This window comes from Danio aesculapii, chromosome 21 (assembly GCF_903798145.1).
Source record: "Danio aesculapii chromosome 21, fDanAes4.1, whole genome shotgun sequence".
Lineage (NCBI taxonomy): Eukaryota > Metazoa > Chordata > Actinopteri > Cypriniformes > Danionidae > Danio > Danio aesculapii.
In genome coordinates, this window is record NC_079455.1 from 38,338,499 (window position 1) to 38,410,587 (window position 72,089).

Consider the following 72,089-nt stretch of genomic DNA (forward strand, 5'->3'; position numbering starts at 1 on the left):
TGTATATTTATATAGTCTAAAGCAGGGGTTCTCAATCTTGGTCCTGGAGGTTCGGTGTCCTGCAGATATTAGCTCCAACCCCAATGAGACCAGTGCTAGTTAATGAAGGTCTTACTAGGCTTTCAATAATAATCCTTGCAGGTGTGTTGAGGCAAGTTGGAGCTAAAATCTGCAGGACCTCAAGGTTTGAGAATCCCTGGTCTAAAGAGACAAAGTAGGGAAGGAAACTAGAAGTAGAACTTATTTTTGTTTATTTTGGTATCTATTATTACATACAAGTGCTTAATCATTATTACTAAGTAATTAAACACCTTTTTCTATTAAAGTCTGTATGAAACAGAAGATTCTGCCGACATTTATAACAGTGTGATGATGTATTCACAACAGAATATTGAGTAGGAGGCGGGGTTTAATTATTGTGCTCCTCCTCTCATCTTTCACTCACAGAAAACTAATGTTTTGAGGGGCGTGGCTAAACATACTTTGCCCAATCCATTAAACTGAAGTCACAAGAGAAAAACTGCCGTTCCAAACTGCCAAAATAAATGATATGATTTTGATTATAGAATAAATTAGCATGAATAAATTCTTCACTTTAAGCTGGGATGCATTTGCAAAAAAAACATTGTGCATTTTAATTGAATGCATACTTTAAATAGATAATAGTACACTCTTAGAAATAAAGGCACAAAACATGTCACCTGTACCTATCAGGTCCACAGTTTGACCCTAAAGTATAAAATAGTACATAAAAAATACAAATGTATACCTCATTGTACCATAAAGGTACAAAATCGTACCTTTTAAGGTACACATGTACAAAACTGTACCCTTAGAAATGGTGACATGTTTTGTACCTTTATTTATGAGAGTACTAGCTGATTAACTATATTTGCTAAATAAATTACACAATCTTATAATAAAAACTAATATCTTATGCATAAATAGTGGTATTTAAAAATGTCAATGTCAAAATCAATGTCTAAGAATTTCAAATAAACAGCACTAATGTATTACTTCTAGGCCAAACAATAGAATTGTTAGTCATAGTTAAATACAAAAGAGATAAAAATTGGAAAACAACCTACAATGTCCTACATTTTGATGTCACTGAAAGCTACAACATCATCGAGAGCAGGAGCAACAGCAAATGCGAGCATTCATGTGCTTTTTTTTTGTGTGTGTTTTCGCTTCTCTCGCAGGTTCAAGTGAGTTGTCTGTGAATCAGAGTCCATCAAGCATCACTGTGAATGAAGGAGAATCTGCTCAAATCAGCTGCTGCTGGAATACATCCACACACAGCGTTAAAGTTGTTTGGTTCATCAATGAAACAAAACTTTCAGATCCAAAGCAGGAACTTCAAGAGCATCAAACAAAGAGCTGTTCAACTCTTCACCTCACAAACATACTGAATAATGATACAGGTCATTATGTTTGTGAAGTGACTCAAGATATACCACTCCTGGAAAAGAAGAACGGCACTGTAACAAATGTATCTGTCAGCATTAGTGAACTAGAAACTACGACTGGTGAGATTCCACTCACAAAATACATTTTATGCAATCTCCAGTCCTAAATAACCACCATTAATAAAGTCATAAATCTGTTTTATCTTCTGTACAATGCTTTATTTCTTCAGTTTCTGATCCGCATGAAGCAACTCAGGCTTCAGACACAACATCAGATCCCAACATGTCTTCATCTCTAGTCAGCACCATCAGCCTGTCCATCGTCTGCTCAGGTAAATTTCTCTTATCTTCAGAACATTATGAAGTGCTGTATTTACAGTGTAGTGTAAAAGTATTTGCCCCTTTCCTGATTTGTCACATTTTAGTGATTCAAGCGATATTAGGGAAATCATATATACACTACCTGACAAAAGTCTTGTCACCTATCCAACTTTTTAGGAACAACAAATAATAACTTCAGGTTGATCATTTAGTATTAGAAGTGGCTTATTTGAAAGTCAAAGGCCTTTAGATTATGCTTATATTACCAAAATAAAATATGTATCATGATCACCAGCGATCTAACCACTAGAGTTCGCTGGTAAACATTCACTTTCACATGAACTACAAACCCGCCATGTTATGGACTACAGATCCCAGTAATGCACCAAACACACACAACCGGTTCCTGATTCTGGCTGATTACACTCTCACAGCTGATGCTGTTTTTGGACTGATTACTGCACTACATAAGCAGCCCTAACACAAACAATGTGGCTGAGTCTTGTTCTCTGTTCTAGTGACATTACGAGTCATTTCCCTTGTCTTGCTTTACTGTGTTTTTGATCCTTGCCTTGTTTATTTGTTTAATCCTGTTTGCTGCCTGCCTCTGACCATCTGCCTGCCTATTAACTACAATTCTGTATTGCCCTGTTGGGCCCTGTGTTGACCATTGCTGGCCTGACCTCGCTAATAAACCACTCCCCTGGTTACAATATGATCATGCCTTGAATTTTAATTATTTAATTAGGACAGTAAGGTCTGATTTAGCTTAGACAAAAGTCTTGTCACTTAACAGAAATACAGAGTTCATCAAGATTCTTTAGATTCATCTTCAACGCCTCCTCCTTCATCTGACCCCAGACATGCTCAAAAATGTTCATATCTGGTGACTGGGCTGGCCAATCCTGGAGCACCTTGACTTTCTTTGCTTTCAAGAACTTTGATGTGGAGGCTGAAGTATGAGAAGGAGTGCTATCCTGCTGACGAATTTGCCCTCTCCTGTGGTTTGTAATGTAATGGGCAGCTCAAATGTCTTGATACCTCAGGCTTGTTGATGTGCAGATGGACCATCAAAATAAAGCAATAACATGGTTTCATTTATAGTAAGTCAATGAATGAAGATCCTTCACTCATTTATTTTCCTCTGGCTTAATCCCACATTTATCAGGGGAATGAACTGCCAACTATTCCTACATTATGTTTTACGCAGTGGATGCCCTTCCAACTGCAACCCAGTTTTGGAAAACACCCAACACTGTCTCATTCAAATACACACACTCATACATTACGGCAAATTACGTTGATCCAATTCACCTATAGCGCATGTCTTTGGACTGTGGCGGAAACCGGAGCACCCGGAGGAAACCCACAGCAACACTGGGAGAACATGCAAACTCCACACAGAAATGTTAACTGGTCCAACTGGGACTCGAACCAGCGACCTTCTTGCTGTGAGACGGCAGTGCCAACCAATGTGCCACCCCCAAGAAGAACCTATAAATGCTTAAAAATCTATTTAATTAAAAAAAAAAGTTGTTGGTGTGGCCTAGTTAAAGACTGGATGTTAATCTGATTGAGATGTCATGGCATGACCTTACAAGGGGTGATTTAAGCTTTAAAAACCCTCCAATGTGTCAGAATTAAAACAAATTTTCACTCAAGAGAGGACCAAAAGTTCAGAAATGTGACTTATTGGCAGTTAATGAAAAAATCTGATTGCAGTTGTTGGAGCAAGGATTTTTTCACATTGGGCCAGGCAGGTTTTGGACAGCCTTTTTTTCTTTAATTGGTGAAATCTTTTACAGATAACATCCGTGCCATTTAGAAGACACTTGCAACTAAAATTGAACAAACTAGCTTAAAAGATCTTAAAGATATAGAGAGAATTGTAAAATAATAATGCCACAACTATCCCCGGTCTCCCACTATTATTATTATTCTGTCTAATTTTTCATCCGTTAGTCATTGAATGCTTCTCTAGAGCCCCCAACAACCCAAAATGTAATGCTTAGATAACATGTACTAAAGTGAATACATCAGTACATCCTAATTACTTTTTTCTCGCAGGTTCAAGTGAGCTGTGTGTGAATCAGAGTCCATCCAGCATCACTGTGAATGAAGGAGAATCTGCTCAAATCAGCTGCTGCTGGAATACATCCACACACAGCGTTAAAGTTGTTTGGTACATCAATGAGACAAAACTTTCAGATCCAAAGGGGGAATTCCATGAGCTTAAGACCAAGAGCTGTTCAACTCTCCACCTCACAAACATACTGAATAATGATACAGGTCATTATGTTTGTGAAGTGACTCAAGATATACCAGTACTGGAAAAGAGGAATGGCACTGGAACAAATGTATCCATCAGAATCAGAACTAATGGTAAGAACGTAATGACAAGGATTTGACTTGCAATATGTTGTTTAAAATCATCATGAAATGAAGTGTTTCCATAACTGTAACAGCAACACAGGCTCATTCTGATTACGTACCTCCATATACATTTCTGGAGAGAGCAAAATAAATCCCAGGAGCTACGTTTTTTAGCTGTTTTTGTTTTTGCGAATCCACCAAAGGCTGATGTGTGCGCTTTTTTTAGATCTCAAATTGTTTACTTGTTTATTTTATTTTTTAGCTTTTGTTTTTGTTTTACCTGGTTACTGGAACTGTTTTTCCACTAGACTTGAACCTGTTATCATGGTCAACTCCGCTTTACTTTACGCCACTATACATATCGAGCTACCGGACAAAATGGTGTCAGCGGAAAAGCCATCTAGATGGAGGTAAGCGGTCAGCTGGTAAGCAAGAAAAGGAACGATGACATACCACCCTGTAGCGTTCGTTTTAAAGATGAAATGCAGCCATATGTATCTCTGGCTGCATAATTCGCGGTCTCCAGTATATAGGGCTGTATGTAGGGGCTATGTTTTCAGAATGAGCCTATGTTACGTGATAGACATCCACTTGAAATGGTCCTGAAATGAGAATGAAATGTTGGGTGGTGTATGATTTTGCTCTTTGGGAACCGATTAGATTGTTGAAAGATGGAGGTTTCAAATAAAATGAAAGAAAATTGACAAATGGATGAATTTAGAGCAATTCAATTCAATTCAAGTTTATTTGTATAGCACTTTTCACAATAATAAGAATAAGAAACTGATAGCCCCGCCCTAAATAACTAATAGCTCCGCCTTAAAGGAATTTCATGTGACCAGGAAGTCAAGAAAGTTATTTTGAGGAGGGAGAAAAAGTTATGATATTTGATTATCATAGTTTATCAGGGCAAAATACATCATTTATAACAAGAAATATTAAATTCATACACTGTAAAACCCAACAGTCAACTTGAGTATGAAATGAGTATAGTTAACTAAATATTTACTGAAAGTTAATTCTACTCATTTGAAAAGAGTTTAGAACTCAGTGTTGAAAGTATTGAGTTAATTAAATACCTCATCATTTCAACTTAAAGTTCACAGTACTCATAGATTTTGAGTTTTTTTTAACTCAAATTGTTTGTAGCAATCGGTTTCCTCAAACGGTTTGAGTTGCCTTAACTTATTGGGTTTTACAGTACTCCGTTGGCTTGAGTTCTCGTCATTTAATGGGTTTAACTTTGCTCAAATTGCTTCAATTACTCAAATGGATTAAGTTCACAGTACTCATTAGGATTAGTTTTGAACTTAAATGGTTTGTTGCAATCAGTTTCCTCAAATGGTTTGAGTTACCTTAACTTTTGGGGTTTTACAGTATACAAAAATAAGAAGAATAAATTTCATGACTATTTTAAGCAATATGATGTCAGATCTAAGAAATGTTGCATTAAAATTACAATTATATATATTTTTACAGATAATATCCAGACGGTTTCCAACATGCCTACAATGGTCACAGCAAACAGTGAGTCTTTATTGCTATTGAAAACTCTTTTTTTTTTTCTGGTGTTCAGTCTTTTGTAAATTAATTCATTTCAGGCATTGATTCATGGATTACGTAGGTAATTTGGGTTCAAATCCAGGGTCTCTTGCAACATAGGCTCATTCTGAAAAGGTAGCCCTATATACATTTCTGGAGATAGCAAATTATGTTGCCAGAGGAACGTATGGCTGCATTTCTTCTTTAAAACGAACGCTAAGGTGCGGTATGATGCCGTTTCTTTTCGCATTTACCTGTTGCTTACCTGTATGTGGACAGCTTTTTCACTGTTACCAGTTTGTCCAGTGGTTTGCTGTGTACATCAGAGGACTTGAGACATGAAGTGAAAGCATGTAAGACCAAAACGAAAGCCATTAAAGTAAAATAAACAAATAAATAATAGGGTGAGAATGTGGTAAAATCTGAAAATGTGGAAGAATCAAGCGGCCGCAAGGGCTTTTCTTTTTCTGGATTTCTTTTGAAAACACTGTCGGTTGCGTTTAGGGAAGTGGGTGGGGGGTTAATCGGTGCTTTTTACGACACTATCAGTTGGGTTTAGGGAAGGGGGTGGGTGTCAGTCTGTCAGTTGACAGTGGCCTCTAGTGGATTTATGTGGGAACAGCAGGCACAAATGGAACTTGCGAGAGAAACTTGAGATCTCAAAAAGCATACACAGCGGCCTCTGGTGGATTCGCAAAAACAAAAACTGCAACAAAAAAAAAAACGTACCTCCTGGAACGTATTCGGCACTCTCCAGAAATGTATATAGGGGTATGTAATCAAAATGATCTTGGGTTGGTCTCTTTAGGAAAACTATATTAATACATAATTAATTTGATTTTAAATGATAATAAATTCTTAAATTAGCAGGCAACTTTAATTGTTAAATCAGATTCTTGGATTATCACTTTTTTCTTACAGGTAGTTTGGAGATTGTCTTGATGATTTACATTATTGTAACTCTGCTCTTCATCTGTGCACTGCTGACCTACTTTTACCTCAAAAGACAGCAAGATAAACAAGTCACACAAGGTAACAAGGTAACTCTTTAACACCCTCACTTATGTTCATTTTTAGAGTTGTTCAAAATTCCTATTCTGTGTGGAGTTTGCATGTTCTCTTCATGTTGGCGTGGGTTTCCTCCAGGTGCTCCAAATTCCCCCACAGTCCAAAGACATGCACTATAGGTGAATTAGATGAACTAAATTGGGCATAGTGTATAAGTGTGTGTAAATGAGTGTGTATGGGTGTTTCCCAGTACTGGGTTGCAGCTGGAAGTGCATCCACTGCATAAAAAAATATGCCGGAATAGTTGGTGGTTCATTCCACTGTTGTGACCCCTGATAAATAAGGAAGGAGGAGAATGAATAATGAATGAATGTTCAATATTCATCATGTGCAATAATACAATAGCTGTTGTTTTAATTGTACAACATTATGCAGTTTTTTTTTACTCACTTTGCAAATAAACAAACAAAAACACACCTCGAGAGTTCAAAAGCATTCATTAAGAATTTCCATTCAGGAGGGCTCACCCCTATGCCCTAAACACTTCGAATGGTTTACCCTCTGGAGTGACAGCTTTTGAAAGTATTAGGGTATATTATGGATGAGCTTTTTCATTTGATCGCTGTGTGTGAAATGAAACATCTTCCCTGTATAAAAAGATTATTGGGACCCGAAGTGCCCATCCATTGTACTATTTTATTAATAGTTTATTACAAAGGCCTCTTTAAAGTGCCCAGTCTTGGGCACTTGTGTTTGGAACAACATTTCAATGTGGCATCCATTATTGTATTGCAACACAGGCTCATTGTGAAAATGTACCCCTGTATACATTTCTGGAGATCGCGAATTATGTAGCAGTGCAATGTATGGCTGCATTTCGTCATTTAAAATGAACGCTATGGGGCGGTATGTTGCCACAGATGACTTCTGTTTCTTTTCACACAACCAGCTGACTGTTTACCTCCGTGTGGATAGCCATGTTTACTGTCGCCAGTTTGCACAGTGGCTCGCCATGTACGTCTGAGGACTTGAGACGCAGGGCGAAGTAAACAACAGGGTTCAGATCTGGCGTAGAACGGTTCCACAAAGCAGGTGAAACAAAAACGAAAGGCAAAAAATAAAGTAAACAAGTAAATAACAGGGTGAGAACAAGGTAAGATCTGAAAACGTGGTAAAAGTCAAACTGCTGCGAGAGCTTTTCTTTTTCTGGATTGCTTTTGAAAACAATGTTGGTTGGGTTTAGGGAAGTGGGTGGGTCAGTCGATTGGTTAGTCAGTCAGTCAGTCAGTTGATAGCGGCCTGGTGGATTTATGTGAGAAGAGCAGGTGCAATTGACACTTGCGAGTGAAGTTTGAGATCTGAAAAAGCATACACAGCGGCTTCTGGCAGATTAGCAAAAACAAAATCTGCAAAAAAAACGTAGCTCCTGGGAGGTATTTCGCTCTCTCCAGAAATGTATACTGGGGTACATATCCATTATAAAAGGGCTCTTTAAAGTGCCCAGTCTTGAGCACTTTGGTTTGGAACAACACTTCAATGTGGCGTCCATGATTGTATTGCAATACAGGCTCATTGTGAAAATTTACCCCGGTATACATTTTTGGAGAGCACAAATTATATAGCCAGGTCTTTGAATCACGCTACCAGCTGACCACTTACCTTCGTGTGGACCGTGTTTGTCCAGTGGCTCGCTGCATACGTCGGCAGACTTGAGTCGCAGAGCGAAGTTGACCGTGGCAACAGGGTTTAAGTCTGGCAAAGAATGGTTCCAGAAAACAGGTAAAACAAAAACAAAAGTAAAAAAAATGAAATAAACAAGTAAATAACAAGGTGAGATTGTGGTAAAATCTGAAAACATGGCAAAAACTAGGCTGCTGCGAGGGCTTTGCTTTTTCTGCATTGCCTTTTGTCGCTTGGGTTTAGAGAAGGGGGTGATTGGGTCAATCAGTGCATTTGAAAACACTATTGGTTGGGTTTAGGGAAGGGGGTGAGTGGGTTTATTGGTCTGTCAGTCAGTTAGTCAGTCGACAGCGGCCTCAGGTGGATTTTATCACAAAGAGCATGCACGAATGGCACTCACGAAAGAAATCTGAGATCTCAAAAAGCATACACAGCGACCTTTTGTTTCACAAAAACAAAAAGTGCAAAAAAAAAAAAAAAATTCCGTATTCCGCGATCTTCAGAAATATATATGGGGGTACATATTAAAAATGAACCTGGGTTGTTGCTTTCATCCCAAAGTGCCCTTTGGAGGGCGATATATCCTGTTTGAATAATATTTAATACCTTACATTTTATTAATCAATATTAATTTAATTCATGTGTACGTCAGCTAAAGCAGCACAAACCCTGTCTCTGTGTGTGTATTACCATGGAATATTAGTTCTAGTTTACTGTGCAAAAAAAAAGTTTATAGTATATGTAGTGAACATGGACACCAATATTTTGAGCTATATTTTTAAATACATTTTCCCTCAATTTAAAGGACAGAATGAAGACCTGGAGGTTGAAGCAACACAGATGAACGAAACTGAAAAGGTAAAACAAGCTGATAAAGTTTCTGTACAAGATGAGGAAAGGGGAAACACAGAGAAAGCTAATGTTACTGCTGCGACAGATGAAAATAAGACTCTTGTGGACAGTGAGCAAGGTACATTTCCAGTGAATAACAATAAAGACAAGAGCGTCTTGCTTCTGAACACTGAAGAAAACACACACCTATTTTCTGCTGTTGAAGAAAAGAGAGTTTATGTGCTGGAAAGCATTGTTTCAGTTCTGTGAAACTGCCAGGAAGTTTTTGGTGTGCTGACCAGAACTGTGATGTCACTTCCTGTATCATAGCTGGTTTGCAGACTCTTAATGGTTTGCAGTGACTGTCAGTATATTCTGAAATTAGAATATATCTATTTTGATATCTAATTAAAAATGTTGTTAATGCATTAATTTTTTTTTCAATAAGTTGAATGGAAGGAAGAATTTGAGAGTGCGAGTGTGAAAGATTACGTGTTAAAGTTCAGCAGCCGCTCAGAAATGAAGTTTTCCTCCAGACTCCTGTTCGGGCTCCTTATGTCGTGCCTTTATTTCAGAGGTAAGAAACACCTTCATGACTGGAAAACCAGCTCAGATACTGTAGGATATAGTTTAGTATTAGTTTATCATAAAATAACTTAATATTGACAGAGCTGAGAGATGATGAAGCTTCCATTCTGCTCTCAGAAGAAGACATTTATTATGCATTTTGGACTTTTTTAAATTAACACTTGTCTATAAAACATGATTAATATGTAGTTGGTCATTTATTCATTTTTTAGAGCTGTCGTACATTTGATTTGATAATATGTTGAATTGTGCTAAAAATAAATTGTGTGCTAACTACCGATTTGTTATTTATTTGTTCATTCACTGAAAATGAATTGATATAATTTGCATTAAGAAATTTCTGAATTTCACAAGCAAATGCAAACATGCTAATAACAAAATGAGTTTAATCTGAAAAGTCAGAAGTAGGAAACAGGAAGTATTTTCTTGCCAAACATAACTGCTATTACTCTATTAAATTCAACAGTAAATACGTGGAAATATGCTTGCTGTATAAGCATTTACAAAATTTTCAAACGAAGGTGGATGATTTGTACATTCACAGTTTAAAAAGATAGACATTGCTATATTTATACACTACCGGTCAAAAGTTTGGGGTCAGTAGGATTTTTAAATGTTTTAAAATAAGCTTCTCCAGCTCACCAAGGCTGCGTTTATTTAATCAGAAATACAGTACACCTTGTAAAATTGTGAACTGTTATTGCACTATAAAATAACAGTCCAAAAGTAGTTTATTATTTAACTTAATCATTTATGCCAGTGAGTTTAAAGATGAATTTAAAATCACTCTAATATTATTTTTTATTATTATTATTAATATGATTATTAGTAATGGTAATAGTAATAAAAGCAATAATGACTGGAATAATAATTTCATTTAATAATAATTAATTAAAAACTCATAATTTCAAACTACATACAATAAGAAAGCAGTTATTTAAAATCTTAATAAATATTTAACAATTTATTTACATTTATTACATGCTGCCTTGATGAACAGAATCGTTTTCTTTATCAAAAAAAAAAAAATAAATAAAAAACTGACCCCTATTTTTGACTGGAAGTGTGTATTCTAAAGAAACCACTGAAGAAAAATAGTAGGTTATTCTGGTACCAACATACTGCTTAATCATAATAAATTGATTAGATACTTGTTCCTAATAAAGTCCTTGTGAATCAAAAGTTGCTGCAGACTACTGAAAAGGTATATTGAGTAGGAGGCGGGTTTAATTCGTGCATTGCTCCCCTCTTGTCTTTCTAACAGCAAATTAATGGTTGGAGGGGCATGGATAAGCATATTTCACCTGCTATTCCTTCTGTAGTGGATCAAAGACTATAGAATACACAAGACATGTCACTCGTATAGTTTAAATGAGGAGAAGTGTAATGGTCAATATGGCGAATGAAGCCCCGCCTACTAGTACAGGAGCCAATCATCAATCGATATAGACTGACGTTTCCCCGGGGGAAAAGCACAGATCAGACGAGTGCTTTTACGACAGTATTGTGATCAACAAACACACTGGAATCTCAGCGAATACTTGCTTCACAGACATAAGAATTATATCCACATAAAGCTTGACATCTGTACTTTTAAATGAACCCACTACACTTGAAAACAAAAGTTTTCTGGTTTTGTAATCTGTATGAAACAAGCGTGAAGTACAGTCCGTCCTGTCAAACATGCATCACATGACTGCAACTACTCAAATGCTCCACGAACTTGTAAACAAAGAGTCGCTGTCATTTCTGGAGGAGATTCCCCATCATTACTTCAGAGCAGCTCAATCAGATGATCATTATCCAGAGGATGATATTGTGTAGAACGGCCATAAATGAGGTTGGTGTCGTGATCTTGTTCTGTTCGAGAGCGCATGTGATTAGCTCAGGCAACCTGAAAAAATGCTGATTTTGTTTGATTTGACTGTTAAGAAACGAAACGAAAGAGACAGACGATGTTTAATTTTATTGGTGATTCCAAATATGTAAAGTAATCGTAAGCTTGGCAAACAGTTCTGGAGAATTTAATGTTTCCCAGTTCAGACAGAATACCCAAGCATACTGCCCGAGAGGTGTTTTAAAGATGGCCGCCGAGTAAAATGACTTGTCTTAAAGGGATTTTGAGTAGATGCGACTAGTCTGATTTTGATTAAAGTTTACTTTATTTTTTAATCATGAATATTCATAATTTCTATATCAAATATGAACATTTGTGTGTTTTTTATTTAATTTTTTTGGTGTGTTTTTGCTTCTCTCGCAGGTTCAAGTGAGCTGTGTGTGAATCAGAGTCCATCCAGCATCACTGTGAATGAAGGAGTATCTGCTCAAATCAGCTGCTGCTGGAATACATCCACACACAGCGTTAAAGTTGTTTGGTACATCAATGAGAAAAAACTTTCAGATCCAAAGCAGGAACTCCAAGAGCATCAAATAAAGAGCTGTTCAACTCTCCACATCACAAACATACTGAAGAATGATACAGGTCATTATGTTTGTGAAGTGACTCAAGATATACCACTCCTGGTAAAGAAGAATGGCACTGGAACAAATGTATCTGTCAGCATTAGTGAACTAGAAACTACAACTGGTGAGATTCTACTGTTTCTAGAATATTTGGTAACACTTTATAATAACGGCACACTATGAATCATTTATTAAGCATTAGCATCTAGTGAATTTATTATCTGTAAAGCATTAACTCTACATTAATAAACGTTAGTAAGCAGTTTATAACTGCAGCTAGAAATGATGTATTCTTGACTTACAACCACATTTATTTATGTGCCTAATAATTGTACTTTCATAATTTGTGATTGGTTGATTTTTCATTACTAAATTAAGTATTGGAGGTTTTTAAGATCGTTCAGAATGAGTTAGTAAATGATTAATAAACTATTAAAACCAACGTTTATATATCTTATTATTCAGGCATATTGTAATGGTTACTATGTATGTTAATAAATGCTTTATTAACTCAACGTCATGCAGTTTTGTGACCTAATCTAAAGTGAGGACTATTTATGCTTTATAAATCCCTTATAAATGACAAGTAAAGGCTTGGTATCAAATGAACAATAATCTTTGCAGTCTTATTTAAAAAATTAAATTACTGTAAAGTTTAAACATTGCTGAATAACAGGAGTGTCAAAATATGACACACAATTGGATAAAAACAACAACGATATACTAATTTAACAATATAATAAGATGCAATGTTTAAACTGTACAGTAATTTTATTTTAGATAAGGTTGCAGATATTTATTTTGATTTAATACAGTTTAATTTGTGTATCTTCAGATGAATAGAAATGAATAATGTTGTTTATGATCTTTTTTCCTGTTTAGAATATAACTGAGCCTTTACTTGTAATTTATAAGGGATTTATAAAGCATGAATAGTCCTCACTTTAGATTAGGTCACAAAACTGGATGAAGTGGACTTAATAAATCATTTATTAACATATAAATTAACTATTATAAACTAAACTAGTATATGCCTGAATAATAACATATATAAATGTTAACTCATTTATTAGCATTTATTAACTCATTCTGAATGATCTTTAAAAACCACCAACTGTGCTTAAATAACTGTTTTATAAATAATGCAATACTTAATTCAGTAATGAAAAAATAAATCATTAACAAATTATGAAAGTACAATTATTAAGCACTTTATAAATGTGCTTATAAGTCAATAATACAGCATTTGTAGTTGCAGTTATAAACTGCTTACTAACGTTTATTAATGTAATGTTAATGCTTAACAGATAATTAATTCCCTATTTGCTAATGCTTAATAAATGGTTCATAGTGTGTAGTTATTATAAAGTGTTACCAAATATGTGAATGCAAAGTCAGTCCCAAAAGTCATAGCATTTAGCATCTATACAATGATCTATTTCTTCAGCTGAAGTTTCTCACCAGCCCGAAACTACTCAGGCTTCAGACACAACATTAGATCCCAACACGTCTTCAACTCTAGTCAGCACAATCGTCCTGTCGACTTTCTGCTCAGGTAAATTTCACTTCTTCTCTTCAGATACAGAACAATACGAATATGCTGCAAGTACTGTATTTACAGTGTTGTGTAATAGTATTCACTTATAATCCCTGGACAAATCAATTGTGTGAAACCCAGCATTTTTACAGTGTTATTCTCTTTAGAGTATGAATAGACTGTAAGATCAGGGTCTTGAAAATTAGTTGACATGTCCTTGCAGTGTAACTTATGTACTTCAACCCCAACAAACACTTTGTATAAATTTCTCTGCCAAGTGAATCAGTACATCCTATTTTTTTTCTCACAGGTTCAAGTGAGCTGTGTGTGAATCAGAGGCCATCCAGCATCACTGTAAATAAAGGAGAATCTGCTCAAATCAGCTGCTGCTGGAGTACATCCACACACAGCGTTAAAGTTGTTTGGTACTTCAATGAAACAAAACTTTCAGATCCAAAGCAGGAACTCCAAGAGCATCAAATAAAGAGCTGTTCAACTCTCCACATCATAAACATACTAAATAATGATACAGGTCATTATGTTTGTGAAGTGACTCAAGATATACCACTCCTGGTAAAGAAGAATGGCACTGGAACAAATGTATCCGTCATTATTAGTGAACTAGAAACAACTAATGGTAAGAACATAACATCATTAAACTGAAGATGAACTTGCAATCAATACATGCAATATGTTGTTTAAGTGATGTAATATCAGATCTAAAAATAAAAGTTAATTCTTTTTGCAGACAATAATTATGTGGTTTCTCAAACACCAGTAGTCAGAGGAAACAGTAAGTGTTTACAGCATGCTATTGAAAACTCCTTTTTTTGTGATTTTTTGTAAACTGTTTCATTTCAGTTATGGATTTATGGATTATGTAAGCAATTTAAGGTTAAATCCATGGTTTTTATGATGGTTTCCTGTCAATCTGTGACTAGTAAATCTTAAAAAGTAAATTATTAATTAATACAATTTTTAATGACGATAAATTCATAAATTAACAGGCAAATTGTTAAGTGTCAGAATTGAATTCATTTTTTAAATGATTATTTCTTTGTAAAGAATACTACTGAATTATACAAATAGAAATTCAATGAAAAGTAAATGAAATGAAAAGTATGGAAGTATACATATTCATTCATTCATTCATTCATTTTTTTATCGGCTTAGCCACAGCGGAATGAACCGCCAACTATTCCGGCATATGTTTTACACAGCGAATGCCCTTCCAGCCACAACTGAGTACTGGAAAACACACTCATTCACACACACATACACTACAGGCAATTTCCCAATTCACCTATAGCGCGTGTCTTTGGACTGTGGGGGAAACCAGAGTACCCGGAGGAAACCCACGCCAACACGAAAATGTCAACTGGCCCAGCTGGGAATTGAACCAGCGACCTTCTTGCTGTGAGGCAACAGTGCTAACCACTGAGCCACAATGCCACCCTAAGTATACATATACATCCATTCTTATGTATGGAATAATTTGTGTATTTTAAGTGTTGTGGGACCCCGGGAAGACTCAATACTTTTTCCCTGTGTCATTTCATTTTATTATCCGTAAATTAAATTCTAAATTAATTTGTGTTTTTTTTTGTATGTATGTATGAATTACTTTGGATTAAATTTTATGAGAAAAATGGTGACTTATTTGTCCTGCTGTATGTTTTTGATTAAATATGTTAAGTATGTTAAAATAGCAAGCTATTTAGTAGGGGGTTCATTGTTGAACATTGTTAAATATATATAAACACAAGTCAACATTTGAAGTGGAATATCAACTTTAATCAAAAGGCTACTATATATTTATTTGTATTATTTTTAATGATTTTGTGAAGTACTTTGATCAGCAATGGTTGTTTTTAAAAGTGCTAAATACTAGCAAATTCAAATTCAAATTCTCTCAAACTTAGTGGTTATGACTTTTTTCTTACAGGTAGTTTGGGGAATGTCGTAATGATTTACATTTTCAGAAGTCTGCCCTTCATCTGTCTGCTGTCGGCTTTCTTTTACCTCAATAAAACCTACAAACAAGTTGCACAATTAAAACCAGGTAACTCTTCAACACCCTCACAACTTGTATGCAATTTTAGTTGGGGAGTCCAATATTCATTATATCCAATAATATAAGGTCACACTGTATTTTGATGGTCCGTTTGTTGAATGTAAGTTACATTGCATCTACATGCCAACTAATTCTCATTAGATTATAAGTAGACTGTTAGGTTGGGGTTAGGGATAGTGTAAGTCGACATGTACTTGCAAAGTTTCTTATAGTCAATTAAATGTCAGTTGAAGGAGCAGCATCAACAGATATTAAGCATACAGTCTACTAATACTCAAATGGACCATCAAAATAAAGTGTTACTTAATATAATAACTATTGGTTTGATTATGTGACCAGGGGCGGACTGGCCATCTGGCAGACCGGGCAGTTTCCAGCTGGGCCGACGTACTTTTTGGACCGGGCTGATCATCTTCTTATGATCTGATCGGCCAACACAATCTTACAGCAATTCGTAACTTTTTGATTTAGTGGCTAATTCATTGGAATTCGTACAATCTAATTCGTACATTTTAGTACGATTTGCTCATCCCCCATTGACAGTTGGGTTTAGGGGTGGGGTTAGGTGCCACGCCTCCTTTTTAAAATCTTACAATTTCGTACAACTGAACTCGTACGAATTAGCCACTGAACTGTCAAAACGTAAAATACTTACATTTTCTCGTGAGATCAGGCTGGATCGGCCCATAAAACACTTAGCAGGCTGTCGTTTTTTTTCTGCCAAATAAATTGATGATTCTGTGATCTGTGACACATTGAAAGTAAAGCTGCGGTCACACTTGACTTTTCCTCCCATAGACTTCCATTCATACGCACGCGAATGCGTCAGACCGGAAACGCAAGGTCGTTAAGTTTCGCATGTTGCTGCAGTGCAAAGTTCAAGCTTGGTTAACTCTGACCTGCGAAATCGCATCACTTGAATGCATGAGACCAAACGAGGACCAATACAGGACCTCTCTAGACAGAAATTTAAAGCATGGAGCAATCGCTCGCTTTTTAAATGTCTAATCATCTTGTTTAATCCCGCCCATTTTCGCAGCGCCGCACGACAGAATTTCGCACACACAAAGCCCGGTGTGACCGTAGCTTTAAGCTACAGTCACACTTGCCTTTTCCTCCCATAGACTTCTATTCATACGCACGCGAATGCGTCAGACCGGAAACGCAGGGTCATGCGTCAATTTTCACATGTTGCTGTGGTGCAAAACCCGCTGCAACTTCCTCCTATACATTTTTCCTTAACCTGCAAGTCTTTATTTTACAAATATATAGATCATAAAGAACCGTTTGCGCCTCAAGCTCTATGAGGAGTGTCATTCATGTTTTTTTAAGGTGCACTCAGTCAGAAGACAATCGCATGAGATTTCATGACATTTTGTTTTTGATCGTCAGCAATATGTAGGCCTATGTAGGTACACTCTCAGAAATAAAGGTACGCAAGCTGTCACTGGGGTGGTACCTTTTCAAATGGTACACATTTGTACTTAAAGGATCCATATTGGTACCTCAAAGGTATATATTAGTACCCTCAAATTTTAAATGGAACACTTTTGTGCTTTTCAGGTACTAATATGCACCCTTGAGGTATTAAAATGGACCTTTTAGGTACAAATGTGTACCGTTTGAAAAGGTACCACTCCAGTGACAGCTCCTGTACCTTTATTTCTGAGAGTGTACAATAATATTTATACAAAATGGTTATAATGAAATTAATACATGACCAAACTAGTGTGCAACTTAAGCAAAACTAATACTTTTTTTTACATTTAGTTTTGTAGTTTGGGCACAAACAAATATTTGTTGCATTTTTTAAAATTAAGTTAATTTGATTGATACAAGTTTTAAGCTATGTTTGATGTTTCATTGAGTTAAACATTTTTAAGGGTCTCTTACACATTGTTTTTATTATTTATCTTTATTTTGGTAATCAACATTTACTGTGTGTGTCAGCAGGCAGTTTTTGTAATGTTCATTATTTAATATAGGCTCCCTCAAAACACACAGGCACACACAAGATGAACTTCCAGTGTGGATTATAATTTAATATAATAATAAATTGAAATTTTTAAGTTTTTAATTTGTCAACTCTCATTATTTCCTATATATGGCTTTTGTGCTGTTATAGAATGAGAGTTGGTAAAGATATTCAAGGGCGTGCAGTTGGGTAGCATTTTGATTGAATGTAGAGGGCCGCTCTGTCCCAAAATGCCAGGGCCGATATTTTGTCCCAGTCCAGCCCTGTATGTGACACTAAGCATTTTTTCATGTAGGCCAGAAGTGTCCATCAGTTGTACTCTGTGAACTCTTATTCCTAAGGGCTCTTAAAAGTGGCCAGTTTTGAGCGCTTCAGTTTTGAATGACTCTTCAGTTTGGTGGTCATGTTTGTTTGGATGTAATTATGATCTTAGATGTGAAAGGGAAGGGGAGTAACATTTAAGCAAACAAATAATGTAAATGGATAAGGGACAAGATAGCATTACTAACATAATAAAGTGAGTTTTTTTACAAAAAGGTTGTGAGTGCCAAAATTATATAGAAAGATAAATATTTATAATTACATATCTGTTGAGAATTCAGAGGCGGTAAATGTGACACAAAAGTTTAAACAGATGGATGGGGAGAGTTGGAGAGATGAGACATGGACTGCGTCCAAATAATAGAAATAACGAAAACAACCTATTCTAATGACCCAGTTTCTCAACCCAGGCTCATTGGGATTATGTATCCCAATTTACATTTCTGGAGAGAGCCAATTATGTTCCAGGAGCTACTTTTTTTGCAGGTTTTGTTTTCGCGAGTCCACCAGAGGCTGCTGTGTATACTTTTTTAGATCTCAAATTTCTCTCATGAGTGCCATTCGTGCCTGCTGTTCTCGCGTAAATCCACCAGAGCCTGCTGTCGACTGACTTAACTAATGACTCACCAACCTACCGATCCCCCCACCCACACCTTTCCCTAAACCCAACCAATAGCGTTTTAAAAAGCACCAATTAACCAGCACCCACCCACTTCCCTAAACACAACCGACAGTGTTTTCAAAAGCAATCCAGAAAAAGAAAATACCTCGCCTGATTTTTACCACATTCTCACCCTGTTATTTAATTGTTTATTTTATTTTTTGTTTTAGCTGGTCTCTGGAACCGTTCTTCACTAGACTCAAACCCCGTCATTACGGTTAACTCCACTCTGCATCTCAAATCCTCTGACGTACGCTGGTAACAGAGGAAAAGCCGTCCACACGGAGGTAAACGGTCAGCTGGTAGCGCGTAAAAGAAATGTTGTCATACAGCCCCGTAGTGTTCATTTTAATGGCGAAATGCAACCAAATGTCTCTCTGGCTACATAATTCGCAATCTCCAGAAATGTATATAGGGCTTCGTTTTACAATGATAAATAAATTACAACGATAAAAAAAAAATCATACATATTTACTTCATATTTGCAAAGAATTTAACACTGTACCTAGGCTATACTAAGAGAAAACAAAAATAAAGTGGGTGGAGCTCGCCCTCAAACTAGTGTGTTTAACATAAGTGATATTCAAAACCTAAACAATTTATTTCTGTTGAACTTAAACAAACAAATTAAATTTAATAATGTTCAACTTAATTTGTATGTTTAAATTCAGCCCAAATAAATAGTTTACAACCACTTAACGAAAAAAATTGAGTAAATCCAAGGAATCGTCTTTGAATAATTTTTTTCACTGTGTGCACAATGCATGTCGCTAAACATTCTTACTTGATGTCGTTGGTATAGTGGTATCAGAAGAAGTGGATGTGTAGTAGTAGTAGTCGTTGTCGTTGTCAGTGTAGTAGTATCAGAAGCAGTAGACGTTGTTGATGTAGATGTTGTAGTAGCAGTCATTACTGTAGTAGTATCAGTAGTAGATGTAGTAGTAGTAGTAGTATCAGTGGTAGTAGTCGTTGTAATAGGTTCAGTAGTAGTACACATTGTAGGAGTAGTAGTGGTTGTGGATGTAGTAGCAGTAGTAATAGTTGTAGCATTAGAAACTCTCTGTAGTAGTAGTTGGTGTAGTATTTGGGATTTATTTTTATTATTATTATTTTTATTATTGTAGTAGTTGTTGTTAATGATTATTACTGTTGTCGTTTCTTGCTTGTTTACTGTCATTATTACTATCATTATATCACTAGCATTGTTGTCACTCCTTATATAAGTTACTTGCTTCATTTAGGGACTGTTATTGTTCCTTTTGTATGTACTCTGACCTGTTTACCATGTTACCTTTACATGCACACACGCGCACACACACACACACACACACACACACGCACCTGCCGGTACTTGATTGTATTGTTGTTGTTGTTTTGTATTTTTGTTATTGTTTCATTTTCTTTGTATTTGCATTATCTCAAATTGTGTACCTTTTTGTATATTCTAATAAAAAACAACAACAAAAAAAAAACATTCTTACTTGTCCCACTCTCCAACCTCAGATGTGTGTATAAACTGATGGTAAACAAATGCATAATAGAACCACACAAGCAGATATGCACCAGAAATGTAATACACTCACTGACTGTCTGTGCAAAAGAAATGCACAGGAAAACAAATTCACATGAACATGAACATTAATATTTCAGCTATTTTTGAATGACATTTTTTTGCCTTAATGTAAAGCAGATGGTGATGCTGTAGAATCAGGAGAAGGACAGAATGAAGACCTGGAGGTTGAAGAAACACAGATGAATGAAACTGAAGAGGTAAAACAAGGGGATAAAATTTCTGTACAGAAGGAAGGAAGGGGGAACACAGAGAAAGCTGAAGATACTGCTGCAACAGAAGATGAAAAACAGGAAAATCATGAGGTAAAAGAGACTTTTGTGGACACCGAGCAAGTTCCAGTCACTGACAATGAACACTGAAGAAAACACACACCTATTTTCTGCTGTTGAAGAAAAGAGAGTTTATGTGCTGGAAAGCATTGTTTCAGTTCTGTGAAACAGCCATGAAGTTTTTAGTGTGCTGACCAGATTTGTGAAGTCACTTCCTGTATCATAGCTTGTTTGCAGACTCTTATTGGTTAGCAGTTACTGTCAGTATATTCTGAAAATGCATCAGAGATGATAATGTTTTATGTGTGCATAGGTTTTTTTTTTTCCTGTTTGTAGTTGTGTTTTTGTACTCTGTGTGTCCGGGGTGGTTCCACTGTGAGATCAGACTTTTGTGGTTTAGTGACAAAATTAGTGCTGTGGGGGGTGAAATCAGAAAGTACGAGTGTGTGTCTGTTGTGTCAGCTTGAGATGTGGGAGTAGAGCACTGTTCAGATTCTCAGCAGCCGCTCAGAAATGAAGTTTTCCTCCAGACTCCTGTTCGGGCTCCTCATGTCATACCTTTATTTGAGAGGTAAGAAACAACTTTATGACTGGAAAATGCTTTTGGAAGACACTGTTTGGTATTAGTATAACAAAAAATAACTCAGAAATAACTTCCTGCATTCAGAAGATGGCATTTATGATGCTTTTTGGATTATTTTATATCTGCAATACAAGACAATTGGCCATTAACATGAACAGTATAATGGTCTAACCCAGGGGTCAGGAACCTTTTTTCAGCAAAGAGCCATTTCAGATTTTTTTTTAATCAAATCTGTTTTTCAAAGAGCCATATGGGGTGTGTGTATATAACAAAACCTTTATTTATTTATCAACAAAAGCATTTTTTATGTCCGTGTACAACTCAAAAATAAACAAATATGATGCATCATAATGTATAAAGAAAGGACAATTTACTGATTTAAATTTTTTTTATTTATTTATTTTTTGCCATAGTCACTCATGAATATTTGAATTTACGTTTGTGGGGTTACAATAGAAATGTAAATTACCATAGAAATGTAAGTAATATAACTTGCCCTTTATTGTTGTCGCGATTCAAGTTAACCACAGCACCACATATGCGCATTGGTTGAAACGTCCTTTTATTGTAAACCGAGTTTATTCATTTTGCTATAGAAAATACAATATAAAGGGAATTGTAATTGTATTTTCAATAGGAAACTGATTTCTAGTAACAGTCCTGTTTAAAAAAAATCTGAAATATTATTGAATAAAAACAGCTGGAGAGCCACATATTTTTAGTCAAAGAGCCACATGTGGCTCCCGAGCCATAGGTTCCCTACCCCTGGTCTAACCTGTCATTTAAAATAAAAATAAATAGCTGTCATGTTAACAGTGTGCAGAATTGTGCTCCAAATTATGAAACTTTCTTCTGCTTTGTTATGATCCTACAGTGTAAAACCCACTAAGTTAAGGTAACTCAAACCGTTTGAGGAAACCGAGTACTGTGAACTTAATCCATTTAAGTAAATGAAGCAATTTGAGCACAGCAAAACCCAATAAATGAGGATAACTCAAACCAACTGAGTACTGTAAAACCCAATAAGTTAAGGCAACTCGAACCGTTTGAGTACTGTGAACTTACTCCATTTAAGTTGAAGTAATGAGGTATTTAATTAACTCATTACCTTCAACACTGAGTTCAAAACTCTTTTCAAATGAGTAGAATTAACTTTCAGTCAATTTTGAGTTAACTACACTCATTTCATTTGATAAAGTTGACTGTATACACTATAACGCTACCACTGCATGCTACTACTTTATGGTCAATTTTTATTTTTATTTTTTACCATCAACCCCCTGACAGTGTTAAACGCTTTCACTTGTTTTAACTGCTTTGTTTGTGAAAACCAGTATTTTAGTGTAGACTTAGATGTAAATGGCATTGGGTATACTGTAATGATATAATACAGTCTTTTTTCCTTCTGTATTAGGAGCGAATGTGAGTTTATAATTTTTTTGTTTTTAATTACTGCAATGGAAAATTTCTTGCAGCTAAGACATTCTGGATTATTTTAACCCAACGTTGGTTCAAATATATACAATCCCATCCATTTGGCTAAAAAGTGGCATTCAATTTTAATGAAAATAATTAATCTAATGTTGGGTTAGTCCACATTTGACCCCATATGTAGGATGATTACAAACATTTGTGCAATAATAATAATAATAATAATAATAATAATACATAAAATATTTTTTACACATGATTTTTACTTTTTTATTAAAGAAGAATTCCCTGAAACTTCTCTCTAAAACAATGCTGGTTTGTTCGGTCAAATATGGACAACCCCACTAGTTGTGGTAAAAAGTATGATATAAATTTAATAATTAAAAAACCTCAATATTGTGTTTAATCATATTTGATTTCATTTTCCTTCTGTATTTGGAGTGACTTTGTGTTTATGTTTTTGTATATGCAATGTATTGGATGATAGTGGATGCCTGATTTTCTGAAGTATATTTTTTTTTACTCAGAAACTGTGGATTATACCAAAGATTACAAAGAATCAAACTGGAATAAACCACAATGAATTAACAATTAAAATAATACAAAAAAGCAGGTATCTAATAATATTTTTAGAGTCAGTGGAAGATTTCTACATTTACAACAAAGTAAAAAATAAATAAATTTGGTCACTCAGTAACATTGGTAGACATTATTAGCACAAGCAGTTCGTGTTAAAATGTTTCAATTGATATTTGGATCTTGAAATTAAGGTTTTTGTCAAGGTTGTATAAGACTTTATTTTCTTTATTTTGTTATCGCATACTATATTTGACATTTTTATCCGCAACAATGTGGTTTTATGTTCATGGTTTCACACCTTTATAATGCACATTTTGTTTTTAATAATCAAAGATCAAATTCGTCAAAATCTAATTCCTCAAAGAGTAGCCTTCAAAATCGATTTAGCAAAATGATAATAATAATTCTCTATAGCATAATATAAGATGTATTCCATCTATAGGAGTTTTTACATTTGGAAAAATGCTGGTTGGTTGTAACTCCACCTTGGTTCAAATATGGACACATCCATCCACTGGAGTAAAAAACATCATTTAAATACAAATGACAAAGATTTACCCAATGTTGCATAGTCCAAATTTGACCCAATGCAACTCAGCGTTTTTAGAGTGTTGTCTTAACCCAACATTGGGTCTTAAAAGGACAAACTCCACCATTGGCCTTAAAAGTTTATATTAATTTTAATTGAAAAACAAATTTACCCAATGGTGGATTTGTCCACATTTGACCCAATGACGGGTTAATATAAACTGGCATCAATAATCAGGGAAAACCCTACAATTTTTATACTTTTTTTAAAAACTATTTTTTATTTCATTGTAATGGAAAAAAACTACTTTCTTGAGAAATGCTGGGTTGTCTTGACCCAACATTGGGTCAAATGTGGACAAACCCAACCTTTGGGTTAAAAGTGTATTTTAAATTTAATTGAAAAAAAAAGAAAAGAAAATAACAGTCCATGTTTGACCCAATTTCAGGTTAATACAACCAGGCAATTTTTAGAGTGCAATACTGTGAGGAAAAAGCCACAGTTTTTACACATAATTTGAACAAATTTTTATTTATTTTTCTTACTGTAATGGAAATTTCCTTGAAGCTACTCTCTAAGAAATGCTGGGTTGTCTTAACCCAACATAGGGTCAAAAATTGACAAATGCAACCATTGGGTTAAAAGTATAATTTAAATGTCATTAAAAAATAAAGTTACATTGTTAGTCCACATTTGACCCGATGTCAGGTTACTACAACCAGGCATTTTTTAGAGTGTAATAACCGAAAAAAAATGTACTCATGATTTGAATTATTTTTTTAAAGTCATTTTCTTACTGTAATGGAAATAAATCTTGGAAGCTGCTCTCTAAGAAAGTATGGGTTGTTATAACCAAACGTTGGTTTAAATATGGACAAACTAAATTGTTGGGTTGAAAAGTGTAATATAAATTGAACTGAAAATATTGGCCCACCATTGAGTTTGTCTATATCTGAAATTTGTGTAAATAATAAAAGATAATATATATAAAATAATAAAATATGTGTTATAAAATCCCAACATCATTTTTAGTGTGTACACCACGTCAGTCAATCCTGAAAACACATGTATCTTTTTATTTCCAAAAAGATTTTTTCCAATTGGCAAAACAACAGCACACCGTCATGCAAACATCTGCACACACTACTTTATGATGCAAATGTAAAATTCAAAAAGTACCATTTCAATTTATTTGAAAAAACAACAACAACAACAACAACAAAAACAAACAAACAAAACACAATGTTTGGTTAGTCCATATTTGACTGCATGTTGGATTAATACAACAAAATTTATTTAGAGTAAAACTTTTTTTCACACACCATTTTAACAAATTTGTATTTAGTTTGCTTATTGTAATAGAAAATATTCTCTGATGCTAGAACATGTTGGGTTGTTATAACCCAGTCAAATATAGACAAACTCAACTATTTGGTTAAAAAATGTCATTTAAATTATATTGAAAACAATTAGGTAGCGAGATGGCGCAGTGGGTAGCACTAACACCTCACAGCAAGAAGGTTGCTGGTTCGAGCCTCGGCTGGGTCAGTTGGCATTACTGTGTGGAGTTTGCATGTTCTCCTCGTGTTGGCGTGGGTTTCCTCTGGGGTGCTCCAGTTTCCCCCCACAAGTCCAAAGTGTGTGAATGTGAGAGTGTGTATGGTGATTCCCAGTGATGGGTTGCAGCTGGAAGGGCATTTGCTGCATGAAACATATGCTGGATAAGTTGGCGGTTCATTCCACTGTGGTGACCCCAGATTAATAAAGGGACTAAGCTGAAAAGAAAAAACGAATGAATGAATGAATGAATGAATGAATGAATGAAGGAAAATAATTAACCCAACACTAGGTTTGCCCATATTTGACATATGTTGGGTTAATACAATGCAGCGATTTTTAGAGTGTAATAATTGGGAGGAATAATTTTTATTAATGGAGAACACCCTGAAGCTACTCTCTTGGTCAAATATGGACAAACCCAATCAGTGTGTAATTTAAAGTGAATTATTCAAATTAACCCAATATTGGGTTTGTCCATAATTGACCCAACGTTGGCTTACAACAACCCAGCATTTTTCAGAGTGCATGCTTTAGTGTACAAGCTTCTACAAAATCAATGTTGATGTGTTTTTGCTTCTCTCGCAGGTTCAAGTAATTTTTGTGTCAATCAGAGTCCATCCAGCATCACTGTGAATGAAGGAGAATCTGCTCAAATCAGCTGCTGCTGGAATACATCCACACACAGCGTTAAAGTTGTTTGGTACATCAATGAAACAAAACTTTCAGATCCAAAGCAGGAACTCCGAGAGCATCAAATAAAGAGCTGTTCAACTCTCCACCTCATAAACATACTGAATAATCATACAGGTCATTATGTTTGTGAAGTGACTCAAGATATACCACTCCTGGTAAAGAAGAACGGCACCGGAACAAATGTATCTGTCAGCATTTGTGAACTAAATACAACTTCTGATAATGGTAATATTCTTCTGTCACCAAATCATGTTTTTATACAAACCTCAACACTAAAAAAAACATAATTAATGAAGTCATACAATAAATTCAGTTCATCTAATTCAATCTATTCTTTCACTCTAAGATTCTGACCGGTCTCCAGATACTAAGACAACGAGCACCCAAAACTGGCTGTCAGATAACATCCTGCCTTTATCTCTGGGCTCCGCCATCGGCCTACTGACCCTATGTTTGGCCTTCAGCATCTGCAAGATGAGGAACTGTAAAAAAACAGGTACATTTCAATACTGACAGCCCATGCACGTTTACTGCACTGTTTTATCATCACAATACTTCAGTTTTGCTGAAAAACTGGAGCTCATTAAAGGGTCTGTAATAATTCTTAGGCTTATTACAATCAAATATGCTGGGATACCATAACCAAATGTGTCAGAACTGTTGGGTTGAAAGTGTAATACAGTTGAAGTCCAAATTATTAGCCCTCCAGTGAATTTTATTGATTTATTTTTGATGTTTAACAGAGCAAGGAATTTTCACAGTATTTCCTATAATATTTTTTCTACTGGAGAAAGTCTTATTTGTTTTATTTCGGCTAGAATAAAAGCAGTTTTTAATTTCTAAGGTCAATATTATTAGCCACCTTAAGCAATATTTTCTCGATAGTCTACAGAACAAACCATCATTGTACAATGACTTGCCTAATTACCCTAACCTGCCTAGTTAACCTAATTAGCCTAGTTAAGCCTTTAAATGTCACTTTAAGCTGTATAGAAGTGTCTTGAAAAATATCTAGTCAAATATTATTTACTGTCATCATGGCAAAGATAAAATAAATCAGTTATTAGAAATGAGTTATTAAAGCTATTATGTTTAAAACTGTGTTGCAAAAATCTTCTCTCCGGTAAACAGAAATCGGGGAATAAAATATACAGGGGTGCTAATAATCCAGGAGGACTAATAATTCGGATTTCAACTATACACATAAATTAAAAATTAGCCTTTTGTCAGCCTTTTTTAGCGTGTACACCACTTAAATTCATTCCTGGAAACACATTTATCTTTTTATTTATGTGTTGAACCAATTTGAGATTTTTTTCCTTCTGGCACAACAACAGCACACTGTCATGCAAACATCTGCACACACTTTCTGACTACTGTATGATGCAAGTGCAAGTAATATGAAAAAATTATGTAGCCTATGTCACAATGTTGCTGTGTGAGCGGGTCTTTTATGTCAAAGCCTGTCACGTTTCAGCCCCTCGCACAGGAAATGCAACTGGTGAGATTATTATAACCTTTAGCTTATAGAACTTTTAAATGTAACAGCTGACATTTTTTTTTTGTCAAGGACTTGAATGTCTTGACAGACTTCAACGGCTTGAAAATGTTTCTAAAACATTTGGTTTTATTTAATACATATTACAATTTATATATTTTAAAAATAATAGTTAAAATTGACAATAAAGTTACAATACAGTGTGTTTTTTTCTTTTTAATAATAAAAAAAAATTGGTAGCACTTTATATTAATGGTCTATTTGAGTATTAGTAGACTGTCTGCTTAATATCTGTTGATACTACTCCTTCAACAGACGTTTAACTGACTATAACAAACTTTGCAGGTACATGTCAACTAACACTAACCCCAACCCTAATCTAAAGAGTGACCTAATATTTAATATACACTGTAACTCCAAGTGTTTCCTTTATTTTTTTTCAGCAGTGTATATATTTTAATTAAGAACAATTATGTATAATTCAAACAAGGGATGTCCCGATCAGGTTTTTTTTCCCCTCAATCAGAGTCTGAGTCATTTGATTTTGAGTATCTACTGATACCAAAACCTGATTCGATACTTCTATAATAGATAAATAAAAGAATAAAGAAGAGCGAAGAAACAGATCCAGAATGTTCCTTATTATTTATTTATTTTACCTTATTTCAACATTCAACAATTCTGTTAACAAACAGAGCACTTCTGTGAGGTAGCGTAAACAATCAAGTTATAAATAACATCAATTATTCACTTTTGGACTTCAGTGCAACAGTAAATATTAAAAAAAATCTAATATAAACACAAATAGCACATCAACTTAAAATACCCGGCAGGCAATCCCAGGTTTACATATCTCACAGTTTGCTATGGCAATGTTGTCATCATCAACTTTATAATAACTCCAGACTGCAGACATACTCGCACTCTCCGCTTCAAGCTGCTTCCATCGTTGCATGTGATGTGAAGTCCTGCCACACGTGTCATGTTTCTGTGTGAAGTCAAGAAAGAGGTCTAACTCTGTGCCACCGCATAACTATAGATGTGTCATATCAAACATGAGAATGTATAAATAGTTAAAGTCAGAATTATTAGCCCCCCTGAACTATTAGCCCCCCTGTTTATTTTTTTCCCCAATTTCTGATTAACAGAAAGCAGATTTTTGCAACACATTTCTAAACCTAATAGTTTTAGTAACTTATTTCTAATAACTGATTTATTTTGTCTTTGCCATGATGACAGTAAATAATATTTTAATATTTTTCATGGCTCTGTTAAACATCATTTGGAAAATATAAAAAAAATAAATAAATAAAAAGGGGGGCTAAAGGGGGACTTCAACTGTATAAATAAATGTAACTTGAACTGTATATATAAATGTGTGTGTGTGTGTGTATATATATATATATATATATATATATATATATATATATATATATATATATATATATATATATATATATATATTCAAGTCCTGATGAGGAGATAATGTCCGATTCTGATCGAGTCTGAAACTGTGTGATCAGGCCCAATTTCCGATCAAGTAATCGGATCTGGACATTCCTATTTCAAACTATATTTCAATAAAATTAATATTGCAATTTAACTTTTTGCTTTGATACATAATAAATTATTCTCAATTTATGGGTTGCAAATCCCACTTGTCCAATTAAACAACAACAACAACAAAAACAACAACAACAACAACAGCAACAGCAAAAAGTTCATTTGGGAGAATTCAATTCAATTCAATTCACCTTTATTTGTATAGCGCTTATACAATGTAGATTGTGTCAAAGCAGCTTCACATAAAAGGTCATAGTAAATTGAAACAGTGTAGTCCAGTTTTCAGTGTTTAAGTTCAGTTCAGCTCAGTTCAGTGTGGTTTAATAATCACTACTGAGAGTCCAAATATTGAAGGGCAAATCCAACGATGCGCAGCTCTACAGATCCCGAACCATGCAAGCTAGTGGCGACAGCGGAGAGGGAAATAAAACTTCACTAATGGCGAAAGTGAAGAAAAAAAACCTTGAGAGAAACCAGACTCAGCTGGGCACGACCATTTTAATTTCTCCGCTGGCCAAACGTCTTGTGCAGAGCTGCGGTCCCAGCGGCAGAGGCTGGAAGCTGGCCTCAGCGAAGACTCGTCTGTCTCTGGAGCGTCACAGGAATCAGTCTCATGTTCTCCACTCCTCCATGACCACCACAGTAGCTACTCAGGATATGAAAACCTTGGGATCATCTCGTCGTTGGTCTTGGATCGAATCAGTGACTCTGCATAGTCGGAGGGCCTCGGGAAGAGTATCCCCAGGTGGAAATGGAGAATAAAGAGAATAATTAGCGTAGCCGCTGTTCATAGTGTATATAAACAAGATGCAGAACCTGTGTGGAAGCCCGCTAAGTGGTGCACTGAGTGTATGCTTTACTAAATAGATAGGTCTTTAATCTAGTTTTGAATTGGGAGAGTGTGTTTGAGCCTCGGACGTTATCAGGAAGGCTATTCCAGAGTTTAGGAGCCATAAATGAGAAGGCTCGACCTCCTTTACTTGACTTTGCTTTTCTAGGTACTACCGGAAGCCCTAAGTTTTGAGAACACATAGTTAGTAATAATACTTTATTTAGACCTGTTTTGCTGATAAAAATATGTTTGTACATTTACAAAAGAATACATTTTCATTTTCTGTGATGTTATATTAATAATTAATATGTTGTTGGGCTGTAGATTTTGACATTTCTAAACATAACAGTTTGTTTTGTAGATAATCAAAAAAATATATAATAATATTGACCTTAAAATTGTTAATTTTTTTTTTACTTTTACTTTAGCCAAAATAAAACAAATAAGACTTTACTCAGAAGAAAAAATATTATAGGAAATACTATGAAAAATGCCTTACTCTGTTCAACATCATTTGGGAAATATTTGAAAAAGAAAAAAAATAACAATATAATATGATATTAATATGACACATATTTGTAGGCTATTTAAATGCATTTAAATGTGTAATTTTACATATTGTAGATATTATAATCTATAATATCTTATGCAATGGTACATAAAGTAACATATATGTATACAGAAGAAACAGAGTTACATATATTTTATTTTTTAATCATTTGACTGAAGCTTTTTCTCTGTTGTGCTTTGTTTAGCTGGTGCTGGTTTTTAATTACTTTAGTTGGTGTTAAAGTGGGTTTGTTGTTGTAGTTAACCTGGGCATAGTTTCCGTGCAAAAACTTGAACACTTCTCTATATATGCAGTTCTGTTTGCAGTTGATTTATAATGGGAACAGTGTACTTTTCTTGCTTCACATTGCTCACTTGCAGTCTAGACTTGCTGTCATGCACTCTGAATCAGCCTACGTGACTTATTTGGAAGATTTTTTAGCCTATCTGTCAGGAAAGAAAGAAAGAAAAAAACTTTCAACTGTAAATATATTAAAAGTGGCAATTATCTTAAATAAATATAAATTATAAGCAAAGTTTATATTACATTTATAAACTAATTTCGAGAGGATCACATGCTTATGATTGACCACAGCTGGTCCCACATTAGCTATCACATGATTTTCCAATCAGATGAATCCAAATGCACATAAATAATCGGATTTCCTTACCTTAAACATATTGATTCTGCAAGACGAAGATGACTATGTATTTAAAAAGTAGTGAAAATACATTACCTCAAATGTATAACTATTTATATATATATAAGCAGTCCTGCTTTCATTTTTAAAAGCAATAATTAATAAAGATATCCCGTCTGAAATGAAGTCAGACTTGAATACAGATTTAGTTCTGAATGTGATTTATTGGTAGATTTACTTTCTGACCGGCTCTACAAGTCATCTGATATACTCATAGCTTTAATTCTCAATGTGTCTGTATGTTCCTCAGAGCGAAGGGTCATCCATCAGACTCCACATAGTGAAGGAGAAGAGCATGAGCACATGGAGGAGGAAGAAGGAAGCACCGGCTCGTCCCGAGGATCCCTCCAGTGGGTGAGTAATATCCAACATAGGTTCATACTCAAAGATACCACCATAACTTCAGTCTGTTTACTACCCCAAATATGGTTGTATCAAGAAAGAATAAATGCTGCAACATGGGCTCATTGGAAATATGTGCTTTAGCCTACACTTTTGTTAAACCGCCAAAACATACTTCAACATACGTTTGACTGCAGATTTTTTGTTCCTTTTCACACTAATGATATTTTACAGGAGCATATTATTGATGAATAAAAAACTATTCTTATTCTTAAGAATACAAATTAATAACACAAAACAACTTAACAGTGTCTATTATTTGTTAACTAATACATTTGCTTCACTATCTATCTCCATGGACTATATTTCTGGGGTGGTCAATTTGCATGTAGTTCACTCAATAGGTATGTAGTTCACCCGTATAAGGTGTTGTGCTTGTGATGTAGAATGGTTGAGTTTGATTTGGGTGAACCTTGGTTTAACAAAAAAGATCAAAACAATATGAAGTCATGGTAAAACTGTGTTCACAGTGCACTTTTCTTTTACTTTTGCCTTCGACAACACTATTGGGTTTAGTGGTAATAGTGGTTCGCTAAGTGATCTGTACAACAAGCCCAGCCTTTTCGTGGAAAATTGCAAGAAGGAGGTACAAAAGTGAGCATTAAAGGCACTAATGTCCAACTGTACTGTACACTGTACTGTACTTTTGAAAAGGTAGCAGCCCAGTGGCAGATTTTGTACCTTTTATTTCTAAGAGTGTATTCTAAGTCAGTGTTTCTTAGCCACTTCCTGGAGGACCAACAGCACTGGATGTTTTGGATGACTCTGTCTGTTCCACCCATTACAGGTCTTTCAGTCTCTGTTAATGAGCTGATGATCTGAATCTGGTGTGTTTGGTTATGGAGACATGGACAATGTGCAGAGCTGGTGGTCCTACAGGAATGTGGTTGAGAAACACCCAGGGGATATGTGCTCAGAGGAGTCCCTGTCAGAAGTCTCGCAGCTGCAATCCAAACAATGGATTACAAAAACCCATCATTTTTAGAGTAGATCATAGAAATAATTCAGTGTTTTGAGAACATTGGAAGACCAATTCGATGTCATTCATGGTGCTGCATGTAAGTGGGTTAAGCTAAAGATCTGGATATACTTGCTGGTAAAGGCCTTTTTCTGCATGAATTCCACAACTGAACACAATTGTTTTAAAATAAGTTGATTTAATGTGAACAGATGGGCTGAACAAAAGCATATACAATCAATTAACAACCTCAGAGCTCACAGCTTTCAAGGTTTATCTTTTATTGTTAAAAAATCAACTTCCCTATGGAGAAAATTAATGAAACTCCAGAACCCATCTGTAGCGTTCTATGAGAATAAATGATTTTGCTTAACACATTACTGCGTGATGTCATAATATTCAGTCTCTGGGCAACAGAGCAACATCTGCAGTCCCACGGTGAGTTAGAGAGCACAAGACCTCACTGTTGAATCATATATCTCTTTCAATTCGGCAGGATTTCAATGAAATGATTCCATTATTCCGTCCATACTTCAAACTGACTGATTCATATTCTCTGTCTTTACAGTATCAGGTGCCTGTTTACTGGTCTTACTTTGATCTACGGAGGGGTGAAGAACAATGACAACAAAAAATGACAGACGAACTTGATGTTCTGCTCATCGGATCGCATTTCGCATTTTTATTTTTCTCCCCCTCTGTCTTTCTTTCATGAGAGTGCCTTTGTAAATAGCAGAAGCTGTTTTAGATGCAGCATTCGAGCTATCGATTGTGGTATCAGATGCTAATCTCTCTGTTTATAGCAGCTACATTGATTGTTTTGTTCTTGTTTTCATTTTGTGTTGTTTGTATTAAATTAAACTGAAGATTTTTCAAGCCGACTGCTTAGATAGGTTCCTGCTCATAAAGTTGTGATTCAAAATAAGTACACAGTGTTTACCTTGAAGCCAGTGTGCGAATAATATAGTGACTTATGGGGGGGGGGGGTCAACTTTTTTTGGTAGTAGTTTGGTAATACATGCTTCAGTGAATCAAATTCATGAATGTATTTAAATTACATGTAATTTCTTAATAAAATGTATACATGTTCAGTACTTTGAGGGATATTTAGTGACAATTTTAGAGCTTACAGCAGGTCAAACTATTCAAATTATGAGTCTCATTTTTCTTTTTTTAGGCTACATGTAGATATAAACACCTATGTTTTAAGTATTTTGTGAATACTTGCTCTAGAACTGCCAGTTTCAGACTTTTGAGTGATATTTTTCCCAGCATTGATTGCTGCAATTATACATTCACTATTGTATAATCCGTTATTGGGGGGATCAAATGTATATCTATATTATACATAACATATCAGAGAAAGCTATTTCTTATTTTAAAGGGCTGTTTTACATATTGTTTTGATATCCTTAAGGGGGGATCAAGCGTTAATTCAATCCCACCCAAAGCCCCCTATAATTCGCATCCTGCTTGAAGCTAAGGAGACACGTTTGTCTATCTAACCATGAAAAGTCTGACTTTTATTCTGTATAAGTGTTTGTTTGCATTCTTAGAAGTTTGATTTTCACACTTTCGTGATGTGGGGTTTTGTTATCTAACATTAGCAAGTGTGAAAAACAATGTCTGCGGCAATTCTGTGATTATGTGCAAGGAACAAAAACTGTAAAATATTTAGTGAAGTGTGAAGTATTTTCTTTATCTGTACATACAGTGTTTTCTTTTAATAAAGCATGAAAATCAGCGTGATTCTCAAGTAGTTTCTTGCAAAAAAGAAAGAAGAAGAGTGGGGTAAATGTTGACTGTAAGGGTGGAAACTGTGGTGGTTTTGACAGGTCAATGGCAGGAAATGGAAACTGCAGTGCATCTGGTTTCCTTCAACCTTATTTTCAGCTTGATATTTATGCATGCTCCTCTGTTGACCAAACAAAGAAAACTGTTTTATATGAAGTTAAAGTAACTAAATAAATCAAACAAAATCAATACATCAGGTTATTTCTTAATATAGGCAACATTAATTAATTTTGTTGCCGAATATCTTCACATTTTGGATGTCTCCAACCGACCAAATGTACAGTCAGGTTACAATGGTCGTCTTCAAGCACGACCACATGACCTAGATTCAGTTTTTATCATACACACAAACATGTCTTAAGACCGCGAAGCCTGCAACTGTGTCAACAAAAGTGCTTTGTGAAGCTTTATGAAGTTTTTAATAATTGTATAAACACACATTTAACTTATTAAAATATAGGCACCAAATTTCTTTGATGGAAAGAATCAGAAAATGTGTACAGAGCAGTTATTATAGCCAACAATTTAATGTTAACTACTTGAGGCGAAGTAAGGAAAACACTTTGACTTATACATTTTACAAAACATTTTATTCAATGTACAAGTCGAGGGGCAATATCATTGCTCATTAAAACACATAAACAGTTCAATATGTTATGTATTTTAAGCAAACCTCTGACCTCAGTCATTGTTTGTTTGCAGTTGCCATGCAAACTGCAGCTTTATATATGTCATCATTAGCGTATTAAAGGTCAAGTCTATATGGTTGAACTATGAGAGCGGAAACCACTGTGAATTTGGGTAGTGTTTTCAGCACATGCTTTGAGGGGCTATATGTTTCCTTCCTTGATGTCTGTTCATACCAGTGTAACCTCGTGTAAAGAAGTTTTGTAATTTTCACATTTCATTTTTTTTAAGTTTAATGTTTTGCGGGAAGATATGGGATAAGTAGTGGATTGATACTAGTTACAAAATAGTTCAAAGCTGAAAGTCCAGACTGTTTATTGTTACATTTGGGAAATCTTGATATTTGTCATATATAGAACAGATATCTTTTTAAGAGATATAACTGAGAGTGACACATCTTTTAAAGGTCATATAATATTAAAATCTAGGTTTTTTAGATGTTAGTCTCAATATTGTTAGTTTTTAAGATGTCTATAAGCAAGTGTGCTCCAAAACAAAATTTATGTTTAGAAAATATAAAACTGATAAATACATGTAAAGCTTGTAGTTTGTCACTTCCACTTATGGAGCAACGGGTTTTTTTTACATCACCTCAAACTACACTCAGGTAGCAAAGAATTCTGGTCCAAATTTATCATAAATCTGGCAGGCATTCATCCGGCACTGGCATACAGCATGTGGGCCAAACATGGCCCTAGTTTGGCAGAGGAGGTGGCACCGTCTTTAAGGCGGCACACAATACTTGGGTCAGATGTAAAATGTAGTATTTGGCCCAGATGTTAATAATTAATATGAGGGCAATGTAGATTTGGTCTATCTTGACCCACATTTAAAATACAAGTTTACATCGGCGCCAAGAGTCTAGTGGTACTGTGCACTGACATATAGCACCAACATGCTCACGGCAACCTGAGTTTAATACCCGGCTCAAGGTCCTTTGCCAATCCTTACCCTTTCTCTTCTCCCAATGCTTTCCTGTCTGAAATCTCTACTGTCCTATCATAATAAAGGTAAAAAACCCCTAAAAATAATTATTTAAAAAATACATGTTTATTATTTTTAAATAAAGAAAAAAAATTCTACCAATCAGGTCGCTTCGAGAAAAAGCGCACCCATAGCATGCATGCCTAAAGCCCAATGATCTATAGGTTTATCGATTTAGGCAGTGTTGACACACTAACATATCTGGCCCAGTTCAGGCTCAGTTATGGGTTATTTACTTGGCTGATACTTGTCCCAGATATGGTCCATGTTTGGCCCTTGACTGGAAGTCAGACTTGGTCCAGCCATGTACCATAAATCACTGCATCATGTGGGGCAAGCAAAGTGGGCCAGAGCTGGGTCAGAGATATTTTGCTTTGTGGGCAGTTTCTCATCAAATCATAACCAATCAAATGCTCTCAAGTATCTGACAAGCCCCGCCCCCTTCAGGACGCTTCTCATTTGCTTTTTATTTGATGTGCTTGAGCTCAACCACTCTCACTAGCTGTGATAAAACAAAACGCTATTAGCTGTTTTTTTTCAAAAGGGAACCAGCTACACTATGTCCCAACCTCTCTTCGTGTTTCGGTTGAGATTATGTCAAACATTGTTGCTTGATCAGATATTGTTGTGGCTGGAAGTTAATGAGAATTATTTATATTATTCATTAAATTTCTCATTTATTGTAGTTTCTAAACGTCTAGCCCAATCCTAAACCCAACCGTCACAGTACTGTAAAATTATTAATTATTGTAATGCATTGTTAAAAAAATTATGATTTATTGATGTGCATATCCACAGCTGTATCCTATCTAGACTTTACCCACTTCATGGGACCTTTAAGGTGAAAAAAATCTTGCTCACCACTTTGAATAACTTCTGCTCAGAAATAAATAATAATTTAAATAAATAAAACTTATAAAACTTACATTTTCCAGTGATAAAATGTGCATTGTTTTGCTTGAAAGGGTAACACTACACTTTTCCTTACATTCATGAGCATGTGTGAACAAATGTGGAAGACTTGAAATTCATGCAATGAAGTTCTGACGCTCCTTAAAACCGTAGCCTAAGTAAACCTGTAGGCAATGCGCATACGATAGACACTTCACTAGCCCAGGGCCACAGGAGACGATTTGTGAATGGCAGCGACAAATACAGTATGTCTAGATTTCATTTTGCAATCTGCATAAATTTCATACTGAATTTAAAAAATAAAAATAATAATAATAATAGTTTCATACTGAAACAACAAACATTTTAGCAGTCATAATTAGACTACTTATTCGAAATAAGTAGGTGTATCTATATGCACCATTATGCAATTTTATTTTTTTAAAACTAGCTAAATTTTATTAATACAAGATTTAAAAGCAAACTAAAATAGACTATGTTGGACATTCTACCAGAAAAGTACATTTTCACTTATAAAACATGTCACAGGGCCTGACCTTTAAGCGTGTCCTCAAAAAAATCATACAAAAACAAGCATAACATCATACAATTCAATGATAGAACGCATTCTTGATCACTGTCAACTTCTCCTCTGTCAAATGATGTCATTTGATGTCACAAATGATGTCACTTCCTCTAAGTCATAGCCTTAAAACATTAATGCAAGTGACAGGACTGATAGAACCTTGAAGACAACTATTAAATAGTATTTATTTGTAGAATTTATCTATAATTTCATGTTTCCAATCAATCGATGTGAATGATAACAACTTAAACTTAGCTATTTCTGAAGTATTTTTTTTCTTCTAAATGACAGTTTTTAGCATAACAAAACTATTAAAGCTGTGGGTTCAATTGGGTTGAGGACAAGGACAATGACAGGGTTTGTAAATTTGTGAAGTGTTTTTAATAAAGAAAAGCAACGTCAGAACCAAATGAATGACATATTTCTTTACAGAACAACTCAAAGAAATCAATCATTAGTCCATTTTAGAATATTTTTTGGGGAGTAATTACTGTTTATTCACTGTATTTATGTTTTTATTTCAAGGACAGATAATGTACGTTTCTGATAGAATGTCCCATGTGTTTTAAACATTTTTGCTGCATCCCAGTTTGCATACTATCCATCCTAAAGAGTATTTGAGAATAGAGTATGTCCCAAATCGTAGTATGTTGAAAAGAGTAAAGGTTCCCGGATGGTTTACTATTTCCGGTAAGAATTTTAAGTGTAGAACCGCCCATACTACTGATATTGCCCACAGTACATTGTGCATTTGACGTGAATTAGAACTACAAAAGTGGGTGAAAAGTGTAAATAAACTGCAAACATGATGGACGCGCTAGACCAAGTAGAGAGGCCTCAGTAAAGATGTTTGTAGCTATGACTTTTAATTAATATCTAGTCAACTGGAAAATATTTAAATCGCATTGTCTGTGTTATATTTAATCTGCAACAACAATAGTGAGCCTATATAAAGACGTGTTTGGACATTAACATCTGAATGCATAATTATCCAAAGACCTGAGGAGATTTCTCTGCATGAAAGACTCGTGAATGGGAGATTAACCTGCTGCTGCTTCCCCAAGAAGGTAGGAAATTAAATATGACAGAAATGTGGATGATGTGTGGATGATTGACAGGGCTCATATAAGCAACATAAAGATCTGTTAACAAAGAAATAGTACGTCCCAAAGTTTGCATACTCTTCTGTTACACACTCAAAAGTATGTATTTTTTCTTCACAAAACAGTACATACTTTTAGGGTGTAGTATAAGTGTGCGAATTGGGACGCAGCATTTGACTTCGCCTGTTTTCATTTCTAAAACGTCGAATACAATGCGCCACCGCTCGACGTCATATTTATGACCGTTGCAGCTTCTGTTTAAATTTCGCGCCCACCGTGTTTGAATCGCGTTCACCAACGACTCTCACATTTGGTCAAACACAAACGACAATAACTTATATAAGAGGAGTAATACGCTACACTGCCAGTGATATGAATAACACGTGAATTCACTCTGCAAATGTGTCTTTCATCAGTCAACATGATAAGCTCGACTGCAGTTCTCAAAGCACGAGACCTCCATCACAAACGTCCTCCGAGAGCCGCCGTTTCATTCACTTCACCTGACAGACTGACGGAGGCCGTAACCGGATTATCACACAGCAAAACCCGCATGTAAGTCAATAAGTTTGTCTGTCGTCGACGGTTTCAGCCACGTCTGGGACAATAGCAAACACCTGCATATTGATTGTCTGTCATCACAAGGTTTAATAATGGATGTCTCCCTCAGTCTTGCATTTGTCACTCAGACTAATAGAAACTCGCGTCCAATAACAGACTCACTCAATAAACATCTCTCTGCGCCCGTAAGACAGATGTGCTTGTGTATCGTAATATTGAGCCGTGTTATATATTTACCTGAGTTTTATTGCTGTGCCTCTCTCTCTGTATACATAAACAAACAGGCTTAAGAATATAAATAATGTCAGTCCGTAGTTTGAACTTGGAAATATTGAAAACTGAAAATATTTTTGGGACATTTTGGAATAACTGTTTTGAATATATTTGGCAACAACAATATATATATATATATATATATATATATATATATATATATATATATATATATATATATATATATATATATATATATATATATATATAGTATAACAATATATATTGTATTTATATTGTACAACAATATATATTAATTGTATTTAACATCTTAATTTAATAAAAACAAACGTGTGTTTGTGTGTGTGTATATATATATATAATTGTATTTAACATCTTAATTTAATTAAAACAAAAATGTAAATTGTATTAGTCTACACTTAAGCTTAAAATTACAATTTCAGTTTGTAAAGAAATTTGCGTATTTTTTGCAAATTTTAAAGTCAAACTGTAAAGATCACGAGAAACACAAATTGTCTAATATATGAATGGGCAAATGTGACAAATGACTAGTGTGTCACAAACTGTGTGACAAAATGGGTGACAAATGTGTCCCACTATGACAAATGTGTCTAAAATAGAGCTGCTTTCTTTTTCTGTGTATCACCTTATGATCATCCTTTCCGTTTTCTCTATGCTGTCATATCAAATATGCATTTGCTTGTATCTTATTCTGTAAAGTCAAAGGCTGGAGACCCCTGCTCTCAGCTGTCAGATCAACACACTGGTAATTAATTTCAGTGTTTCTTCATGACAGCTGCGAACTCGCATAAGGATGTGTCTGTGGGCTCTGTATTCCTCATGTTTAGTGGAACAAAATGCCCCCCAAGTATAGCAATACCAATACGTTTTGACCTTGTTGGGACATTTTTTGGTCCCCATGATAGAAACAGCTCATAAATCACACAGAATGAATGCAGATTGTTTTCTGTGAGGCTTGTGTTTAGGGAATGTACAGTGTAGAAATCATTTCATCTGTGGGAAATTGCCATAAATATGTACAGCGTACATGATGTGAGAACGTGGTGTACTTGAAAGTTGTACCCAAAAATGTTTTGACAAACTGTTGGATGAAATGTCCATTCGTTTGTGTGTGTGTGTTAGGGTTAGGGTGTGAGAGAGAGAGTGCGTATCTGTGTGCACACTGTAGTTATTAGTCCACTTCTGGTTTTATTAATAATGGGTCCATGTGGGTTCCAATAGGTCTTCTGTGGTATTTGTGATGATTGGGATGCAGTTTAACAAATGATTTATCTGAAAAATCTTACCTTCTGTAAACTAGAACTAGAAGTTAAGTTATTGGTTGCTGTTTCAACTGGGATTGACGGAGCCTGATCTCACGAGAAAACGTAAGTATTTTACGTTTTGTCAGTTTAGTGGCTAATTTGTACGAGTTCAGTCGTACGAAATTGTAAGATTTTAAAAAGGAGGCGTGGCACCTAACCCCACCCCTAAACCCAACCGTTATAGGGGGATGAGGAAATTGTACTAAATTGTTGGAATTAGATCGTACAAATTCATACGAATTAGCCACTAAATCAAAAAGTTACGAATTGCCGTGAGATTGTGTTGGATCGACGACAAGACTTTTGTCAGATATTGTACATACCTTTTATGGTTTTTTTTATTATTTATTTTAATCAGACCCCCTAGTTTTTCACATTTGTTTTGTGATTTTTTTGTGATTTTTAAAAATGACTGATTTTGTGGTGGTAATTCTATATACAGTTGAAGTCAGAATTATTAGCTCCCCTGTTTATTTTTTTCCCCAATTTCTAAATACTGATTTATTTTTAATGTAATAACTCATTTCTAAAACTGATTTATTTTATCTTTGCCATGATGACATTAAATAATATTTTACTAGATATTTTTCAAGACACCTTAACTAGGTTAGTTAGGTTGACTATGCAAGTTAGGGTAATTAGGCAAGATTTTGTATAATGATGGTTTGTTCTGTAGACTATCAAAAATAATATAGCTTAAAGGGGCTAATAATGTTGACCTTAAAATTCTTATTTACCATATTAGGTAGCCTACTATGTTAGGTGTGCAATGTGATGCAATGACAATGATGTAAATCATAAAAATAAAGCTTCTTTATTCTAGTCTCTTGTCAAGACATGATCTAAAACAGATCTGAAACGGTAGGGATTAAGCCAAAGGAAGGTTGTATAACTCTTATTTTTATCCACTGTCTTACTCTATCTCAGATTTCACTCCTCGGAGCATCTGCCATCATGTACCTCACTCAGGACAAGTGCTAGGGCTTCCCCCTAAAACCCAGATTGCCATTAAACTTATCAATGGCAGGGAAGCGTTTTCTCTTGTTAACTGCAGGGAAAGAGTTACAAAATCATTTACACATCATAATACCAGCCTTACATGTAAAGCACAAATAATGGCCTTAAATTCAGTCATGTCCAGTGGCTGTCATCCGTGAGCCAATCTCCATCATTAGCCCCTTTCACAAATACAGACTTTTCTGGAAAATGTATGTGTGAACAGGCCCTTTTTGAAAATACCGGTAAATTTGTTCCGGCAATTTTCCGGAAAGAGATGTTGTAACATTACCGGTAATTTGCCGGAATGCAGCGCTGTGTGAACGCAGAAGGAAGATTGCCAGAAAGAGTGTGTTCATGTCTAGAACGCGCTGACGTGAGACATCTACTTTAGCCAATCAGAATACTCAGATGCATTCACATCTGTTTATGAAGATAAAAGCCTTTGAATATTTTTCCAGACACATTTAGCTGCTAGATGTTGGCCAGATAACATTTCTAATGTTAACTGTGTAAATAATTATCGATAAGATGCTTATGATAAGCCGTTGTTTGTTTACCTTCAATCTCTGGTTCCTTCAGTTGCGTGACGCATCTCGCTTACACATGAAGCAGCCAGTGAGCGCCAGCACACACACATATTGTGCACATTTCGACATGCAAAAGTGTTTCTCTATATGTTTTCATTATTGTTCACAATACTTATCCATCCACAGAGTTTGTAATGTAGTGAAATGTTTACAAATACAAGCGCATCCGTTTAGAGCTTATTTCTGGTTAATGTCAGAATTTAGCAGTATTTTGGAATGGATGTGTGAATGGTCTTTTCGGGAAAAATTCCGTAACGTCCTTGCCTGTGTGAACAGTGCTTTTTTTAATTTACCGGTAAAGTCGGTCCAGAAATTTTCATTTCCTTTCACTGTGTGTAAGCTTCTTGCTTTCTTGTTTGTGTCATTTCTCCGTTTGTTAGATGTTTGCTACTACTTTCTTTTGCAGTCTGAAGCACATCAAACGCACAAAACACCCAGTCACAGGATGTATAATCACAACTTTGCATTGACTTCAAATTAATTATAATTTGATTATATGGTTTGGAGTTAGATGTTTTTTGTTTTTTTGCGTTGGATTCAGCAATCGTGGAATCGCAAAAAACTTGGGGGTCTGGTTAATGCTTAAGATGCATTTTGTGGTTTTAGTTAATAAAACTTTTTTATATAGTTACATTTAACAAATAAATAAAACCTCTATGTAACAGTCAGTTTGCAGCAAACATTTAACAGTTTTTAACAGATATACAATGAAAAGAGCATTTGTTTTGTGACAACTAGCCTATATATCCACATATCAGGATCATGTTTTTCTGTGAGCGTTTCTACAGCAGCTTTGGTGAAAACAGGACATATAAAAGCATGTAATTGGTCACATGTTCACCCGTGCCGCTGCTGTTTGTGGGAGTTCTGGCAGTCCTGATAGTGCACTAATAGAGCTGCTTCTGTCTGAATTGGCTGAAATTACACCACATTGGTCTGTCTCTCCATCCCTTATTACTGGCGTCCTCATTAACTACAGAATGAGATCTCTCTCTCATGCACACACGCTCTCACAAATGGGATGTCAGTGTGTATTTCTCTTTCAATTCATCTCGTCTTCAACCTCACCTGCTACCAGCTGCAACCTCTTATTCTCTTTGCCTCTGATGTGGCTTCATGCACTGGATGTCGGCCTGGTTTTTTCTTCTCAGTGGGATCTGGGTTGTGATGTTGTTTGAGATTTCTGAATGAGGAGGTTTTTGCTTCTTATTTTTCATTAAGTGTACTTGGGTAGATTGAGCTTTACAAATGCTAGCTAGAGTATATCTACTTACTACATTTAACCATTTACTGTCGTCTTATTTTATACACTATTGATCAAAAGTTTATTGATCAAAATCTGCTATATTCTTATATGATATATAAATCTGATATATTTATGGAGACCAGGATAGGAAGTTTAAAAACAGCATTTATTTGAAATAATAATAGTAGCATTATAAATGTTTAGAGTCACTATAAAAAGATATTCATGTTTTGCATTTCGATATATTTTTTAATTGAACAGGTGACTTTTGCTTTAACTTGTGCATGGTGAAAACCTGTGTGTGTGTGTGTGTGTGATAGAGGTGTGAACCTATACTGGTCTCACGGTTCGGTTACGATTATCATGCCATTGATTCAGTTCAATTCGATATTTTGGTGCATTGACAAAGCTTTCCATACACAGTGTTGTATTTTGGGGAGTGGCTATAACAAGCTGTCTGTATAAACACACACACACACACACACACACACACACACACACACACACACACACACACACACACACACACACACACACATGGACACACAGCACCACACTGTCTCTCATTCAAACACATACAGCACCAAACAAACACACACACACACACACACACACACACACACACACACACACACACACACGCACGCATGCACACACACACATGCGCGCTCACACACACACACGCCACAAGCGCTTGCTTGCTTGGTCGCTTATATTGTAAGACTGCCCACTCCTGTTAAAATTACACCAAAGTTACCGACCGCTGCCGCGCTTTATTCGGAAATGTATTCCCGCGGCGCATGAAATCTAGTCGGGTCCCGCGACAATGCACAGGTACAGTCGCGGGAATGCATACAGCCGAGAGGAAAAGAGAGGAGAGGAAAAGTCACGCCAGCAGGTGAAATGGGCCACAGTGAGAGAGAGAGAGAGAGAAATGGAGTTTACTTTCATTCCCTCAATCACAGAGATAGGGGCTTCTGCTGTAAGTGCCAGTGAAAGACTTTCCAGAAAACACACACACAGTGAAATTTATAAGTAGTTGGTGCCTGTAATCTCCCTCCCGACAGAGCGCATATGAGATAAATGACATCAGTACATAATAACTGGTTACGATTATTACTGAACCGATACCGAATTGTCCGCGTCTGCATCGCAGTGCACAGAAGACACAATTAATTTTGACACCCTTAGTGTGTGAGAGAGAATGTAAATGAGTGCAAGCAAGTTTTGTGGATTGTGTGTCGCACACACACAAGACGGTAGTCACCGTCCGCAAGTTAAAGCAAAAGTCACGTGTAACTATTGGCCCCTAACAATTTTTCCAACCAATCATCTTTCATTTACAATCACTCTTATTGGCTGGTGATTGTTTTGCGTGCATGAGCAGCGAACATAAATAAAGGCATTCTTGTAGCCTACCTGATAATATTTGTATATATTTTAATATATATTTTTATACTTTTGAAATCACAAGTAAATCTGATAGGCCTAATGAGCTGATCAAGAGATCTCAGTAAGATGGAACTGTGCCCCTGGATCAGGATAGCAGGAGACAGATGCAAAGCGTGACCTCAAGTCACAGAACAGGTAACTGTGGGCTCTTCTTGAAGATTAGACTTAGTTTTCCTTTAATTATTATTTTTTCACTTGGAAGTGAAAGTGTCAGTGGTGTAAGTAAACTGAATGGTTTCATGAGATTTATGTTTGTAACTACATGTTTGTTTTCATCCATGATTGACCCATAATGTTATATGGCACAAAATAATTAAAGATATATAATATTATATATAATTATTATATGTATTTTATTATAATAATATATATATATATATATATATATATATATATATATATATATATATATATATATATATATATATATATATATATATATATATATATATATATATATATATAAAATATATAATTATTATTATATATTATTATAATTAAAGATATACAAATAATTAATTTGATGCTCTTTTTGTGCTATCACCATTTAATGACGTCATGTTGTGGGAAAATCGAAATTGTGTTGTGGATGTCGATCATAGTAACTTTTATTTCCTGGTTTTGTTCCAGAAATTATTCATTTACAAATTAAGCACTGAGTATACCCATTTAAAGACTCAGTTCATCTGAATAATAATAGGCAACATGAATACAAATTAAATCCGTTTTAATTTAGAATTTGAAATGAAATTTTTTGAACTCTGCCCCTCACTGACTCTTTTGCCCCCCAATACACCCCCACCACTCCTCTAACTTATACTCCTCACAATCACTGCACTATTTAACACTTGCACATTTAAAGTTTGCACATATTCATTGCACTGATTTATTTATTTGAACTGTACATACCCACTGCACATGGACATTTGTAGTTATGTTTATCTATTTGCACACTTCTGATTACTAATAGCATCCTGTACATATATTCATTTATTGTAAATCTCTGTTCATAGCTAATACAACCTGTATATAATGTTCATAGTACATCCATCTGTAAATATTACCATAGTTTTTCTATAACTGCACTTTATAACTTATACCTATATCCTGCACTTGCTGCTATTGCACTGCTGGTTAGACCGAAACTGCATTTGGTTGCCTTGTACTTGTACATGTGTAATGACAATAAAGTTGAATCTAATCTAAAAAAAAAAATCTAATTAGAAATTCAAACTAGCTCTATGACCCTTTTGAATCCATTAGTGTCAAGAATTTACACCATAAAAGCACATGTCGTTGATGCATTTCTGCAGCCCCTAGACTTTGGTGAATGGCAAGTGACCTCACATCCTGTTGCACAGGTTGTGAGATTGTTGTGCGCCTCACACATTTGCTGAGCTCATCAGAGTCCCGCTACGAGTGTATTAACACCTTTGCCAGTCCACACACAAAACATTCTGCCCTTTCCCCCGGGCTTTGTTTATTTCCAATTAGCTTCTTGTGGTGTTTTAAGTCATGTGTGCTGCCCGCAGGCCAGCAGAGAGATTTTCAAGGCATTGGACTGTGGCGCTCTGGGGCTGTTTGATGGAGAGGGTTGAGACTGCGGTGAAGGCAAAGATCGAGAGCGGAAGAGAAAAAGTCAGACAGGAAACCCCAAACCACTCGTTGAGTTCAGCTTCTATTCACTCACCCCTCCACCTGGGCACTCAGAAGAGTGCATGTGGTCTAAAAACATTTTATTTTACAAGCAATTTAGAGAATCGTCTTCGAAGAACAATATCGTTTACGTGGCCATAGGTATTACATTGGATGACTGGCAGACTTGATTGTCATTTTAAACATTAGTAGTGCCATTTTTAAATCAGTGCAGTGTAATATAAAATATATTACATTGAATGCACATTTTTTAATATTGCATAAAATACATAAATGTACATGAAAGCTAAATAAAGCAAAACATTTAGCTGAGTGTATTTTAATACACATTTTTAATTTTAACATTTTAACATTTTTAAAAGACAGTGATACACTATACAATAAATAAACCACAACAGAAACACTTTGCTTCAACAGATTACGTGATTGGATAACTAGACTAACCAGTTGACCAATCTCAATGAGTATTTTTACATGGACACCAATAATCCGATTTTAATACGACTAAGACAATACTCTGATTAAGAGTATGTCTACCATGGAAACACCGATTATTTTTATTTTAATCCGATTGAGGTCAAAGTCGAAATAAACAGAAATTGGATTAAGACATGTTTATGCCAATTTTAGTCGCATTATTGAAGTGCAGTACAGACATGCAAACACTGCAATGAAACTATTGCTGTCACTTTTTGCCGCGTTTTGCCACAGGATATTTCATACACACAGCTGTTTGACACTGTTCTCTGCACCTACAGATTCAGTAAAAGACCACAGGCAGACACATCGCGAAATGCGGAGGTTTTTTCCCGTATGGTGTGTGGTATCAAATTACATTAAAACAACACCCTTCCAGCAGTTCATACTCGCATCCAATGTCTCGTTTGTTATTGAGTATTGGAACTGAACTTTGGTGGTTGATGACGTTACTCGAGAACACGAGGATGTAAAATGGATGAAGTACGCATATTGAGAAACAGCCAACAGTAAAAGTGCCAAACTGCAGGTGAAGTCAACAAATTAAAAACGAAAATTACATGAAACTGGAGGAAATATGGATAGCGTGGTGACGCAATGACGTTAATCGAATTATGTACTATAACATGTAAAACGGGACCATGAAAGGAACATTCAAAAAGCAACTCATGTAAACACCTTAATCATATTATTGTCTTAATTAGATTATGGCAAATAATTTGATGACTGATGTCCATGTGTATGTACTTAATCTCGCCTTGTTATACAAGTTCTCTTCCAATAAAAGAAGTTTCCACAAAAATTTCAATGTTGGAACAGTGACCAAACTTTTAAACATACTTTGGTATAGCCTAATTTTAATGTTTTCAGACAAAAAAAATTATATAAAGAGACTTTAAAAGAGGGTGACGCAGTGGCGCAGTAGGTAGTGCTGTCGCCTCACAGCAAGAAGGTCGCTGGTTCGAGCCTCGGCTGGGTCAGTTGGCGTTTCTGTGTGGAGTTTGCATGTTCTCCCTGCGTTCGCGTGGGTTTCCTCCGCGTGCTCCGGTTTCCCCCACAGTCCAAAGACATGCGGTACAGGTGAATTGGGTAGGCTAAATTGTCCGTAGTGTATGTGTGTGTGAATAAGTGTGTATGTGTATCCCAGTGATGGGTTGCAGCTGGAAGGGCATCTGCTGCATAAAACAAATGCTGGATAAGTTGGCGGTTCATTCCGCTGTGGCGACCCCAGATTAATAAAGGGACTCAGCCGAAAAGAAAATGAATGAATGAATGAACTTTAAAAGAAATATTTTTAAATGTTTAAATGCTAGAATTTTTATCAAAAGGTTAGATTTTATCTTATGTATTATTTATTGCTACGTCTTTTTTCATTCATACATTCGTTTTCTTTTCTGCTTAGTCCCTTTATTAATCTGGGGTCGCCACAGCGGAATAAACCGCCAACTTATCCGGCATATGTTTTACGCAGCGGATGCCCTTCCAGCTGCAACCCATCACTGGGAAAGATGACGTCTTTTTATTGTTATAATTTTTTATAAGTACAAAAGGGAAATTTATAAAATGTAAATATTATCTGGATGTGGAGTGGGACTAAACATAAAAAAAAATTTAATTACACCATTTAAGCTATTCAATTGACCTCCATTTGAATTTAAAGTACAGCATGCAATATATTCTATGGCATCTCAAGCCATACAATAATGAGCCAATCAAAAAGCACATTAATGCAGATGTCTCGGTCCTTGCTCCCGGGGAACCACTGCCCCATGAAGTTGTAAGTATATTTCAAAATGATCATAAAAAGCCTGATTAGCTCCTTTGGGTGTGTTTTATTTGGGTTGGAGCCAAACACTTAGGGCCAAGGTTGGGTTCCCTGGAGCATGGTTGATGATCTTTGCATTTACACAGTAGCCATAAAAACGTGTATGATGCTCTTTTTTTTTTTTTGTAGTGATTTTTGGAGTTACATCCTGAATACACAAGGTGTATTGTGTTTTGAAATGGATCTGAAGTGGCAAACACTTAAAAAACAAATTTTGAGCTTGTCCATTTATGACCACATCAGGTAGTTACTAGTTTCTGCCTTCAGAGCAAGCACGTAATCAGTGTACCACATCAATGTGGTCATACTTAGTTGCACCGTACCAAAACACGGATTTTGATTTTGATTTCATTCACTTGTTGTTCTGCTCATTCATTCAGTGCTTCACACTCAGCGCTCCCATGACAGTGATGTACAGCATGATGAAATAAGGGGAAAGGGACTTGACGAAATCCAAACACAAGTGGAGACTCATTTAAAGCCATGTAATTCTAAGGTAAAAATGTTGCATCTTGGCTGACTGCAACACTGTAAATTATGTGATCAGTAATTTCTGACATAATTTATTAACATGTTTGTGTTATATTGCAAATGATTAAACTAAGTTAATGATGTTTCTACCTGTTATTCGGGTCAGTTTAATGTAATTTAAGTTAAAATTGACTCATAACATTAGTTAGATTTGACTTAAAAATGTAAACAACCATGTTTTTTTTTTACAGTGTAGTGACCAGATTACTGCAAACACATTAAAGTTTCACTTTTTGAATTTTAGAAAAATTACCTGTCAACCTGTGTATACCACAGCCCTATGTGAGTGTAAACATTCTGCAAAGTTTTAAATATGAAAGTACACATTGTATAAAGTGACAGGTATTTTTACTCAAAAGAAAGTCAATTCAGAGTCACGAAAAATTTGTGGTTTTCAAAATGGATCTCAAGCTGTTTAATGTTGACATTAACATGAAACGGCTTGAGATCCATTTTGAAAACCACGAATTTTGGATTGGAAAGTGCCTGCCTACTTGCATCATGTCGAGAAGATGCTCTGCACTGGACTGTGAGGGAAAATTCTTTTTTTTTTTTTTTTTTTTTTTTTAAACCAAAGAACTTTTACAGCAAAAGTTCATTTTCACAATACTACAGTAGTGAAGCCCCAACCTTGTGTTGTGTCCCTATGATTTTACTGATGACTGCTACAGCACCCTAATGCATACAATGCTGGATTCGTAGGCTTTTTGTAACTGAAGGAAGGTTCATCAGGATTTTCATTAATTTTCATTAAGGAATTTCTTTCTTGTCAGACTCAGGCTCAAATTGATAAGCTAAAATCGAAGCCATTTTAAACACTATAAATTCTTAAACACTTTATAAGCCGTAATCCGGTAATTGTGATTCCCTTTCCACCCTTTCCTGCATCCAGTAGACCAATCACAACAGATTGGGTTATCGAACCAATCACTGCAGATTAGCTTCATTCAAAGGAGTTGTTTGGATAAATGATTTTTTGAGCGAGTCATTGAGCAAATAAAGTAAAAATAATACATCTTTTATTCATTCATTCATGCATTCATTCGTTTATTCATTCATTCATTTTCCTTTGGTTTAGCCCCTTATTTATCAGGGGTCGTCACAGCGGAATTAACTGCCAACTATTCCAGCCTATGTTTTATGCAGCGCATGCCTTTTCAGCCACCAGAGCACCTGGAAGAAACCCATGCGAACATGGGGACAACATGCAAACTCCACACAGAAATGCAAACTGGCTCAGCTGGGACTCGAACCAGTGACCTTCTTGCTGTGAGGTGACAGTGCTAACCACTGAGCCACCGTGCAACCCCTAATACATGTTTTTAAACAATAAAAGTGCTTTTGGAGTCCCCAAAACCAACCTTTATAATCCACAATGGGGCAATTGAATACTAAGTGGAAACAGGGCCTCAGTTTCATCCAAATGTAGCAGTACAGACATTAAGTAACTTACCAAATATGAATGAATGAAAATTTAAACAGAATTTGAACCTTTAGGTGTGCTGCTACTTTGACATAATTTACACTAAAAGTGTCTATAGACAGTAATCCAGAATATTTTTATAAAACAGTCACTAAAGGATGACAGCGGGGATACAAGGGCAGAACAAGTCAGCAGGGACAACACTGAGTTTAAAAGACCTGAAAGAAGACTTAGTGAAGCTACTGTGACATTCAGATTTGTCTTTGTTAAACCGAGCACTCGCTCTTTCCACTGTGATTTGTAAATCAGCTTTTCCAAGTCATTTTTCAAAGAGTGCAATGGGCGGCAGAACTGCGTGCAACCAGTCACTTGATGAAAAAAGCTTTACCAATTTCCAATAGGAAATCGAAAACAGAGTAGAAAAGCACGACGTACAAAACGCATGAAATCTGAGAACAGCAAGAGAGAAGTAAATCGTTTTGTGGAGAGCCGGGGAGAAAAGTGTGCGTGGAGTCATTTCAAACCAAGAGCTGTTTGTACTTGAAATTGCATTAGTCTGCTGAGATGCGATTCTGTTTGTCTTTGTAATAAAACGTTGCAACTGGGTGTTGAAAACAAAACAAAAGGTCACAGTGTAACTGTCTCGAGTCAGATGTGTGTGTGTGCCAGGAGGCGAGAAAACACTGCACCTGCAATGCATGCTAACTACTGATAGACTAGTCAACAGAGCACAAAATAAGTCATACTGTACAATTGAAAAATAATTGTAAAAACATTATTAGATAAATCGATTTATTCTAAAATAAATGATAAAATATTATGAAAATTAGGGGTGTAACAGATCACAACCCGGTTCGGAACACGTGTAACCCGCAGATTAATAATTTTTTTTTACTTGTAGATTAATCTTAAATTTGTAACGTTCACAGAGAGATCAAATCACATGTATGAAAGCATTTAGTCTTTCCTGCAAAAAATAATGACGGAAGAAGTTGTGGTGGGTTATTCGGGATGTGGTGGGTTTCTTAGGTTATTAAAGGTGTTTTCTGTCACTGCTTGGTTAGCCTGCATTAATGCATTCAGTGTAAGCTGCACTCATTGCATTCATTCATTCATTTTCTTTTCAGCTTAGTCCCTTTATTAATCACGGGTTGCCACAGCGGAATGAACCACCAACTTATCCAGCACGTTTTTACGCAGCGGATGCTCTTCCAATCCAACACCCACACACTCTTGCACACACTCTTACACTACGGCCAATTTAGCTTATTCAGTTCACCTGTACCGCATGTTTTTGGACTGTGGGCATATGCATTTAACTTGACTCAAAAATTAAAGTTGTAGGCAGCAATTACATTGTTTAACCAATAGGTGGCCATCAAAAATATGCCACTGAATAATTCTTCAAAACTGACACATCTAGCAATAAAACATGAAGTTTATGTGTGAATAACTGAATCATTTATTGAAAATGAGACTAAAAATGAATATGGGTTGTACAAATTATAATGTTAGATTTCTACATTTAGTGTCATCGGTAACAGTATTACTAACACACAGCACTGAATATTTCACAATTTATTTTTATTCAGCTGATTTTTTCCTCATTTTATTTTTAATAACATTACAGGTTCTAAGTTCTGTTTGTCAAACCCAAATAAATGTTTGTAATAAATGGAAAGCAAATTACATTTGTCTCCTCCCTTTTTGGTTAATCGAAAATGGTCCGATCGATGACTAAAAAACATAATGTGATCCACACCGTGAGATTTGTGATCAGTTACACCACTAATGAAAATGCAAGAAGTTATCAATTAGTGGTGGAGTAAGACCTGGTCTGGAGGTCTTTCTATGGCAAAGAATAAAAAGAAAGTTATTGCAGTTTATATTAGGCCTGCACAGTATATTGTTTCAACATCGATAACACAATGTGCACATCCGCAATAGTCACATCGCAGTATGTCCAATGTAGAGTTTATATATTGAGACTATAGTTGACCAACACAACAGATCAAAACACAAGGAATTTATGGAGTCACCTCAATTTCACCATAATGGAGTGAAAGTTTATTATATGCATATGTTTTCAGGGTGTTTGAGCATTTCAGGGGTTTAAAGCATTTGGTCAGAAGAAACTTTAACATTTATAACTATAACTGTAGATGATATATCTATAACTAAAGATAATTTCATTGAATTATCTATACAATGAAATTTACATGTGATTTATTCAATTTGTGTACCTTAATTCTGTTACTTTCCCCAGAATCCCATACAGCAGTTTATTTCACTTTTATCTTTGCTATATTGTATTTGTATGCACTTATTATAATTTACACATGATTAATCCCTAACTCAATCAAGAATCCTAACCAATACATATTAATATGTTATCTTCTATATCGAGCTAGTTAAGTCATCTAGTGAAATTGAAATGATATCGCAATATACTGTACAGTATATCACAGAAAAACTAAATATTGCAATGTGAAATTTTTCCAATATCGTGCAACCCTAGTTTATATCAAATAATTTTGAGTTCTAAATTAAATTTGTTAACTGCATATTAACTCAAAATTAATATGCAATTATCTCACCATTATAACTTTCCGGTTACAATTGCCAAAAAAAAAATCACAATTGCAAGTGCCTATAAATGCAATTGCAAATAATAAAGTTGCAGATAGGTAGATATTATGGTATTGTACTCAAAATGAAATCTAAGATATTTATGTGCAGTATGTACATTAATATAATAATAAAGTAATAAAAAAAATGTTTCCAAAATGCAAGCAAAGAATTAATCTTTCTTGTTTTACTGCCACAGAATAAATTATGCATATGTATGTTTGTATTTATCTGTAATTACAGATGTCAATTACATTTTACTTTTATTTCACAATTCTGTTTCCCCCCTTTTTAGTTTGTTTTGCCTTTCTAGTTTTTCTCTTAAAAAAACAGGAATTGTAAAATTAGATATCAATTAAATGAAAGATTAAATATAATCAAGTTTATATGCTGCCATTATATAATATATGTGCATTTTAATATATTTGTGTATTAATTTAAACTAAGTCAGAATTGTCAGAATTGCAAGAGCCTATATACCTGCAATTGTAAATAATAATAAAGTTGCAATTCTAAGAAAAATGTATGAATTGAACTCCCAAAGAATAAAAAAAAATAAAAAAGGTGTTAATAAAATTTATACTCACAGTTAACTCACGCTATTCTATACTTTTTTCTAACATAATTTCCAGATTTTAGACTTGGAATTTAGAGGTGAAAAATCAGGTTTGCAAATAACCTCGAAACTCCCAACTGGGGATTAAAAAGTCACAATTGTGGCAAAAAATAACATTAAAAGTCAAAATTGTAAAATATAAATCCAGTATTTGATGTGTTCCTCTTCCAAGTTTCATTCTCACTTCTTTAATTGTAACATAAGAACATTAATAAATATATAGTAAAAAATGTCAATTTAGAAAAATAAAAATGCATATTTTTGATTTTTGACCATTCATTTATTTTTCCTTCGGCTTAGTCCTTCGGAGGTCGCCACAGTGGAATGAATCGCCTACTATTCCCTTATATGCTTTTTAAAACTTATTTATTTATTTTATTTATTATAATTTAGTTTATCCAATTCACTTAACACATGTCTTTAGACTGTGACCTGAGGAAACCCACGTCAACATGGGGAGAACATGCAAACTCCACACAGAAATACCAACTGGCCCAGCCAGGATCCGAAGCAGTGACCTTCTTGCTGTGTGGCGACAGTGCTAACCACTGAGTTACCGTGCCACCCCTTTTTGACAATTGTCACAGAATATTTTTTTCCCCCTGTCGCAGAATTAGGCTTCCTGATCTGATGTAATTACACTCAGCCTTATAAAAATAGTATAAATTCATGGTTATGTCCTCTGGGCGCGCCAAATTTGCTGAAAATGTCTTTGTGTGTGTTTACTTGTGTGTCAACAGAAGGGTGAAAACAGAAAAAGCTGAAGCGGGAAACACTGGGGCAAAATGACAGAATACAGTAGCGTGTGAATGGCTTTGAAGTGATGTTTTGAGAGCAGAAAGTCTCTTTTTTTTCCCATTTCTTTTCACGTCTTCCCTTTCCTCTGATGCTGAGGGGACACGCTGACATTGAGTGTCAGCTTGTGTTTTGCACTTTAGCTGCTTTGACAGTCACACAGTTTATCATAAACACTGCGAACACGCATCTCTTTATATATTCAGCCGCTGCCTGGGCCTGACTGGCAGACACATTATACCCATTTCGACAGTTATTCGAACAGATAAACAAAAACATCAAGATGAAAAGAATTGAAAATATGTGGATATATTATATATGTTTAAAACTGGTGTAAATTTCCATATTTCTTAGGGGTCATTCATATAGCATTTTTGCGTGCACAAGTTTATTTCAAAAAGGTGTGTAGATTGGTTTCGCAAATAGGCAGTGACACGCTCACATTTTCCAGGCGCATACAGTTGAAAACATCTCAACTTTTCAGAAAGTGTACCATTAGTCATGTGACTAGAACTAACCAATCAGCTTCATCCTTTTTGTGGAATGCACCAGTAATAATGTTAGACTAATAACCTTGGACAAATGCACACTTTTGGATTTTCTCCATAAATAAAACTTTTATCAGAGCTGCATTATAGGTTTGTCATCCTCTGAGAGGATGCCTAGCAACGACAGACGGCATGAGAGCGCGAGCACAGTGTTGAAATGGGTGAAGGAAGTAATAAGCTCATGTTTTTCACACATTTTTAAACACTATAAATTGAGACATTTATTTGTCTTAATATTTAATCAAAATTCCCCTCCTTCATAAACAACGTCTCCTTTCTGATTGGTGCTTGCTGGCGTGAGGGCAGAGTCAACCTGTCACTCACTTATCAATCCACCAATAGCAAACCACCAATTGCAAAACGCAGCCCCTTATACTGTCTTTCATGGCTGATACCTATCGATACGTAAAATATGAAATCCTACTTACTACTCAGGGCTCGACAATAAGGACTGCCTGATGGCGCAGGGCCAGATCGGGCCAGTGCTACCTTGTTCCTAAAGTTTATTTTGGTTGTGACTGTTTGTCAGTTGCTTGCAAATAGGGTGCTTTTACACCTAGATGTTTGTTTCGGAACCTGTTTTGTTTGCTCAGTTAGCGCAGCTCATTTGACATATGTGAATCCGCAATCGCACTCGGATCCGCGCCAAATCAATCGCTCCAAGATTGCCTGAATGAGGTGGTCTCAGCTCAATTGAAAAGAACACTGGAGCGGTTCGATTGTAGTCATAGAACAAAATGATCCAAAGAACTGACGAACCAGGCTATATAACAGTGTATTACGGTTATGTAATAGAGAGAATCATGAGTAGGGCGGGATGTCATTCCTACCGACAAATGTACATTTCATGCGCTTTCGAATGCGAAAGTGAAAGCAGGCTGAAATATTACTGAGAGCTGTTTATCAGTTAGGAAAATTGTCACAAATTACCATCTGATAATTTTTCCATATTTAAATTATATAATATATTATGTATTAGGCCTAAATTCAGGCGATGCGGTGGCGCAGTAGGTAGTGCTGTCGCCTCACAGCAAGGAAGGTTGCTGGTTCGAGCCTCGGCTGGGTCAGTTGGCATTTATGTGTGGAGTTTGCATGTTCTCCCCACATCCACGTGGGTTTCCTCCGGGTGCTCCGGTTTCCCCCACAGTCCAAAGACATGCGGTACAGGTGAATTGGGTAGGCTGAATTGTCCGAACTGTATGAGTGTGTATGGATGTTTCCCAGAGATGGGTTGCAGCTGGAAGGGCATCCGCTGCATAAAACATATGTTGGATAAGTTGGCGGTTCATTCCGCTGTGGCGGCCCCAGATTAATAAAGGGACTAAGCCGAAATGAAAATGAACGAATAAATAAATGAATAAGGCCTAAATTCAAATGACCAGTTATTAAGATCAGGAAATGGAAAAAAAGACTATTAATAGCTGATTTGAATAAGAACTCTGAGGAGGCCAGTTGAGTGGGCAGCGGCAAATTTGGTGACGATGTCTGTGGTGTCAAAATTAAAAGTGCACATTTTCATCCACATTTTCACTTATATTTTTTCCAAATGTAGTTAAATCACAATTATAATTTTTTTTAATTGTCAGTTGTATTTAAAGAAAAGTTATGCCTAATAAAACGTGTATGGATCTAATTATGTTTGGCTTTTGACACATTATTTAAAATAGGCTAAGAAATAGCTATTAACTTAGATTTTGCTTTAATTTCACAATTCTGTTTTCCCTTTTTTTAGTTTGTTAGCCATTCTAGTTTTTTCTCCGAAAAAAAAAAGGAATTGTTAAATTAAATATCGAATAAATAATATATTAAATTATAAACTATATTAACATTACGTTTATAGGCTACATTTATATAATATATGTGCATTTGAATATATTTAGGGGTTAACGTACACTTAATTTAAAATATAATTCTAGAAATATATTTTATAGTACATTAATTACTAAAATATACATGTATACTGTTAAAAGTTACCGTTAAAAGTTATTAGGCAAAAAAGGGTGACTTTAAATATACAGTTCAAGTCAGAATTATTAGCCCCCCCTTTGATTTATTATTTTTTTCTTCTTTTTTAAATATTTCCCAAATTATGTTTAACAGAGCAAAGACATTTTCACAGTGTGTCTGATAATATTTTTTTCTACTGTAGAAAGTCTTATTTGTTTTATTTCGGCTCAAATAAAAGCAGTTTTTAATTTTTAAAAACCCATTTTAAGATCAAAATTATTAGCCCAGAACAAACTATCATTATACAATAACTTGCCTAATTACCCTAACCTGCCTAGTTGACCTAATTAACCTAGTTAAGACTTTAACGTCACTTTAAGCTGTATAGAAGTGTCTTGAAAAATGTCTAGTAAAAAATCATTTACTGTCATCATGGCAAAGATAAAATAAATCAGTTATTAGAAATGAGTCATTAAAACTGTTATGAAATTGGGGAAAAATAAACAGGGGGACTAATAAATCAGGGGGGCTAATAATTATGACTTCAACTGTACTTAACACTCCAAACAGTCACAGCCATCTCCAGGAAACCTGTTTGAAAACACTCATTATTTTTGCAGTTCCAGTTGCTGCCACCAGAGGCTCAAACGTGGCACTCAGAACTGAATAGTGTTTGATATAAAAAGCTTATATGACTTTCAAGAGACTTCAGAGATAAGCATTAGTGAACATTGATGTCTAGCGAATGTGTGCTAATTCTACTGTGAGCTCTGACACCATCAGCACTGCAGGGCTGTTTATCACACACGCACACACACACACTCACACAAGTTCATGTGCCTTTCTGTCTCCATAGCAAATGAGTCTCCAGGAGTATGAATTATACATGAGTCTCTTTCTCTCGCTTTATCTTCTGCTGCTTCTAGACAGAGAAAGAGCAGCACAGGCCGACAGACACATAGAGGTGGCAGCTGTGTATGTGTGTGTGTTCTCGTCATACTATGGCTTGACAACTCGCTGTTATTTCATGCCACCTGCTGCTGACTTCCTGTCCCCGCAGGAAGTGCCACTTCACCCTAATGAGCTTTAAGGCACCGAGCTACAAAAAAGAGAAAGAGGCGAGAAGAGCAGAGAAAGGAGAGAGAACTAATAATAAGTGATATTTCAAAATTGATTTTTAATTAAAAGGTTTGATTATTAATTTCATCACCCTGAAAATATTTGACGGATAAATATTTTTTACTAAGAAATTGCTTGTATTACAAAGGAATAGCAAATAACACTGAGCTGAATGTAAAAAAAATTGAAAAAATAAATTAAACTGCGTTTTTTTATGTATACCCATATTCTAATGATCTGTTTCATTCATAATTTTTGTAGTACAGTTTTCTCAGATTAGTGTGTCCATAACATTTTAACAAAATAAAATGTGTGTGTATTTATATTTAATATTAAAATAAAATAAATACTCAATTGTTTGCATGCCAATAGGTGTCTATGGCCCAATCCCAATTCTATTTTTTACCCCTACACCTTCCCCTTGGCGCTTGAAACAGAGTGTGAAGGGGAAGGGCTTCAAATTTTACCCCTAAGAAATGGGACAGCACTACAACACCTGCTTACATCATCATGAGATGAGCTCTTACTTTACATGAGATTGATGATGGTGACTGCTGTAGTTATTCTAGTTGCGTTATGTTTTGGTATTTATCTTCATGAAATCAGCTAATGCAACGATATCATGTTATCATAACGATATAATGTGGCAATAATCTCGTAACTGTGCTGTGCATTTACACTGTGGCCATATTCATAGATGTAAACACAAGAAAACGTAATGCCAGACACTGTAAAAAGCTAATTGCCAGTCACTAGACTTTTTTGACAGTGTCATCGAGTGACTGATATTAAAGTATGTTGTGGGGCTGCTATAGGAGTTATTATTATGGATTGTAGATAGCCAAATTTCTCTTTATTTTTTTTCATGCATGAAAGTAAAACACGAATGCCGTTATGAATGTATTAAAACAAATGCTTGACTGTTGTGAAAAAAAATAAATAAAAATTTGTGCATCTCCTGACTTCCGTGTGCAGCCATGCTGCTGGTGTTTTCTGGGAAATTTTTGCACCCCCTGGTTTTGAGTGTGATCCTGAAAAATCTCAGTTTCAAGAGCTATCTAGCCCTTCCCCTTTGTCCTACATCTTCAAGCTAAAGAGAATTGGGGTAAGGGAAGGTCTAAGGGGTAGAATTGGGATTGGGCCTATATGAGTGTTTATTTATGTTATTTACGTTATAGTCATATATTTATATCTAGGCATGGGACGATAACCGTTTTCAAGGTTTTTGAAACAAATGAAGACAGCAAAAGTCAATAATTTATTTGAATTATTCAGCCTGACATGTTTACTGTCCCAAAATATTGAAACTGTTTCTTAAAATAAAATATATTGTGTTCAGAGGGGGAAAAGTGTTTGTTTTTTACCCAGACATTAAAAAGAATATATTTTAGAGCAGTAATCACAAAACCTTGAAACCGTTTCTCAATTTACTGATTTTGACAAATGTCATTAAAGCATTTTGCTTTTCAGAATACCAAATGGTTTATTTGTTGAAATTGAAAATCAAAGTTATTATGTCAAATATTGCTTTCTTAGCTCCTCTGAATTTAAAAATATTGGTCTTGTGTTGTCTCAAAAGTTAATGTAAAGGTTAGAAAATATGGCAACCTTTTGGTATTTTATGAAACAGCAAAAATTACACGTTGTATATTTAATTATGATTGATTTCATCAATAGTTTACATGAATCAAAAATCTAACATAAATAATACATATCAAAACGTGTACTTGTTATGATCGCCAGCTGTATTTTTTTTCCACAGGAGATTACTTCCGGTATTTCTAACGAACTCCCAGAACTTTTTGCACCCATAAACTCCTGAAACAGCTGACGATAATCTGGACATTCACACACAGACACAGCTGTAGCTTGTTTTAACTGATTACATGAACTGTATATTCACGTCACTTTCACATACTCATTGCTGAGTCCGGTTTCTGCCATGAACATTATGAAGTGTTTTTTTCTGCTTATTTCTCCTGTGTTTTTGAAACTAGCCTAGTTTAGAGTTCTGCTTCTTTGCTGCCTAGCCTGACCTTTCGTGACTACGATGATTGGATTACCTTTATGCATCTGTTTTGCTCCTGTTTTTGATCCTATACGACCTGTCCTTTTATAAAATGCATGTGGATCTGGACGCCTGTTGTCAGCGTCCACTTGTAACAATACTTTATATGTAATACATTCTGTTACTTACCATTTCTTAGTAAATGTTTATGAAATGTAATCACATTTTCCGAGTGAAGTGTTTCTACACCAGATATTTTCAATGTAAATGATAATAAAACACTTTTTTCAAATTTTTTGATCTTTTTAAAGTTCTCCAATACAATGGTTAAACAAACCTAAAATCACAAAACAAACACACATACATTTATTCTCACACTCACTCATTCTGCCCTATTTTCGCTTTAAAGAGAAAAGAAAACAACAGCTGATTCGTTTAACTCTCCCAGCAGACATCACAAGCTGACCCAGTTAAAAGCATGTGTGTGTGTGTGCTTGTGCGAGTGCGTGATACCTGGAGAGCTGTAGAAAGAGAAATATCTTGAGCTCCACTTTATCCAATTAACATAAATGAGCTTTATGCTGAATTCTGTTTTTATTTTTGGATTTTCCAGATATAATTTATTTATTTTTGCTGTATTTTGTGCAGGCGTATGCAGTTTATATAAAAACAATATTCTGTGGGAAGTGTGGTGGAGTGTCAGAATTTGTGGGCTTTAATATTAATGTTTAAAATAGTTTTTATCTGCTTGTACAGTCACATAACCCAGAAGAATCTTGAACTCATAACTGATGATTCTCATTTTTGTTGTACACTGTAGAAAAATGCTGGGTTCCACGCAATCAATTTGTTTTGGGAAAACATGAAGAAATTAAGTTAACTTATTCGTTTTTACAAATTTAAGTGGATTGAACATGAAATGATTAAGTTGTCCAAAAAAGAATCGTGTTTTTTTTTTAATAGTTTGAAAGAACAGCAAACATATTTTTTGAGTGTATATATTGTAATGGTTATTAGAAATGATTAATCTGTATTCTTTTTACATTTATTTGTCTTAATCTTTAAAGGGCACCTGTTTTACCTCTTTTACGAGATGTAAGATAAGACATTGGTGTCTCTAAAATGTGTCTGTAAAGTTTGTAAAGTTTCAGCTCAAAATACCCATCAGGTAATTTATTATAGCCTTCAGAATCTGCCCATTTTGCTGCCTGAGTTCAGTGTAGCTGTTTTTGTAGCCTGTGGTTTTAAATCCAAATGAGCTGCTTCTCCTCGCCCACCGCTCCGACGTGCATGTCTGCTTCTCCTGCGTTACATCAGATAAACAGCCGTCAGTGATAGAGACAGATATGGATAAAGCTGAAATACAGCTCAAAGTTTAATTGATGTATTTGTAGTGGAGTTTATTCAAGCCTTTCTGAAACGATGAGTCACACACATGCGATTTGCAGTATACACACACATATATGCGTGTTTACTGACACCACACGGCTGTGGTGATTATAGCGCTTGAGAATTTCTGTTTTAAAAACGTTTTAAACTTTTAAATTAATTATTGAGGTGAAGTCGATCACAGAGAGTTTTAATCCCTGTTTCTTTGTAAAAAATGTTCTCTGGACCTGTGTATACATGTTATTATGGAGACAAGGCACCTGTCAATTGGTAGGCGGGGAAAACCACACTCCTACGTCTGGTTGCGGTGGACCTCAAAATCACTGGGATTTGGATCCTATTTTAACGTCAAGAAATTTAAAAAGAGTCTTGTGTTTCTATCACTTCAATATGACAGTGAACACACTATACATACACACAGCTCTGTCCATACAGCTTACAAAAGTTGATTTTCATTATAGGTGCCCTTTAATGCATGCTCTTCCAGCCCCAACCTAATGGGAAACACCCACTCAATCATACACACTTATACACTACAGCCAATTTAGTTTTATTCAGTTCACTCATAGCGCATGTCTTTGGACTGTGGGGAAAACCAGAGCACCCTGAGGAAATTCATGCCAACAAGGGGAGAACATGCAAACTCCACACAGAAATGCCAACTGACCCAGCTGGAACTCGAATCAGTGACCTTCTTGCTGTGAGGCGACAGTGCTAACCACTGAGCCACCCTGCCCCCATAGCAAATATGTCACCATAAATTTTATTTAATAAGGAATCAGGATTCATATAGTGTAACTTGTGGTCACTTCAGTTCCAGCCAATCACAGATTGTCCCAGTATTTTAAATGCGATCCCGACTAGCCCCGGGGTGTTGTGGATTGTCAGGCTGGAGGGTTTTCTGGCTTAGAGCAGCTCCAGAATATCTGGAATGAGACCAGTCAACAGAACTATGGACACAAATAATAAAAAATGCTGAAAGTGAGAGCTTGTAGCATTTTCATGCAGTATATATGAGACTGGGTGTTACTTCAAACATGGTCAGGTTTATCCCTGGGCACTTTTATGAAATAAGTTCTTTTTATACACATTCATTCATAATATGAGATGTGGTGGAAGTGACATTTTTTACAGTTATATTTTAAGGTTTTACACCTTTAATGTGACAGGACAGTAGATGAAATAATTGGGGTGCAGAGACAGAGGGGAACAGGAATGGAAAAGGACCTCGATCTGGGATTCAAACTCAGATTGCCGCAAGCACTGTAGTACTATATGTCAGCACATTAATTGGAAAGTGACTTTTTTTTTACATTTGTGGAATAAAATTGCAGGCTTTGTCTAGCATTGTAAAAAATAATGATGAAAAAAGGTAAAAAAGAAAAATGATACAGAGTTTTACTTTAAATTCATGTCTGTTTGTTCAGAAAGCTGTCTTTCAAGAGATTAAATTGAACAATTTAATCAATTAAACACAAGCAGATGTTTTGTTTGTTGTTGCTGAAGCAACAGAAACAGGGGCTGTAATGGCTCCGCCTACTTCTAGAAAGAGTGGAAATCATTCGCATTCATAATTACAGCATTTACATCATACATAATAAATGATCTGCAAGCTATTTTAGCTAAAAGCTTATCAATTTTATTTTATTAAATATTAATAAATTTATTTATTCATAAATTTTCCTTCAGCTTAGTCGTTTTATTAATCAGGGGTCACCACCGTGGTATGAACTGCCAATTTCTCCAGCATATGTTTTACGCAGCGGATGCCCTTTCAGCTGAAACCCATCACTCTTTCACACACATACACTATGGACAATATTCACCGATAGCGCATGTCTTTTGACTTGGGGAAACCGGAGGACCCGGAGGAAACCCACGCAAACATGGGGAGAACATGCAAACTCCACACAGAAATGCCAACTGACCCAGCCAAGGTTTGAACCAGCGACCTTCTTGCTGTGAGGTGACTTCCATGTATATTTATCATTCTTTCCCATGGTATAACATAGTATTGCTTTCTACATAGTCATTATCTTTAAAGGGCACCTATTTTACCCCTTTTTCAAGATTTTATATAAGTCTTTTGTGTCTCCAGAATGCGCCTGTAAAGTTTCAGCTCAAAACACCCATCAGGTTATTTATTACACCTTTTTAAATCTGGGAAAAACAATGAAGCAGATCTCCTTTTCTACAGTAAGAAATTTTCCAACTCTTATTTGATGTGTTTGTTGTGGAGTTTATTCAGACTCACCAAACTTTCTGTAATGATGAGTCACAATCTTTGTTGTTATAAAGTATACGCAGACACACATTTAGCTTTGAACTGTTTTTGAATGGTAAATGTGACCGTATACACATTAATATAAACTGCTGTATTGACATCCATTATGTTAATGTACAAAATAAACATAATTTAAGTCCACAAACTGGAATTGAAGTATCTTCTTCTATAATTGTACTGACATTATGCAGCTGTGGTGTTGATTTACATAGTGATTTTACTGACTTTATTACAAACATGTACTGTTTTAGAAACGTTTTGAACTTGTAAAATTCATTCTTGATCACATTTAATCTATCCATAGCATCTATCTATAGCATCCATCCATCCATTTATTCAACTAACTAGCTGACCGACTGACTGTTCATCCATCCATCCATTCATCCATCCATTTGTCATTTACCATGTCATTTGTTTTATCCATCCATCCATTCATCCATCTGTCCATCTGTCTGTCTGTCCATCTGTCCGTCTGTCAATCCATCATTTTGTCCTGTCATTTGTTTCATCCATTCATCCATCCATCCATCCATCCATCCATCCATCCATCCATCCATCCATCATTTTGTCCTGTCATTTGTTTTATCCATCCATCCATCCATCCATCCATCATTTTGTCCTGTCATTTGTTTTATCCATCCATCCATCCATCCATCCATCCATTCATCATTTTGTCCTGTCATTTGTTTTATCCATCCATCCATCCATCCATCATTTTGTCCTGTCATTTGTTTTATCCATCCATCCATCCATCATTTTGTCCTGTCATTTGTTTTACCTATCCATTACTTCATCCATCCATCCATCCATCCATCCATCTATCCCTCTGTCATTTTATTCTGTCACTTGTTATATCCATCCATCCATCCGTCATTTTATTTTGTCATTTGTTTTATCCATCCATCCATCCATCCATCCATCCATCCAGCCCTTCCATCATCCATTTTATCCTGTCATTTGTTCCGTCCGTCCGTCATTTTATCCTGTCATTTGTTTTATCTATTCATCCGTCCATCATTTTATTCTGTCATTTGTTTTATCTATTCATCAATCCATCATTTTATCCTGTCATTTGTTTTATCTATTCATCCATCCATCATTTTATTGTCATTTGTTTTATCCATCCATCCATTGTTTTGTCATTTAATCCTGTCATTTGTTTTGTACATACGGCCATCATTTTATCCTGTCATTTGTTTTATCTATCCATCCATTGATCAGTCCATCCATCCATCCGTCCATCTGCCATTTTATCCTGTCATTTGTTCCATCCATCCATCCCATCCATTCCATCCCATCCCATCCCATTGTTTGTTTTTTTCAGTCAATATGTATAAGCAACCTATGTTGAATATCAAAGGTATTAGGGTGAAAATATTAATAAGTTTTTCTTCTGTATTTGTTTTTTTTTTTCATTTTTGTCTCCATTTAAACTAAAAACAAATAATATGAGAACATTCATTTCTTCATGTTTTATTTCTACAATGTTATATACTTTAATGGGAGGTTTCATAGACTCTACAAATAATTTTTTTAGACTTTTGTCCAAACATCCATTATGTGCGTTCTTTGCCATTTTTCAGAATTCAGAATATCAGAATTATGAAATGTATTGCTATATAATTTTTTTTGACATATTATTCAGCCCTAGATGAAACTTACATTACAACTTGTGATGCATTACTGATTATATATGACCATGTTCAGTAAGTTCTGCTAAAATTATACACACCATTAAATGCACCTAATCCCACCTTAGATGTAACACACGGTCTAATTTATCATGCTGCACCATTGTTTAGACCCTTTTGTGTCTAAATATAAACATCCTAATGATTAATAAGGAAGAAACATGTCTACAGAAGAGGTGGAGAGGGAACACACCTTCATAGTGCTGAATGTGAGAGCAATTATACAGACCTTTCCCCCACACACACAGTCTGTCTCACACTGTGCAGTGAGAGAGGAAGAGAGAGAGAGAGCAGAACTAAATGCCTGCTCTGCTGTGCCCTGCAGTCTTTAATTGGCTTCTCCAGCCTGTCAGAAGAGGAAAAGAGAATAGAGAGAATAAAAGAGAACAAGAGAACTGCATGCCACCTTACAGAGGGGGGAAAAACCTGGATGAAAGAGACTAAGACAAATTGCAGGCGGTTTGTATAAATGCATTCAGCGTACGTATTCGTCCCCTTTTTAAATAGCCACTATAGAAGATTACAGTAGATTCTCAGAGGACAAAGGAAATAATATTTCACTCTAAAGGTGAATGTACATACAAAGTATAAAGGAATGGATATGATAAACAATGAGAAATTGGAGTCTTATTGCTTCCTCTTTTTTAGCTTTCCTAGCAAAAGTTTGGTAGGAATAGGGTTGTGCATTAACATAATAACATGTTGCGGCTGAACAACATCTTATCGGATCTATAGCTGTTGTAGAATCAAAATCAAATGCCTGAAAGTATTGAAACATCTCTCGTTCAGGGTAATTTGTTAGTTTTTGCCTTTTACAGGTTCACAGGTGATCTCTGAGTGTCAATTTTTATCGTCCTTATGCACATGTGTAATGAGTTGGGTTGCAATAGAGGTGCAGATCGAAATGCAGTTTATTATGAGGATCATCAAGCAGGCAAACTTCAAAACAGGGACAGATAGGAGCATGCAGATAATACAAAAGCGTAGTCAGAGTACAGGCAAATTGTCAGGACAAACAGCATAAAACAATAAACAAAGCAAAAGTCAAAAACACGACAAGACAAGGAAACGCTTCGTAATGCTTATTTACAGTTTACAAGACTCAGCAAGGGTATGTGTGCGTGTGCTGTGTTTATAGTCTGGGTCAGTCCTCACAAGCTTCAGCTGTGTGTTTGCTATCAAGAGGAATCTGGTTCAGGTGTGTGAGTGCAGGGAATGATGGGATTTGTAGTTCATTTCATTGAATTGTAGTCCGGTTGCATTTTTTCCAGGGATCTGCAAGGCCTAAATCGCTGGTGATCATGCCAATATGAGATGTAAAGAGATTTGTCTGAAAATAAAGGCTTTAAAACAGTCTGGAACATTGTCTGTACTGCAAGGAAAAAAAACGATAAAATGTTGAATTATTATGAAACTTGTTAAAGCGTTCACTGTGCATCTAGTTTAGAAGCCTTAGAAGAATATAATTGGTGTAATAAGGCTGGGTTGCTTGCATGAAGTGTGGGTTTTAAATTATATATTTAAAATATGAAATCTGCTTTCATGGAGCACAATTGTGCTTTTTATTATGCACTGATCTGATCTGATCTAGAATCAACTCTGAAATGCAGTCTGTTCTACAAGGTTACAGTGGAATAACAGTAGAAAGCTCCAGTCTTGTAAGCATATGATATGACAAGTAAAAATTAGGCTGTTGCAAAAAAAAAAAAGACGGTCTACACTGTAACTATGCAATGCAACGAAACAAGAAAGACATCAAAAAGTTCACTGTAAAAAAATATGACAAAGTCAAGACAACTCACTTTAGCTTAATAAATGAATCAGGTTTCAATCTATTTTTTTTTTAAGTTATACAAAGTTAAATGCAAGAGGTGTGATGTAAACAACACAATCTCATGACAATTAATAACTTTTTGATTTAGTGCTTATATGTATGAATGTGTATGATCTCATTTGTATATTATAGGATGAGCTGTTCATGCCCCGGTTAGGTTTAGGGGTGGGGTTTGGGGAACGCCTCATTTTAAATATGAATGGAATCGTATGAATTTGTATAAATTGGCCCCTTTTCTGACAATGCATAGTTAAATTTCTTTGTGAGATCGGGCTGGCTGTGAGACATCAAAACCACAACAGTTTAGTTATAATCAACAAAGATTTGCAAGTATACAATAAACTTGTGCAAACAGGCAATGCAGCAAAACTATAAGAAAAATGCAAAAAATAATCAAATGCTGCATTGCTTAATTGTGTAGACTGCTTTATTCAACAAAGGCTCATTCTGAAAACGTAGCCCTATTGACCTTATTCTTCAATGCGGAAGTGTGCTTGTTTTTGCGATTGTTTTAGAACTTCTGATACAGTTGCCTATGGGAGAAATCACTAAGAAAAATAAACGGCAGAAAACAGTCAAACTACTTGCTCTACAAACAATTTTTTGCATGACAACACAGACAAAGAATAATATAAGAATAAAATATCAGTTTGCAACATCGAGCAGCAGAAAGAGCTGTTTTTAATATCTAAAAAGAAATAAATGAGACCGGAAGTCTCGAGCCAAAATGATTTAATGGCTGCGCCCGCTTGACCACGGAGAATAAGGTGAATATACATTTCTGGAGATAGCGAATTATGTAGCCAGAGGTACTTATGGCTGCATTTCATCTTTAAAACAAATGCTGCTGGGCGGTATAGCGCTGTTCCTTTTCGTGCTTACCAGCCGACCGCATACCTCCGTATGGTCTGCTTTCCTCGCCATGTACGCCGGTGGACTTGAGATGCAGAGGAGTTGACCACGTCGATGGCTTTGAGTCCAGTGAAGAACGGTTCCAGAAAGCGGGTAAGACAAAAACAAAAGCCAAAAAATCTAATAAACAAGTAAATAACAGTGTAAGAATGTGGTAAAATATGAAACGTGGTAAAAATCAGGCAAGGGCTTTTCTTTTTTTGGATTGCTTTTTAAAACTGTCGGTTGGGTTTAGGCAAGCGGGTGGGCACTGGTCAATTAGTGCTTTTGAAAACATTATTGGTTGGGTTAAGGCAGTGTTTCCCAACCCTGTTGCTGGAGGCACACCAGCAGTTCATATTTTGGATAGTGCATATTTTCTCCCTTTTCTGACCCATTAACTTCAGGTTTTGGAGTCTCTTCTGATGTTATGATAAGTTGATTCAGGTGTGTTTGATTAGGGAGAGGTTGAAAATGTAAACTGTTGGTGTGCCTTCAAGAACAGGGTTGGGATACACTGGGTTGAGGGAAGGAGGAGGGTGGGTCAGTCGATCAGTCAGTCAGTTGATAGCAGCCTCTGGTGGATTTATGCGAGGACAGCAAGCGTGACAGGCACTAGAAATTGTCTACAATTGTCAAGCAAATAGTACACTACACTGAAAAAAAATTATTTATTGGATTTACTAAAAAATGTAAGGTTAGTAGTTGTAAACAAGTGATATAAGCTGAATTCAAACAAACAAATTAAATTTAGTAATGTTCAACAATTTGCAATGAACCATTTTTTTCAACCCAGGCTCATTTTGATTACATACCCCTATATCCATTTCAGGAGAGCGCAAAATACAGCCCAAAAGGTATGTTCGCTTTTGCAGTTTTCGTCCACCAGAGGCCGCTGTGTATGCTTTCAGATCTCAAATTTCTCTCGCGAATGCCATTCGCGCCTGCTCTTCTTACGTAAATCGACCAGAGGCTACTGTCGACTGACTGACTGACTGACCCACCCTCCTCCTTCCCTTAACCCAACCGATAGTGTTTTCAAAAGACCAATTGACCAGCGCTCACCCACTTCCCTAAACCCAACCGACAACAAAAGCAATCCAGAAAAAGAAAAGCCTTCCCGGCAGCCTGATTTTTACCACATTTTCAGAATTTACCACAGTCTCACCCTGTTATTTTCTTGTTTGTTTTAGTTTTTGCCTTTTGTTTTTGCCTTACCTGCTTTCTTGAACCATTCTTCTCAAACCCCGTTGTCACAGTCAACTCCGCTCTTTCTCTCAAATCCTCCGACGTACACGGCAAGCCACTGGACAAACTGGAAACAGCGGGAAAGCCATCCATATAGAGGTAAACGGTCAGTTGGTAAACGAGAAAAGGAATGGCGTCATACCGCCATGTAGCATTTGTTTTAAAGATAAAATGCAGCCATGCGTATCTCTGGCTACACAATTCACGATCTCCATAAATGTATATAGGGCTACGTTTTCAGTGGTTTTTCAGTGTTTTATTTAAAATATGCACTACCAATAAATCTGTAATGCAGAAGTGCAACTTGTTGAACATTTAGCTGCATTGCCAGCAGTGCAAAAACATTGCATGCAAGCAAACCCACAAAAAAAAAAAAATCGTAAAAATATTTGAGAATCTTGATGCTCAATGGCAAAATTGATTTTCCTATTGAAAACAAAGGGAATTGTCTAAACTGCAAGTCAAGCAGACAGCACTAAACAACAGAAACATTCTTAAAAGTCATCCACAAAGCCTCAAGCATGCCACGTAACCAACCGGGGGAGAGTTGTGCACTTACATTATAACTGGAGTGTTATGAGTGTAGATCTGAGCTGGGTAAATTAGCAGCCGAAAGAGACAGAAAAGAGAGAGACAAACAAGTTGTAATGAGTCTAAAAATAAACCGAGCAAAGAATGAGCGAACACTTGCTGCTGCTGCAGCGGCTGCAAAATGTCTCTCGTCAACATCTCCCATGAGCTGCATCATGACACAAAGAGAACAACGCTAAATAAAACGCTCTCATTCTCTCCTCCATCATTTCCCTTTTCTGCTTGTCCCTCTAGTATTGATTGTAATGTGTCCATGTGTTTTGTAAGGTCTTTTTCTTTTCATTCTTACTGTAAATATACTTCGACTCAAGCTACTAATTTGCTCCCTGGAGATGTTTGTGTAACCTTCATTTCTTGCTGCTGTCGCTAGTCAGTGTTAGAGGTGCCCCCCCCCCATCCTTCTTTTCCAGTGGGTTATGAGACGAGTGTGTAGTAAATTTACCAGCAAAACTCAGCATGAGATCTTAATGACTACAGAACACATTGAGAGACCGAGCCGCTCTCTGACATTCACATCCCGGTGGCTAAAAGATTCTGTAGTGGCATTAAGAAACAAATATTGTGGAGGTGTAGTTCATCTCTGCTATATTTCTTGTAAATAACTGCAGAACGCCGCACTGAACGTTAACGCAAGATAGTTTGGGAGCTCGGGGGATCAGTAAAGACCATATTTAATGTGTTTTTAATGTTTCCTGAATATGTAAACACAGAAAGGCTTGTTTTTACTATTATTCAGTGAGGTTTTGCTTTTATATTTAGCAAGGATGTTAAATTGATGGTAAACTGTAAAAAATATCTGTAAATTGACAGTTTTCTGTATTTGTATTCATGTTTTTTTTTTCACTTTTATGATTTTGAATTGCAATACGGATCATTGATCTTTCCTCCAAAAGCTTTTAATGTTGAAAAGTTAGAAAATTTGACATTTGTTGACATTTTTAATACTTTAAAGTGATATATTATCTGGTTGGTTTTGTAAATTACGGTACAAAAACCTGGTAGGAAGCTGCCAGTACATTTTCTGTTATTTTACAAACTTATTCCTCTATATATTATTTTTTAAACAATGTTTTGTCTCAGACTACTCAAATGTCAATAAAAGTCACTTTGTTAAACTGCAGAGTTGAATTTTCAACATCAAAAGTCGACAGAGCAGAGATCAAAGCCCCATAATGCAACTCACAACCGTAAATAAACTGAAAACATTTGTAAATCACAAAATACAAAGCCTGTTAATTAATAGATATTTTTTTACAGTGGAAATCGATATGTATTGTTACTAATTAATATACATAATAAATGTTTAATTATTAATATATATTTGCATTAGGGCTGCACGATATTGGAAAATCTGACTTTGCAATATTTTATTTTTCTGTGATATATTGCAATATACACTCACTGGTCACTTGATTAGGTACACCTGTCTAACTGTTTGTTAACGCAAATTTCTAATTAGCCAATCATATGGCAGCAACTCATGGCATTTAGGCATGTAGACATGATTAAGACTATCTGCTTTCATTCAAACCAAGCATCAGAATGGGGAAGAAAGGTGATTTAAAGGGCACCTATGGTGAAAAATCTACTTTTCAAACTGTTTAGACAGACATATGTGCAGGTATAGTGTATAGAC

At 35.6% G+C, this 72,089-nt stretch overlaps 2 protein-coding genes across 2 annotated transcripts; both read left to right on the plus strand.

Annotated features, from left to right (window-relative positions):
• The first annotated feature begins 1,692 nt into the window (after positions 1 to 1,692).
• Positions 1,693 to 20,776, plus strand: LOC130214272 (uncharacterized). The gene is made up of 10 exons (XM_056445869.1): positions 1,693 to 1,741; positions 6,567 to 6,677; positions 9,139 to 9,303; positions 9,613 to 9,741; positions 12,013 to 12,339; positions 13,663 to 13,770; positions 14,063 to 14,389; positions 14,501 to 14,545; positions 15,698 to 15,814; positions 20,471 to 20,776. The coding sequence occupies exons 1-10, from the start codon at positions 1,693 to 1,695 to the stop codon at positions 20,713 to 20,715; spliced, it is 1,623 nt and encodes a 540-aa protein (XP_056301844.1). The 3' UTR covers positions 20,716 to 20,776.
• A 171-nt stretch (positions 20,777 to 20,947) lies between these two features.
• Positions 20,948 to 33,485, plus strand: LOC130214603 (uncharacterized). The gene is made up of 5 exons (XM_056446379.1): positions 20,948 to 21,196; positions 25,893 to 26,225; positions 26,347 to 26,496; positions 31,394 to 31,497; positions 33,072 to 33,485. Exons 1-5 carry the CDS (start codon positions 21,139 to 21,141, stop codon positions 33,126 to 33,128), a joined length of 702 nt encoding a protein of 233 aa, XP_056302354.1. The 5' UTR covers positions 20,948 to 21,138; the 3' UTR covers positions 33,129 to 33,485.
• Positions 33,486 to 72,089: the final 38,604 nt, after the last annotated feature.

Bases quoted from the DNA above. Each gene is read 5' to 3' on its own strand.
- LOC130214272 (XM_056445869.1), top strand. From the start codon at position 1,693: ATGTCTTCATCTCTAGTCAGCACCATCAGCCTGTCCATCGTCTGCTCA. The intron at 13,771-14,062 runs GTAAATTTCACT...TTTTTCTCACAG, and splicing joins CCTGTCGACTTTCTGCTCAG to GTTCAAGTGAGCTGTGTGTG. The intron at 14,546-15,697 runs GTAAGTGTTTAC...TTTTTCTTACAG, and splicing joins ACCAGTAGTCAGAGGAAACA to GTAGTTTGGGGAATGTCGTA.
- LOC130214603 (XM_056446379.1), top strand. From the start codon at position 21,139: ATGAAGTTTTCCTCCAGACTCCTGTTCGGGCTCCTCATGTCATACCTT. The intron at 26,226-26,346 runs GTAATATTCTTC...TTTCACTCTAAG, and splicing joins AAATACAACTTCTGATAATG to ATTCTGACCGGTCTCCAGAT. The intron at 26,497-31,393 runs GTACATTTCAAT...TATGTTCCTCAG, and splicing joins GAGGAACTGTAAAAAAACAG to AGCGAAGGGTCATCCATCAG.